Source organism: Apium graveolens, chromosome 6, assembly GCF_009905375.1.
Source record: "Apium graveolens cultivar Ventura chromosome 6, ASM990537v1, whole genome shotgun sequence".
NCBI lineage: Eukaryota > Viridiplantae > Streptophyta > Magnoliopsida > Apiales > Apiaceae > Apium > Apium graveolens.
Window position 1 is genome coordinate 245,867,625 of NC_133652.1, and position 72,089 is coordinate 245,939,713.

Consider the following 72,089-nt stretch of genomic DNA (forward strand, 5'->3'; position numbering starts at 1 on the left):
CGATATCTCTTGGGACTTCTCTATAAGCCATTTTGGACTTTTCGACAGACTCCTCGATATTCCTTGATCTGTGATTTGTTGATATCTGACTTAGAATATTTTTCCTAGAACAGTATTATTCAAATCCAAGTTGTTAATCATGTTCAGGCTTTGATTTCTTCTAGAGTTTATTCCTAGCTTGAATGTAGTTTATAGAAAAATCCCTCAGTCTAATCTACTTAACATTTTTACAGACTCGGAAAATATAATTACATAATACAAATTAGATTATCATGCAACTTATCCTAAGGGTTGTCAATATGATTTAATCTTATTATATAGAGGCATGTCTTGCATAACAGATGTCAATGTGTGAAGGGGGAGATTGCTAATTTTTTACCACATCGTTTATGGGGCTGAATCGGGAATACCATAAGTGGTACATTTCATGAAAGTAGACGACAAGTTTGAAATCTTAATGTTGCTAGTATATAAGCGGGAAGATAACTCCATTATGAGAATGACATTTTTAAGATGTGCCCAAAAATAAATATGTGCGAGCTCAGTCCAGAAAGAATAAGGACTATTTAGCAATCCCAACATCATGATATGCATGCATGTACAGGGTTAAAAAAAAAGGGGCAAGTTTAGTGCCAATTTCATACTTCACATTAGTATGATATTATTCGTTCTTAACAAAGTATGATATTTATACTTTTTAAGATGTGCCCAAAAATAAATATGTGCGAGCTCAGTCCAGAATGGATAATAATTAGCCTTATACGAATAAATACTCAAATGTAAAATATATACAGTTAATTATTAGAAAAAAATATATAAACTAAGGCTCTGTTTGAGATTGTTGTTGAAAATTACTATGTTGTTAGAAAAAATGTTGGTGAAAAAAGTGTTGTTGAAAAAATCAAATGATTGTTTGGTAATATTTTTAATTTGTATATATTTTAGTGTAGAAAATTATAAAAAATAAAGTTTTTAATGAGATTTGATGGTGAAGTCGGTATCTGCTGCAAAAGCAGAAAAAACAGAATTTTGTAATGTCAAACACATCCTAAATTTATATTACTAAGTAAAAAAGTTAGGCTACGTTTTAAACATTAAAAGGTAAAATGATAATTTAATTTCATGATTATTTTTTTATTTCTTTTCCAGACGTCACGAGATTGTATCATGGAGTACGGTACAAATGTAAAACGTCTCTCCATTATGGTACAAAACTAGGTGAAAAAACCGCGCTTCGCGCGGTTCTAAAATTATGTTTTCAAAAATTTAAACGGTATCAAATAAAGTATTGCGATTTATTTTGTCATAATTTTTTTTATTATAATATTATTAAAATATCAGGAAAAAAATATTAAGTGATAACAATGAATAAGATGAAACATCTCCAGCCTTGGGATGTATTATATCAGAAGTCCGAGCATTTTGAAAGGATTGTTTTTAGATGGATTGATCAAAATACATATGAAATTAAAAAAAATAAAAAACACTTTAAGGATCCGTTTCCATCAAGACATGATGATACAAAAAACTAAGATCCTATAGAACATCAGTTTTATATTTCTCTACATACAAAATTATGCAAATCATACATCTAAGGAGAACCACTGCACTCTAATGGGGACACCCAAAATATGAGTGTGCAAAGACATTTATAAATGGCAAAGCCAAATTTAATCACTCTGAAAATCAGACAAAAAATCAGTAGCCTATATAACTAAAATTCCTCTATAAAGATTATCATCACAAATTCAGCAAGATACCTATATCACTTGTTTGTCCACGAGCGCGTCTGGTTGTTTCTCCCCACCCAGCTAAACTTCCATCCTCTACTCCCAACTAAATCCTGTTAAGTTCTGCATCATTGGTTTGTAGACCGGATCACCATTTCCGGTATCGAAACTTCTTGCTATTCCTCCATTCCATTAATGGCAATTAGCTCTCATCAGTCCACCAAATGTGTGAAGATTTTATGTGACCTCGTGCCTTGACAAAGATACAATAGGCTACATCTTCCAAGTTGAGGATGATTAGTTGCAATGAATCTATAATTGTATAGTAGTTTTGGGTGCACGTAAAATTATTTCCAAAGAGTTGCACCGAATGAATACATCATATAGTGTTGATTAAATGTTATACCAGCTTATATTTTGCAGCTCTGTCGCGGTGCAGATAGGTGGTCAAGCCATTGGTCACCTAGTTTTTATTATTGGTTTACCTGGGCAGTATATGCAAAACCATCTTTTTTCTCGCCTACAAAACCACCGGTCTGCCCATATATGGTTAAATTTACAAGAAATCTACAGCTTATTAGGTGAATAAGGTATGGGGATCCATATAACTTAAATCTGCATACAAATACAACAACAAAAACATTCGAATTAATAATAAACAATATGATCAAACACAATAAATTACAATTTACAAAAAAAATCAATATATTGATCGTCAAATTAGGAGGCTCAAATTTTTAATATATTGATTGTCAAATTAGAAAGCATATTATAATATTCATGACTTACATATTAATTTATGAAAGATTATCCATAAGAGTTGCTACTATACACTCCATATCCGCAAAGTTTAAAGAAAATAAAATAATATAACAACAAATTGATGGTATACAGTTAGTAAAATGCTACAATACACTCACTATATCCGCAAATTTCAAAGAAATTTAAATAAATTAATAACAAATTGATAGTATACTGTTAGTAAAATGCTACAATACGCTCACCATTTCCGCAAATTTCAAGAAATTAAAATAATGTACCAGACAACAACAAATTTGGCTGCCTAATATTTGCAGGAAGCAATTCTCAACAGGGGATAAGATATAAAACATTCATCTTCTTAAGACACTGCATATCATCACAGGATCGTCTGAGAAATATTCCCCCTTGCAAACATATAAAATACAGTAAACGATAGAATACTTCACTGTTCAAACAAAAAGAAAACTCAGACCTTGTCATAAAGATGCTGAGCAAGCTCCCACAACAAAGAAGCATACATTTTACTTGTTGTATGTACAATTTTCATTCATCCAACATGTCTGATAAATTCAAACCGAAGTATACCTGGAAAAGATTCAACTGTATAAGCAATAATAAATTCAATATGAAGGCAATGTATCGCAGTAAGATACATTGCTTTACAGACCATGAATAACTTTCAATTCTAAAGATGCAAGTCTACCTAATTCGTCTTTTAGAGCTTTAGTTCTTGCTGGCTTTGCAGGTTTAATGATCTTACCAATAAGAACTAATAGGATTGAAATATCACTTGCGACAAAGTACACACTTTTGTATGCACTTAGTGTTTCATTTAAAATTAACACCCCTGATCAATCAAGTAAACAGTTTCTTAAATTTCCTTAATCTTATAAATAGATCAATTCCTAAAATCCACTTCTCTTCTTTATAAAAAGACTTAAAACTTACTAAAAAACCGACACAGGCATAGTTCAGAACCAGAATTGTGTAAGCAAAGTTCATGACGAAAAGAATCTTCTGAAGTATAGCCATTTTCGGAGTAATCATTTGCTACCATCTGTAAATGATTGTTCATAAACATGTAAAGTTAAAATTAAGACTAACACAGAAATGTCCAATTAATATAACATTGAAGAATCTGAGATGCCTGTTTGTTACCTCTTGAACCAACTATAAGTAGAATTGAATGAATGAAGAATATAAGTATCCAGGATACAAACCCTGTCATACAAACAAACCACCCAAATTAATCAAACTGAAGAAGCAACAATTTTACACCAGATATGATGCATATGTACAAACACACATCATGCACACACCCAAAAAATAAAAAAGAATTCATGACTTTGAGCATTGTAAGGCTCTTAATAATTCTCGTCCCTAATTAAGATAACATGTTACCTTGTCAGACTGTAGCATGACAGAGCGACACCTATTATTAGTGAAATATTAACTCCATTCTGAGAATTAAAAGGCCATCAAAGACAATGAGAATGATCCTACTACTACATTGATGGGTACGATTTGATGGCATTACAAGTAGAAGAAATTAAGAACCTTCAATTAAAAAATGCATAGATCCTCTTCCCTAATTGTTTCTTCTCTTTAATTTCCCATTTTTAGTCATTAATTTTTTAAAAATGTTAACATGGCACTCCAATAGAAATTACTTTTGGCAGTTACAATAATAATTTTAGCAAGACTTAAACAAAAATAGTAATAATATATGCAAGCCTCAGACTAAGAACGAAATTAGCACCGAGTAGAACAAAAACGGGAGATACACATCATAAGAGTAAAGACGGAGAACTCTTTCCTAAGACTTATATGCCAAACAGCAGTGACAAAGTACACACTTTTGTATGCACTTAGTGTTACATTTAAAATTAACACCCCTGATCAATCAAGTAAACAGTTTCTTAAATTTCCTTAATCTTATAAATAGATCAATTCCTAAAATCCACTTCTCTTCTTTATAAAAAGACGTAAAACTTACTAAAAAACCGACACAGGCATAGTTCAGAACCAGAATTGTGTAAGCAAAGTTCATGACGAAAAGAATCTTCTGAAGTATAGCCATTTTCGGAGTAATCATTTGCTACCATCTGTAAATGATTGTTCATAAACATGTAAAGTTAAAATTAAGACTAACACAGAAATGTCCAATTAATATAACATTGAAGAATCTGAGATGCATGTTTGTTACCTCTTGAACCAACTATAAGTAGAATTGAATGAATGAAGAATATAAGTATCCAGGATACAAACCCTGTCATACAAACAAACCACCCAAATTAATCAAACTGAGGAAGCAACAATTTTACACCAGATATGATGCATATGTACAAACACACATCATGCACACACCCAAAAAATAAAAAAGAATTCATGACTTTGAGCATTGTAAGGCTCTTAATAATTCTCGTCCATAATTAAGATAACATGTTACCATGTCAGACTGTAGCATGACAGAACGACACCTATTATTAGTGAAATATTAACTCCATTCTGAGAATTAAAAGGCCATCAAAGACAATGAGAATGATCCTACTACTACATTGATGGGTACGATTTGATGGCATTACAAGTAGAAGAAATTAAGAACCTTCAATTAAAAAATGCATAGATCCTCTTCCCTAATTGTTTCTTCTCTTTAATTTCCCATTTTTAGTCATTAATTTTTTAAAAATGTTAACATGGCACTCCAATAGAAATTACTTTTGGCAGTTACAATAATAATTTTAGCAAGACTTAAACAAAAATAGTAATAATATATGCAAGCCTCAGACTAAGAATGAAATTAGCACCGAGTAGAACAAAAACGGGAGATACACATCATAAGAGTAAAGACGGAGAACTCTTTCCTAAGACTTACATGCCAAACAGCAGTGACAAAGTACACACTTTTGTATGCACTTAGTGTTTCATTTAAAATTAACACCCCTGATCAATCAAGTAAACAGTTTCTTAAATTTCCTTAATCTTATAAATAGATCAATTCCTAAAATCCACTTCTCTTCTTTATAAAAAGATGTAAAACTTACTAAAAAACCGACACAGGCATAGTTCAGAACCAGAATTGTGTAAGCAAAGTTCATGACGAAAAGAATCTTCTGAAGTATAGCCATTTTCGGAGTAATCATTTGCTACCATCTGTAAATGATTGTTCATAAACATGTAAAGTTAAAATTAAGACTAACACAGAAATGTCCAATTAATATAACATTGAAGAATCTGAGATGCCTGTTTGTTACCTCTTGAACCAACTATAAGTAGAATTGAATGAATGAAGAATATAAGTATCCAGGATACAAACCCTGTCATACAAACAAACCACCCAAATTAATCAAACTGAAGAAGCAACAATTTTACACCAGATATGATGCATATGTACAAACACACATCATGCACACACCCAAAAAATAAAAAAGAACTCATGACTTTGAGCATTGTAAGGCTCTTAATAATTTTCGTCCCTAATTAAGATAACATGTTACCTTGTCAGACTGTAGCATGACAGAGCGACACCTATTATTAGTGAAATATTAACTCCATTCTGAGAATTAAAAGGCCATCAAAGACAATGAGAATGATCCTACTACTACATTGATGGGTACGATTTGATGGCATTACAAGTAGAAGAAATTAAGAACCTTCAATTAAAAAATGCATAGATCCTCTTCCCTAATTGTTTCTTCTCTTTAATTTCCCATTTTTAGTCATTAATTTTTTAAAAATGTTAACATGGCACTCTATTAGAAATTACTTTTGGCAGTTACAATAATAATTTTAGCAAGACTTAAACAAAAATAGTAATAATATATGCAAGCCTCAGACTAATAACGACTAATAACGAAATTAGCACCGAGTAGAACAAAAACGGGAGATACACATCGTAAGAGTAAAGACAGAGAACTTTTTCCTAAGACTTACATGCCAAACAGCAGTGACAGTTTGTGTAGCCAGCAAGTGGAATAAACTTGGTTTCTTTCCTTTTTGGAGGAGTCTCCCATAGACATCTAGAGGGAAAAAACATCATCTTAAATGTATTTCTTTAACAGTTAATTACCGCCTATAATGACTTTAGTCTGTTTGTGTAAGAGTGAAATTTTTTGAGATAGTTTGTCAACTTGCCTTGCTTATAGTTAGGAGGATGGGGTAAACAACGCTTACAATTTACAAAACATAGATTAAGTAAGAGAGGTTAACAGTGACGCAACCAAGTGTTGACTTGTATATTCCATGTAATTGGCACCTCAACTGCACTCTTTGCCAACTTAGCACCCAAGATGTCAATAATTTTTGCCCGGTCCCATAGTGGTTTTTGCTTTTACTTAACAAATCTCTCACAACCCCTGATAACACCATAACACCTGCTTTATATGCCCTGCCTATAATTTTTGTGTAAAAACCAATACAAAACTCTAACCTGGTCATTAACTAAGAATTTTGATTCAAGATCCTAATATACACATCCTTAAAGAACCTATCGATAGTTCCCCCCTTATTCCAAACCTCCTCCACCCCCAAAAAATTCCAATCTCACTAACAAAATCAATTGTTGAAAAATCTCCAATCACAAGCACTCATATTTTAGCCCATAGTCATAAATCAACACACCACAAAGTTCGATTTTTTCTTATCCCAAATTACCCTAAATTGCAAGTAATTGGCAACAAACATACAACAGATGAAGCATATAACAACATAGTTACTAAAATAAAGCATAAAAACACATACCCAGATGACATTTAAGCAAAAAATCCAATCTTTAACACAGATTGATATGTGATATAAAATCACAAATCAAAAAATTAAAAAATTACCTGAGCGTGAAATCCATAGGAGAGGCAATTTGGTACTTTCCTATTGATTTTTGTAGTTTGTAGCAGATTTATAGCAATCACTTCATACTATTTGGCATGGGAAGGCAAGAAGACCGTAAGTGATGATGATTAAATTCGATTTGGTTGGTGAATGAATTGCCTCTTGGTATTTCTGCTAATAATTATGATGATAATGATAAGCGTTTCACAACTTAATATCGCAAGAATTGAGAATAAATCAGTGAGGGCTTGAGAAAATGAGAAGGAAGTTTGATGCCATCTCAAGGCTGCCACGTAGACACTCGAGATTCTCCTTTATATAGATATATAGATGTTAATGATATGAAGGACCAATTTTCAAAGGTGTGAAATGTTGAACATTTCACCCTTTAACTTTAAGAAAAAATTAGACGAGGTTGATGATTGTGGGAAATCAGTAAATTTAAGCTTGGACATCGTAGCATCACTCCATAATCAGTAGATTTTACATATGCAAGTTGAGAATCAAACTATTCCAACTTCAGTCTCCCATAAACCGCGTAAATCTACATAGTCTAAACCGTAATGATTTCACTAAACCCCTTCCTGGACGTTGCTGTTTCTTCACCAAATACGAAGTCACCGAGTAACCTGCTGTGCCTGTGTACATGTGTATTGCTAGACGGTAACTTGTTTGGGGACACCATTTACTTGACTATGTTAGGAATTGGTGGTTTAAATTTAATTTTTTTATCCATTTAACTAGATTTTTCGTAATTTTTGATATTAATAAGTGTTAAAAATTAGTAATATTCATTTTATATCCAACTTATTTCTTATTATTATATCACTATAAATAAAATTAAATATTTTTTTAAATTATAACACATTTTCTAGTATTATAGTGCATTGTTCATTTTTTAGTGGAGGCATTTCGTAACTGATTTTTTCAATGCATGTTATGTATCAGTATTGATCTTGTGTAAACTGAAAAATTTATTACTGCATGTAACGCATTGGTGCTGCCTGTTGCGTTAACTGAAATTTTTTATAAGTATTGGTCTTGTGTTAACTGAAAATTGTACGGTGTTAACTAAATTTTTTTTATTATCATATTAGTATAAATGTTATAAAATTCAGTAAATAGAAGACATCAGTCAAAATACTGATTTAAGATTATTTGGAAAATCGGGTATTAATCAGAAGGATTAATCATAGTGAAAATTAGATTTATTTTAATATTTTAAATTATATGTAATTTTTATATCGTGTCTTTAGCAATAATTTATAAGATAACATATTTACCATATTATATGATTTACAATTATATAAACTTAATTGAAATTCTATTTTATATATATAATAATTTGTTTATAATATACCAATTTAGAAGAATACATGAAAATTAATTGAATTTTAAAAATCAAATTAATTATGTGTCCTGCGTAAAATTAATTAGTAAAATGGAGAATTTCCAGAATGGCGACTAGTGGTATTGATCATGTGTTAAAACTGGAAAGTAAAAAAATTATTACAATCATGAGACGCATTGGTATGGTGGTGTTGGTTTGATGAAATACTAGGTAGCGTAGCGTTGGGGTACAGAAGAAAAAAAACACACAGACACAGCTAAGCACATGCATGAACATTCCGTGTGTTGCGTCAAGAATCACGGGCATTCCCGATTTAACATCAATTTAAACCATAAAAGAAACTCTCGTCCCAATCATTTTCACACAATACTTTCCTTCAACCGTATCCATCATCATTTCTACGCGTTTCGGTGTTCAACCCATTCCAATTTATCATTATATACTCTATCCACCTAAGATTAATACTTGTATGAACTCTATTATTCAATTTGTTCACATTTTGCTAATTATCGATACAAACAAAATCTTAATGGTTGCACAAACCGTATCATCTCAAATTCTTAATATATATCCCCATTTTTATCTTATTTAGAGCATTTTTAATGGAGATGCGTTTTTAGTTAAAAATGTACCAAATATAAATAAATATATAAAAAACATTATTGTAGTTAATCTGCGCTACCCTTCGGGTGCGTACTGGGTAAATTCTACGAACTCACGCAATATCCTGCAAAACACGTGAATCAGGGTTGCAATTTACATAAATATATTATTTAGATATTATGTAAATCTAAAAATTTAGCCAATCTATTTATATTGGCTATATTTATTGAATATCTAAAAACCTGTAGTTAAATTAAACATAATCTATTACCATATTCAAATTATGCATTTTCTTTATAATAACCTGAAATAATAACAATATACTATTTTTTAAAATATAGGCAATCACTATAGTCAATTCATTGGAGTAAATAAGTAAATAACCTTACAAGTCCAGTAAATTTTTACATAATTTTTTAAACTATTTGGAGATGTTAGATCCCTACACTTTATTATTTGAAATAGATAAAATTTATTTTAATTATTTTTTTCTGAAGTTCCGATTATACCCCTGTCCAATTCAATGATTTTCTGATCAGGGGTGCATAAATACCCATATTTAAGTTAAAGGGTGCAATTTATTTTTCCCAAACTTTTTGTACATATTTATTTTTCTAGCAAGTTAGAGGGTGTCAACTGTAATTATCTCTAAAATTATCTCTAATTAGTAAGTTCTTACGATTATATATTTTCCTTATAGGACTAAAATGTCAAAATATTAATCCCTCCAGCTTGGAGTACCGCATTGCTAATTGAGCTAAAAATAATATTAAATTTGGTAAGTTTTACCTAATTGCTAAAAACTCTAATTTCTGATCGAGGACAAAATAAATGGAAGGAAAGTTAAACCTAAATTCGAAGATACACGACAAGCATTATATATTATTTTGACAAAAGAGAGTGAGTTTAATAAGGGCAAAATTAAGAATGTGAAAGAGAAGGAAATGGTAATAAAAATACAGCTTGGAAAAGGGAACAAAATCATTTCTATTACGCGCCAACAGGCTGCAGCTATCTCCAGCTGCTACATGACCATTACATAATATGTTACGTAAGTTGTAGTTTTGTATATAAGTGTGTTGGTTGAGTTCCTTTCTTCACCATCATCAATATATACATACCTTGGCTTGTTTCTTCTCCAACATCAGTTTTTACAACATATATCTCACAATATCAAACACATTATATAGAGAGAATATCGATATCGACATCCGGCCAGTATCTACAGAGAAATAGCTAGATCGTATAAGAATAATGCTGCCAAGTAGCAAAGGCATGGGAAAATGTAGTCTGTTGATACTTATGATCTCTGCCATTCTGGTTTGTCATAGTGTAGTTAACATTGTTGGTGCTGAAGATCCATACAAATATTTCGACTGGACGATCACGTACGGCGACATTTATCCCATGGGTGTTAAGCAAAGGGTATATTTATATTACCAGTTACCACCAATATATACCCCCTAGCTAGCTAATTTCTATTTGTTTCTTCTATACTTGCCTTGAAGTCCTGAACCCCCCTCATTATGAACGCTCGTGTACTTATCATAACTATATTGACAATGCATTGCAGGGTATTCTTATAAATGGACAATTCCCTGGACCTGATATTGACTGTGTTACAAATGACAATCTCATCATCAATGTCCATAATCACTTGCCTGAGCCTTTTCTCCTTTCCTGGTTAGTTCACCTCTCTCTCTCTCTCTCTCCCTCTCTCTCTCTTGGTCAGCAAGTTATATTGTTAGGAGTTGTTTCTAGGTATGGCCTGTATATTAAATATTTAAAATTCTAACCGATTCCCTGAATTTGTCAATTATTTGGCTTCCAACATCACTCAAAGTCTCAAATTAGCAATTTCCTAGTTGTTATGAATTGCTTTCCCTTTTATTTCTTTTCCATAAATTTTCTCATATTTTTCCTTTTTTTCTTGAAAAAAATTCTTAAAAATAACAATGCACCATCATGCATGGTACAATGTGTATACAACTATACTCAAGTGACATGTACTGCGGGCATGCAGGAATGGGCTTCAACAAAGAAGAAATTCATACCAAGATGGAGTATATGGAACAACATGTCCCATTCCTCCAGGGAAGAACTTTACATACAAAATGCAAGCAAAGGATCAAATAGGCAGCTTCTATTACTTCCCTTCTCTCGCTTTCCACAAGGCTGCCGGTGGTTTTGGAGGCATTCGAATTCTCAGCAGACCTCGTATTCCTGTCCCCTTCTCTGACCCTGCTGCAGATTTCACTCTTCTCATTGGAGATTGGTACAAATCCAATCATGCGGTATGGAATCTTGTCAATTTTCATCAAATTTTATTTACAATGCATTCTGGCTAGTTAATTAAGGTTATGCTTTGCTTTATTAGAAACAATTAAATTGAGCTACTATTCGTACTGTAAACAGAGATTAAGAAGAATTTTGGACTATGGAAGAATGCTGCCTTACCCAGATGGAATATTAATCAACGGCCATGGTACAAATGGCTCTGCAGCATCTTTCACAGTTGAACAAGGTACTTATAGATAATGGAGTATGTATATCTCCTTGGTACTAGACATATCTAAGTAGACCGTCACATGTTATGCTAGACACTATTTAACATTATTTTGCTCCCATATATATGCAGGGAAAACCTACAGATTCAGGATATCGAATGTAGGGTTACGTAATTCTCTCAACTTTCGAATCCAGGGTCACAAAATGATGTTGGTTGAAGTAGAAGGAACCCATACCTTACAAACCACATATACATCACTTGATGTCCATGTTGGTCAATCCTACTCTGTGTTGGTCACTGCAGATCAGCCAGCTCAGGACTTTTATATCACAGTTTCCGCGCTCTTTGTCGCAGATAAAGATCTCCTCACCACCACAGGCGTCCTTCACTACTCTAATTCTCAGAAACCTGTTTTTGGCCTGCCTCCTCCTGGTCCTACCAACCACATCCGCTGGTCATTAAACCAGGCACGTTCCATCAGGACTAATTTGACTGCAAGCGGTCCAAGACCCAACCCACAAGGATCATATCATTACGGACTTATCAATATAAGCAGGACAGTGAAGCTTGTTAACAAACCAAGTCAAGTGAATGGGAAGCAGAGATATGGTATCAATGGTGTTTCCTTCATACCATCGGATACACCTCTTAAGCTTGCTGACTTCTTTAAAATTGATGGAGTCTTCCGAGTTGGAAGCATACCTGACAGTGCAAATGGACAGGAGCCGTTGCATCTAGACACATCTGTCATGGGTGCTGATTTCAGAGCTTTTCTGGAGATTGTGTTTGAGAATCATGAGAAGACCACTCAGACCTATCACCTTGATGGATACTCCTTTTTCGTAGTTGGGTAAGCATAACTAAATTACATATATGAATCCTCCGAAAATCCTTCTTGATCATATTACAAGTCTATACATATATTAATTAACTATCAATTGCCTGCAGGATGGACGGGGGTTCATGGACTCCTTCATCCCGGAATCAATATAACCTAGTAGATGCTGTTTCGCGTTCAACCACACAGGTACTCTACACAATACCTACAATTTTCATCGACAGCTATATACCTTCACGACTAAAGTTACTACTCGTTTTCTAATGAATTCTTTGTCAAAGCTAACTTAAATAAAATTTGGTGCTGCCTGCAGGTATATCCTAGATCTTGGACGGCAATCTATATATCGCTAGACAATGTAGGAATGTGGAATCTAAGAAGCGAGTATTGGGCACGACAGTACCTGGGACAGCAATTTTATTTGAGAGTCTACTCTCCAGTCGAGTCTCCCAGAGACGAATACTCCATTCCAAAAAATGCTCTACTCTGCGGTCGAGCTAGCGGTAGAACAATACCACCTCCTGTTTAATAACAAATCATATTTACCTAGCGCTATCATACATAGCTACTGATGAGTTTTACATATTGCCAACTCAAAAATCCTCTTCATTATTTAATTGATTATTGTCATGCACGTACATTTCACAAGAGATGACTTGCCTGTAAGTACTTTACCATGCCTCTGTACTGATGTTCATGTAATAAACCACTTTCATTTTGTATGATGTGCTTATTCATGTGTGTGTCTGTGTCTACTCAGCTGTCGAGTCCACCTATACATCTTTACATTTGCAAAACATGCATCCATTTCATTTCTCTTGAATGCACTTTTGTACTTCACGAATCAACGGGGAAGAAGCTTTTGCGAGATTGATGCTAAATAATTAGCAATCACCATTGTTGGTACTTTTAAGCTATGGTTTACTTATATCATCTTCTTGAGAATATTGGGTATACTCATTGTTAAGCTCATGGTTAGATGTTTCGAGTTTAAACCCACTGCTCGATCCAATAACGACTCTCTACTCATGGTCTAATGAGACTCCATTTGGGAGTGTTTGTTGAAAATTGTTGTGTTGGGAAAAATTATGATTGTTTGGTGATGTTTTTATTTTATGCATATTTTGAGATATAATATATAAAAATAATGTTTTTGAGAAGTTTTGATGGTGAAACTGATAGTTATTTTCTGCAAAAGCTTTTCCGGACAACAGTTTTTAGAATTTACGAAACGCTTTTCATTAATTTCTGTTTAATAATATCATTTATCCCGCCCAGTTCAATCTCTCAGCACACTCTTCTCCGTGTCAAACGACAAATTTCCTATAAATTCGACCTGGATTCCATGGTCTTGGCAACCTCAGTATGATGTTACTCAACTCTTTCAGCATTCAAACTTCTTCATCTATTATTGGCCAGTTCTAGATGATGGTAAAACAATCCCAACACATCATATGTGTTATGAGATAGGTGTTACATTTGCATTTGTAGATCATTCTGAAACTAATAGACAAGCCAAAGTGTCAACCAAGATTGCCCTAGATGTGTACAAGAAGAAATTGGTTATCTATGATGGGTAGACAAAGACTTGCGGAACAACCATAGAACCAACTTCTTTTATGTTGGCCCAAGGCACATAACTCGTGATAGTAGTTGAGGTAGCATTAGTTATCAGACTACTTTTTGTCAGCCTTTTCTCTGTATTTAGTTGCTTACAATAGAGCTGAGAAAAACAAAAATTTTAGGGCTTTGTTTTATCATTTATATCTGATTAGGCCCTTGTTTTACCATTCTGGAAAGTGATATTTATCTTATCATGGACCAGTCTGTAAAAGTGTAATTATAAACATATTTCTCATAATTATCAAGCGGATGATTATTTAGCAAATTGCAATCTAAGAGTCAAATATACAAAAGAATCTAAAAATACAACAGAGTTGGGCATGAACTTTAAGGAGCTAACTAGCATAAGAATGCTTACAGCAACATCACTTCCTAAACAATGCCACTTCATAAATCTTCGTATGCCATTTTATATCCGGCAATTGGCAGCTGCAACATTAACATTTTTTAGTTATGATCCTTGCACACATAACATAGCCAAATATATCGATGATCAGTTATTTTTTTCCCACGTGAATGAATGGATGGATATTCAAAAAGCTAAATAGCACTTGTTTATATCCGAGATACATAGATGAACCAGCAAGAACGAGGACACCTAAAATAATGCAAGTGCAAATCTACTTCATAATCATCTTGTTTATAGCTAAATATTAGGTGGGGTGGAAGGGGTGGAAACTAAAAGAAGTGAACCATCTTCATGATACTCGACTTTAGAATCAAAGTGATAACTAATTTATAAAAAAAACGATACTTTCTTTCGTTAAAGATACAGTGTGACGTCATGGTTCATTTTTATGGGATCTTAATTCCCTTCTCTCAGTAGATATCATAACACCATGGAAATGAACTCAAAATACGATCAATATCTAGTTCTATGAGAAAATAGTCCTTCAAATTTAAAGTAAATAAGGCTACAATTTTTAAACAAACATGACCTAAGAGGTAATATAAGTAATCATTTGTTACATACATTTGTTGATATTAAAGGAATCATATTAACCCTCAAAACAAAACCTAGCTAGAGTAAAACACATGTTTATACATGATGCATAGAAAGTGAAAATTTCAAGAGGTTACAGTCTGGCAGTTTTATAACGCAACATAGGAAAATCAGTACACTCACTACAATAGATAAACTGGTTGAGATCAAGAGTCACCCTTCCTTGTTTGCTCGTGTCAAATGAGTTAAACATGTTCCTAAGAGACATAAGATGAGAAGCGTATAAGTAATCAGCAGTTTGGTCTGGCAAAATGACATGATTTACGAAACAGTATGCAAATTGGATGGGTTTGGTGATTACAGAATTATATCACACACCATGAAGAGTTATACTCATATGTCGGGATTTTTTTTTTGACAGGAGTTATATGTCTGGATTATATCAATAAAAAGTATTTACTGTGATATTGTTGCATCTCAAATACAGCTGCAAGACAACAAAATAAAGGCAGGTAAACTAATCTACAATGGAGCTGACCACCAGCAAATCAAACCCGACAAATTCCATAAATAGGCATGGAAAATGTAAGTTTGCCTAGTATTGAACCCATATAATGGTACAAGTTTGTGCTATTGTGTGCATTTTTCCTAAAATGACTTGATTCTCAATATGTTTGTGAGATTTTGATGTATTGGCCAACTAGTGACTACTTTCTCGATGCACATGCCTTTCGTGGTTATATGCTCCATTTTGAGTAACGATGTGACATGCCAAAGATTGTATAACAGTTTCTTACCTTGAAGAGTGAACAAATATACACAAGGATATGAAATCGTCAAGTCGAAATCGTCCATTCTTCTTTTGGTCGAAGCTCTAAAATAATAAATCCAAAAGGAATTAGAACATATCAAATTAATCCTTGAGTTTTATATGGTTGACCCAAATAGTAATCTTGCAAAAATATACAATAAAATAATTTACAAATTAACATAGCATGATCGTAATTAGCAAAAAAAACATAGCTTGATCGTTTTTAGAAAAGGTATATCCAGGGCTTACTTGCAATAGGAGAGAGCTTTATTAGGCCAGAACAAAAAGAGTAAACATATTCTTTATGTGGCTGCTAAACTTGATAACCAAATGAGTGGGTGTCACTTGGATTACTACTTCATTACAATATGTTGTATTTACCAACAAGCCTTATGTAATAGCCACTCATCATCATAGAGCAGCTACAGGAACGTGAAATCGTGAATCGCCAAAAGTTAGAGAAACTAAGGAAATATTGGTAAGTTGTTGTAGGGCGGCCCAATCGTAATTTGCCAATTTTTCTCGTCTTTATAGCAAGGCCAAGTGCATAGTTTTTTCTCTGGTCATATAAATCTACTTCAGGTTTGCTCTTATTCACACTATTAGGCATTTTCTAAGAAAAAGAAAGTGTGTGCTTTTACCTGACATACTGTGTAAAATGCAGGAGAGTCAAGCGAGAAGCCAAGTTTTTGCAATGCCTGTCAGAAATATAAATCACTTCAAAAAGATAAATAAGGCAAACATGTATACAAGAAGCACAACTAGGAACATGGAAATTCGTTTATGCCTACGTTTCTGTATCTAATGTCAATCCAATTAAAATCACACGGTAAGTCATTCTGAAGTCTGTAAGATGGAGATCTGTAATTAATTATTAATTTTTTACTATAAAAAAGTGCAACATATGGAAACATTGCTGCTTGTCTATATTAATCAATAAGGTAGAATGTTTTACTTGCGGTACAAAAGCATGAACATTGGCCAGACTTTATGCCTTCTGCGGTGGGATCTGCAGAAATTGCCATTATTGTGATAATGACATTCAAAACTTGTGCATACTTTGTGTTTATTGTTGCTTGAGCTACTGCTTTGATCACCGTTTTAAACCAAGTCCATCCCTCTTAACTCATTTTTTTGGAACTTGAAAGTGACATTGTAAAACTGGGCATGTGTGCAATTACAGTAGAATACCTGGATCTTACCTTTTTGGACCAGCTTAATCCTGCTTATTAAACCACTGAATCTCATCTTTCTAAACCAGGTTAGTCCTGCTTACTAAACAATGTAATCTTTTTATTCCTCAAATTGAGGTGTGAACATTATTTTTGATATCTATCATTCAAATCTGTTTCCAACAGTTTATTAATTAGAATGAACATTTAATTTTAAAAACTATAGGGGTAGACTTTATTGTTTAATCCCACTATTTGCCTTCCACCTTATAATTTAAATATTCAACACTCTTATTCATTTCTTTCTAACCTTCTTTTTCACTCTATAATATATCATGGCATTTGAAATCTGTTTCCAATAAGTGTTCAATAATATCTTCATTGTAAGTGCTTGCTTTATTGCGCAAAATTTATCCTGGGAGACAATCTGTGGTGGTGCCTTAGCACAAAATTATAGAAACCATAATAGTTACGAACAAAACACTTGTTCTGTGTGGGAACCTTTGACTGAGATATGGACACTTTGACCAACTTAGAGGCCACTGGTGAGGAACTTACGAAAAGATAGAGAAACGAGAAAAAAACAGATAAAAGATGAGAAGATTACGCCTACTTCAGACAGTCCTTGCAAAATAATGTTAAGTTTGAGCTTTACCATAATTTTTATTATGATATTTGTCAAATACATTTGTTTATCAATCAGTTAAGCAGTGTCCAAAATTAGGACAGTCCCCAATTTTCACAAATTTTAGTCTGAGTTGCTTATGTGTGTTGGATCCACACTTCGTATCTGAATCCAAGTAACACAGACAAGAGGTTGACAAAGAGTAGAATAGGGGGAAAGCACACAATGGACAAGCCAACACAAATCAGTCAAGAAAGTCCAGCATTAACAAGCATCTTAAAAGACAGAACAGAGAAACACTAACATCATATATTATTGGGAAGCTGCTACCATAGAAAAGGAGGGGAAGATGGCACCAGAAATTGTTACCTCGTAAACATCATCAGGAACAATATATCCACGACCCCTGTAAGTACCAATAAACAAAAAATGGGTTACTAAGGTTTGTCCTACTTTCATCATTTTCTTAGCCCAACAATTTCATACTACTGCCCGTCCCCAAAACACACACACACTCACTCACACACACACACACAGAGAGAGAGAGAGAGAGAGGGAGAGAGAGAGAGCTATGCTAGAAAAACTAGAATTTTCAGAATCGGGACTAAAATAACAGCTTTTAATATGCTAGCAACCACTTGCACAGTCACTGTATAACATACTAAATGATACAATAAGTAATTTAAGGATCTAATAATTCAATCTGATGGGACCTCAATAACATTTACTTGAGAATAAATGTAATTTCAAACATCACAGTTTGTCAAGTGCATTTTTAACGATGTAATATCATGCTTTTCCCTGATTATGTTTCCTCCATAATGATTTTATTAGGGCTTTAATTAATTAAATTTGATATCTGATTTGTTTTAGTAAAATCGTGTAGGCAAGGATTGCTACTTTTGACCTTTGCACTGGAGCTCTTAAAGCCTAGCAAAGAAAAGCCTTCTCACAAAATCAAGATGTGAAAAATGATGGAAAAAGAAGATGACACAGCTGTGCAAAGATAAATTTGTCCCAGGACTTTCGTCTCAGCAGTGCCTATTGTTGATACCGAATGTGCAAAATTTGACACTGGGCTAGCAGATATTTAAAAAAGCTGTAACACTGCAAGAAATATCATTCTTTGTTGCTACTTGGATAATGTCTACTAGGTATTTTGAAAATGATCTTGTAAACTCATACTCAATTAGTACAATTCAGTCATCATACCACTTACAGTCTGGAATAATCTCCAATGATCAGGATTGTATGGATAAGACAGTGGAATTACATTCAAAATAATCTGAGTTTCTTCTCAGCTTAGTATTTAAATTTGATCATCCCTAGTCATTAAGGGATAAGGTATCATAATTTTATTTAAAAAATCCTGCTTAAAGTGTAATTTAAACAGTGAATTTTTTAACGACTGCGGAAGCCAACCTGAAATCTAAAAACTTACGAGTTCAACATGGGTAAATTCTAAATTTTGAAAACATTTAGGCTGGAAAGGATCGATAAGTAGGTGAAACACTGGGCATACGGAAATGCATTGTTACGGAAAAATGTCTTCCTGGGCCTTTGCTTGGCATGCCTTGGGCCTTCAGAACAGAACCTAGGAGTTCAGTATTAAAGCAAGAAATTCGAACAAGATCATGAGAATAGGCCGGAAAGGATCGATAAGTTGGTGAAACACTGGGCATAGGGAAATGCATTGTTACGGAAAAATGTCTTCCTGGGCCTTTGCTTGGCATGCCTTGGGCCTTCAGAACAGAACCCAGAGTTCAGTATTAAAGCAAGAAATTCGAACAAGATCATGAGAATAATCCAGACCAGGGATGGCAATATATTATTTCTCCTGCTTTATCAGTGCAATATAGGTGAGATAATGCTGGTCCACGCTGAAAATGGTAGTAAGAAATCAATAATTTGCAGCAATGTCTCCTATCTATACACTTGACAAGCAGTAGTATCTGAATATGAACGATTAGAGGTTTTGCTATGGGTTGTGGAGGAAGGATAACATGGAATGAAGATACAGCATGATAGTTAGATGTTGGACACGACAGGGTAAGGGGTTTGGGATACTCACCAGGATGTTAATTTTTTTTAAAAAAAAAGTTAAATTCCCCTTATACAGGAGTAAGAAACCTCTTGGATTAGCATTAAAAATCTCCTACAAATTATCTTAAATGAAGAAGCAATCATATATCTACCTAAATCATAACCTTATTATTTAACACACAATTCATCAACAATCAGTAATATGTAACTTACTCAGAAATCAGCAACATTAACTGAAGTTTTGCAAACACAAATTAATTTTCAATTCATTACTTTTTACAATTTTTAACAGTTGTTACTTGTCTTCCACATTTTACACTAAAGAATAGATTTTCATATATAATTTTATATGAGTGCTACGCAATGAGTTTGAAGGACCATTTTTACTATAAAAAATTTCTTAACTTTTAAAGTTACACTAGGACATGAATCAGTAAGTAAGTCACTATTTTAAAAGAAGTGTATCAAACCGTAGACTTTTTAAACGTAGGTAACTCGATTACTTCTTATGACAGGTACTCAGGGTGTTATGATTCCAATTATTTTTAATTAATAGAATCATCAATAGATTGACGAGTTATCTCCTCGTATCTTAATTTAATTCCAATCCTCTAAACTACATTTCTAACCTCTATAGGTTTGACCTGTACTTTCAAGGTCATGAATTGACATCATTTATTTTTACTACTTTAAGCATGTCCGGGATAACATAGAAATAAATAGAGTGTGACGTATCATGTATCACAGTAACAATCGATAAGATTTCGTTATATAATTACGTCAAGCAACATGTTATAGAGACATAATATATTCAGAGTAAAAAAGGCAGTAATTTACCTCTCCGAATCTGAAAAGGCTTGTTGAACCTGAAATTAGATAATATTTTTATACAATATTAGATGTTTGACTTTACAAAGCATCCTCGAGTGCTTCTCATCTTAAGAAAATCTTACAAACTAACAAACTGGTAGTAGAAGCAGAACTAAAGAACGTTAGTGTTTAAGTAACACCAACAGGACGACAACAGAAGATTAAATCAATATTATATAAATGGCTCTTACATACATGTAAAAATAATGAACAAAAAATTAGAAGACTAATTAAAAATGAAAAGTAGCAGTTTTCCACTGTTTCCCGGAAAGTAAGTCATTCACTTACTATCCTTCGGGTGAAGTACACTACGAAAAAAAGGGTGAAAAAGAGTTAGTTGTTAATATTTTTTTTACAGAAAACATAGATGCTGATAAAAGAAAAGCCTAATATTTGGAGATCAAATGTTGAAGGTTAAATAAAACTCCTAATGCACCAATTGGTTGGAAACAATTGAATTGGGAGGGGAAAATATACTTTTTTTTATTTTATCATTCATTAGTCTGCCTATAACTGTCTTTGTAATTTGAATTCCATCCTACCTCCACTTGATTCCAACCAAAAGGAACAAGTGATGTGTCAGCTATTAAACACATACTAACTTATATTTGTTGCAATGCACAAATTTTCTTCTAATACAGTATCTATTTTTATTTGTATAAAAAAATTAATATATTTATATATATAATAAATAGTATACATTGTAATTTTATATTTGTAATGTATTACTACTAAGAGTTTGTAATTATAACATAGTTCTAATTAAATAATTAAAAAGGTCATGTTCCATACCCGATAACGGATAACTTATGTTTAATTTTGATGCCCATAAGACCCATTACCCATAGTACCGATTAACTAACAGAAAATTATTTTTGGTTCGGGGTTCGGCTTTAATACAATAGTATAGATGTGCCAATGTTCTTTAGTCCACTTAAAAAACTAAATAGCAAAATTGTAAGTATAATATGATTTAAAAGATATGATCTTTACTCCACAACTGAGATGCGCAGTAACCGTTAAATCTACTTGGAACCACATGATAACTTTAACCTATATATATAATAATATCTACAGTTGTAAAATTTTCAAGGATGGAAATATTATTTTATGAGTAGGGCTAGACTTCCCACAAAAATTACCAAATGGTTTAACTAATGATAATGTGGCATACACCATTTGATAAAAAATATTAATAGATTCTCCATGGCCAACTTCCACATTAACATTCTCTACACTATTTCCAAATGTTAAGCTTTTTCATTAATCTAATACTTCCTCTGTCCCATTCAATTCACTACATGTTTTTTTTCAATACTCAACACGCATTTTAAGGTGAATATAAAGTATACTTCCGTAATTTATTTTTAAAATTCTCTCTTTCTATATTAAACTTTAAACTTCAAATTTTTATTTAAAAGAAAAAAAATTCAAAATAATTTATATAACTATACTTTAGAGGAGCATTAAAATGTGTGTCAAACTCCCCGTCCCCCAATGGGGCAACCCCAATGGGACAGAGGGAGTAATAAATTGATTAGTTCATGCTTAAAATCAGACTGTCATATGATGACTTCTTCAAGTGCCCAAAAATTATAAGAAGATGCTAACCTTTAAAAGAAACCGGTTAAGTTCAACAAATTCTGAAAGAAAAGGAAAAGAAAGAACATGTCAACTAGGTCATAAATTATCAATTTAAATATGTAGCATAGCTTTTATATTAAATGATAAAATAGAGAACACAATTGACTGATTGAAACATAATCGAAAGATAGATCTGAATATCTGATTTAATTCCATTAAATTTTCATCAGATTTGCCTTGACCTTCAGTCACAATTAAAGATGATTTAACTAGTCTTTGCAAATATTTTTTGATCAGAAAATTATAAGAACTATGCTGAGGAAGGGGATGTTCTGTGGTTCACAAAATATATAGTAGACGGATTCAAAGGGGCCCTTCTTAGACAAACGGATTTGGAATTAACTTTTCTAACATAAATTTCATCCTCTTTTCCATTCATATTATATTTTTATCAAAATTATCCCTAGAGAACTATAAAACGTCAAGTAGGGGAGTTCCACTACAGATATAAACATTTTACTATCAAACCAAGCTTAAAATAATCATTTAAAGTTTAATCAACTTACGTTTGCAAAGATTATAATACCAAGACATTAACTGCTTCACCTATTAAGCCTGGCAGAAAACTGTATCTCATGTTTGTGATAACATAGGATCATGCATTTGATTATTTAATGGTTGTACTAATGTCTTTACTAATTTCAGAAATGAGCATAAAATGTAAGGACTAGTAGTTTCATCAAGTAAATGCATTTATTTCTTCTAGTACCCCTAGTTATATATCATGCAACAGTAACACCACTAAGATGCCTAATTTTTTACCCATATTTCAAAAAGATAATATTCGGACAATAATTTTTCCCAGGTATTATATAATTCTTCTTACCAGCTTTTATTAACTTGCTCGATATATTATCCCTGGGCTTATTTATTGGGTGAAGACTTTTTTATTCAAAAACTTTGGTGCTTTTTACACCACTGAACATGCATTTAGAAATTGTACATCCAGTAAAAAGCTAACTTTTTCTTGTGATATGAATGTCTATAAATTTGTTGAAAGGCATCCATTAGACTAACCTTCACAGACAAAACATGACAAAACATTTTACAGAGATCAAGCACCTTCCCTTAAAGGGCTATTAGCCTAGCAGGACCGATCACATCCCCTTAAATGTTCAAATCTTGTTGAAACCAATGTGGGTGTGTGCAATTTGCAAATGTGTTCAATGACTATATTCAAAAAAATAATAACAATGTTCCCCAATTGCGTAATCGAAATCTGTTCAAACTGTAGTTTAATTTTTGACAATTTTACTTAACAAACCTAAGTCAAAGGTAAAAAATAAAAATAAAAATAAAATGGGAGTCAATAATCAGATCGTATCTTTAATTCAGCCAAAAAAAAGAGAAGAAACATAATATATAAATTATGTATGATCCAAAACTCCAAGAGAAATGAAGAAATGCAAGTGAAAGGAAGCAAATATTAAGAAAAAGAAAAAAGAAGTAAAATAAAAGTTGTGAGTAGTTTAGAAATTACCCTGAAAGCTCATAGTTCCATTGCGATCGAAATCGTACATCCTGCAAACACAAAAGAAGCAACATTCATTCATATATAGGTTGGGGGTGTGTATAATCTCTCTCTCTCTCTCTCTCTCTCTCTCTCTCTCTCTCTCCCTCCCTCTCTCTCCCTCCCTCCCTCTCTCCATCTCTCTGTGGGAAGTGAAAAGAAAGGGAGGGGGTGAATAAAAGATACCTGATCATTTGTTGGACAACAGAGAGGGAGAATTCTAGGTTTCCAACTGAGAGAGCAGCCTGATCATCAAAAGATAATTAAAAAAACAAACAAATAATAAACAAGTGATGTTATTATCAGCTACTAACTCTCGAATTTGGACAAACCTTGAGTTGGGCAGCTGTGATGCTTCCGGTTTGATCCGAGTCAACTCGGTCGAACCACACTTTTAAATTTGCCTCTTTCTCCATCTTCCTCTCCCTTCTTTGGACAACACAATCATACAACTTTCTACTCAAGTTAACACATAAATGCACTACTCATTCCTTCCATTTCTACTATTTTTTTTACTCAATTTTTTATCATTACAAATTATCCATTCCTATTTCGATAAATTGAAATTTTAATTTTGATATTATATATATCGCATGAACTTTTTTATGATAAGTTTTTAATTATTTATAAACTTTACAATATTTGGTAAATATTTTGACTTTTTATTTGATAAATATTTTGACTTTGAAAAGTCAAAATAGTACGAAATAAGTGGGGCGAAGTAGTATCATTCATAGATCTATATATCTTAATGATTACTCCTTAATTTATCAATGGGTAAATAAATTTACTCATGACCCAAATCTTATATATTTTGCCATATCCATGGACTATCCAATTAGTTTCAATTGACCCATCTTCATTACTAATTACCTATTTTTGAATTTCAAAATCAGCCTATAAAATAATTTCAAAAAAAAACAAATCATGCCAAACTTTCTCTCTCTCGCTCGCTCTCACGAATTAGAAGTTACAATGGATGACCATTGAATCTGAAAACTGAATCTTGGCACTGAAACGTTATCAGAATCATGGAATCTCAAGGTATTGCTTATCACCAGTTTCTAATTTGTTGTTGGCTTATTATCTGTTATTTTGTCATGCGATTCACCAGACTATACATTATATACGTTAATCACTAATGGTAGGATCCAAACGTGTTCGTGGTCGTAATACTGAAAAAATTTTGAATGCATCGCACACCTCAGATAATCAAGGTATGAAATCTGATGACCATGTCTCATTGTTACACTTTTTGTTTTGTATTTGTTAATGATTTTTCAGTTTTTGTCCAATCAGAAAAAAAAACGTTGTGTCCGTGGCCGGAATGTAGATTCCATTCTTACAGACGTGACTAATTCTCAGAGTGCAGATAATTACAAGATGATTTCCTCCTGTAATGATTCATGTAAAGTTTTGTCATTTTACTAACGTAGTTTGAATCTAAAAGTTATTCTGCAGATGTTAATAAGTTTATCTTTATTCTTTGCTTCAGTTAAACCCGGATCTGATCCAATAAATATGCGTGGAAATGCATTGTCAGATAGTAGTAAGGAGAATCAGAATCCACTAATTTTGCCAAGTTAAGCATCTCTCAGCCGATCAACTATTGAACATGGCCAAAGCCGGACATTCTAACAATTTTGATGTATAGTTAATGTTGTTTATTTGTGATTGTTACAGGTACCAAACTGCAGTCGTTCAATCAGTCTTTGAGGACTAATAATGCAGAATATCTTAGCCGTAATCCTCTAAAAATAATTAACGGTAACTTGAATTACAGAACAGTCATGTATGTTAATAGGCCTGGTATTTTAAGTTAACTTTGTATTCCCCTTTCATGGATGCAGGTATTTCTGCAAGCTGGTCTCCTTTGACACCCTTATCAAAGAATATTGAATTTAGTCAAAATTTACAGTATGCAGGTTCGTCCACTTTGAATGGTTTTTGTTTGCTTCTTAATGTATTACTAATATTGTGTTTACACAATACCATGATCAGCATTCAGTGGAATTGAAAATAAGTTTATCTCTATTCTTTGCTTTAGTTAAACCCGGATCTTATCCAATAAATTTGAGTGGAAATGCATTGTCAGATAGTAGCAAGGAGAATCAGAGTCCAATAATTCTGTCAACTATATCATCTCTCAGCCGATCAAGTATTGAACATAGCCAAGGTCTGCCGTATACTACAGTTCAGATAAAACTCTGCTTCTGAACATTCTAACGATTTGAGTATATTTAATGTCTTTTATTTGTGATTAATTCAGGTACCAAGCCTTCATCGTTCAAGCATTCTTTGAGGACGAATATCTTAGAATATCTTAGTCGTAATCCTCTAAAAATAATTAACGGTAACTTGAATTGCGGAACATACATATATGTTATTAGGCATGATATTTTAAGTTTACTTTGTATTAACCTTTCATGTATGCAAGTAATTCTTTTAGCGAGTCTCCTCTGACACCCCTATCAACAGATCTCGAATTTAGTCAAAATTTACAGTCTGCAAGTTAGTCCACTTTGACATGTTTTTGTTTGCTTATTAATGTAATACTAATGTTGTGTTTATACAATACCATGTTCAGCATTCAGTGGAATTGAAAATAGGTATCTTAAACACACAGAGCTACAATATATTAACGTTGAACTATGTAAGCAACAAATCTCCAGAGATTTGCCACTGTGTTTGGAAGATTTAGGCAAATAGTCTTTGCGCACTCTTGACACGACAAAGGCTGGTAAATTCCCAAATTTACATTTATAGCTAGAATATTCTTAATTTTAATATACCTTTTGATTATGCAGTTCCAGTTGTCGGTAATTACCAATCCAGTGATAAGGATAGATTAGCCACCGGACAGATGTTAATGTCAAGTCTCCATGAAGTTCAGGTTGACAGTAATTTCCAACCCAGTTTTGAGAAACTAGGTACTGACAGATATTGCCTCAATACTAAACCAAATACAAAACCAAACCTGAAATAACCTGGTAAACAATAATAAGTGTGGTCAATTATTTTTTTTACTAAAGAATCTTGTTTGATAATATAAATGTCGTTACTGGAAATTGCAGGAAAAAAACCCAGATGAGGGTGTGTCGAAAGAACTGCAGTTTTAAGGAACACAAAATATTCCTGAGTACACTGACGGATGATCCAACTTTTAGCGAAAGCATTGTGCACAAGCCTGTAGGAACTGTGTCACCTTCATATGCTTCTCAAACATCAGACACATTTTACTTGACTCATAGTTGGAAAAATTTGTGTTTAAAATTATATGATATTGGATGAATTGGTTATGTTTTTCTCCATGTAAAAGAAAAAATAGGTTGTGCGGAAAGACTCCGGGTGACAGAGAATTACTCGATAATTCTCCATACACGCCACCTGGAAACACTTCACGTTCAGACTGTTCTCAAATATCAGGTCAAAACATGCTAATTATTATTTTTTATTTCAGTTGTCCATGGTTGTCTTATTGCTATATTGGCAAAAAACAATTTTGGAATTGTTAAATTCATCGCATAATTTGATAAATTTTGGGTCAATTATGTAGGTGTACAGATAAATCGAGAAATATGCGCAACTCATAATACTCCATGCGTTCATAAATTACGACCCATGGGATTTGAAGGTGCGTTTCAAAATCAAAATTATAAATTAAAGATGCTTACTATTTATGCAAATAAAGATAGTAGGAGTTGATATTATTAACAATGTTGTTGTTGTAGCAGGAGAACAATGAAATATGGTAGCTCCAAAAACTAATCAAAGTGCCAAGAGTACTGTCACTTTTGCACTGCCCGCATCCACTATATTTAAACGACCACAAGTAATTTTAGGTTCCAGCAGTGATATCGCTGTAAAATAACAATCCAAAAAAACCTATGATAAAATTAGTCCAAGTTCTTCGTCATATGATACATCTTCCGTAAAAAGTAATTATGAGCAAGGAGAAAGTTCAGGTTATAAGAACTTATTAGGAGAATTTAACAATGTTGAAGATTGTGACAGCAGCGACAGTGATTGTATATCTAGCGGTATGAACTTAAATTTAGTTCCATTTTTAATTACTCTGATGTTCCATAGTCATAATAATTTCAAATTTTGTAGGTGATTGTGACGATGTTGATGTACATGAATTTGAGAATACTGTTACTAAGTGGAGTGAGTACCTCGATGTCGGTGATCCTTATAGAATTTGTTCAAAGTGTCAGACCATCATGTGGAATCATGAAAGAAACAATAAAAGTGCGACCAAAAAGCCTCCAACTTTCTCTCTTTGTTGTAAAAATGGTCAGATAATTCTTGAGAAAGAAAAGCAACCTCCCGAACCTCTCACTTCACTCCTTACTGGTGGATCCCGTTTTAGGCATTTCAAGAAAAATATTAGAATGTACAACTGTATGTTTGCCATATCTTCCACCGGAGGCCAAAATGATCGTAGTATCAATCGTGGCGGTGCTCCTTACTGTTTCAAGGTAAAAGGTATAAATTACCACGGTATGGGAAGCTTTGTACCACTTGATGGTGAGATCCCCAAATTTTGTCAACTCTACATATATGACACTGAAGATGAAGTACGTAGCAGAATAAATGCCGTTAAGGGAGGACGCGATGCCGTGGATGAAGATATCGTCCAGTCGTTGTTAGAAATGTTGGATAAACTTAATCGTTTGGTCAAAGGTTTTCGTATGACACGTGAAAGAATTAGTCAGAATGCAGTTGAGGAATTTAGATTGGTTCTAATATCTTCGTCTTCCGCAGCTGGTCGACCTAACCATATTGGTCCATCGAATGAAGTTGTCGGGTTGATTGTCACAGACGAGTATGCTAAAGGATGCAGGGATACAATAATCCATTTGAGAACTAATGGATTGAAGAGAATTTTTAAAACTGATCCACGGTTTATGCAGCTTCAGTATCATATTCTTTTTTTTCATGGAGACATCGAATATTACCGTCAAATCCCTTTAAACATACCAAATCAAAAAAATCAGAAACAACGTCAAAATACCGAAAATGAAGATCCGGATGAAAAAGGGGAGAGAGAATTCATCACGATGAAAGAATATTACAATTATAAACTCATGATACGGCCTTCAGAAGGTATATTCAAAATCATGACCTAAATTTTAACACTTATCTATTAGTTTTTTCTCAAATTTTAATTATCTCCGAAATTGTCTCATGTATATTCAGGTTTGACTCCACATCTGGGAGGTCTTTTATGGCAGCAATATGTTGTTGACACATTTACTGCGATTGAGCAATATAGACTTGACTGGATCAGAGGTCACCAGACTACAATTCATTCTGATATGTACCACAACACACGAGATGCACTAAATAAGGGTGATAGCAATCCTGAAATTGTCGGCAAGGCAACAATTTTACCAGCCTCCTTCACTGGAAGTAAAAGATACATGAACCAGTATTTCAAGGATGCAATGGCAATTTATCGAACACTTGGACACCCATCATTGTTCCTTACGATGATCACTAACACAAAATGGTCTGAAATTCAGAGGATGTTAAAGTTTCTACCTGGTATTGATGTTGTTGACGCACCCGACGTCGTTACAAGGGTATTTAAAATGAAAGTTGACCAGCTTCTTGATCAAATAAAAAATAAGAACTGCTTTGGATGTTGTATTGGAGGTATGCTATTTTCAGGATTTCTTCCTCTAACAATTTTTTTATGATTTAAATTAATTTGACATGTATGTCAGGCTTTATTTAATTATTTTCATCAATTTTATATTACAGTAATGCACGTCATAGAGTTTCAAAAGCGTGGATTGCCACATGCTCACATGCTAATATGGTTGCATCCAAATGATCGTCCCAAAACAACTGAACAAATAGATAAAATGGTTTCTGCAGAAATTCCTGACCCAAGTATTGATCCAGTTGGTTACGAAGCTGTCAAGAATTATATGATCCACGGACCATGTGGCACTGACTGTGTCAAGTCTCCGTGTATGGTTAAAGGCTGTTGTATTAAATATTTTCCTAAAAGGTAATTCATCATCTTTTACATTAAATTAATTTTCCAAAGACTGCTGAAAGAATACAACATTCTGAATCACCTTTTAGTAAAACATTCCTTTTAGATTTATTTTTATTAAATTGAAACATCGTTCTTTCCTTTTTAACAGGTATAATTCTCATACATACTTTGGCGATTGTGGCTTTCCCATCTATAAGAGGAGGAAAACTGGAATTACCGTAAAGAAAAAGGGAATTGACCTGGATAATCGGTATGTTGTCCCCTACAATCGAGACCTTCTAATAAGATTTCAATGTCACACAAATTTGGAGATTTGTAACAGCTCCAGATTATTGAAATATCTGTTCAAATATTGTTTAAAAGGACATGATACCGCCACCATGTGTCTGAGGAAAAAATAAACAACAAAAAGGGTGCACAACAACAATCACTCCTGAGAAACAGCCGCTTGATGAAGTTAAGCAATACTTGGATGGAAGATATGTTTGTACATCTGAAGCATCATGGAGGATATTTGGTTTTGACATCCATTCTTGTTGGCCTTCCGTTGAACGATTGCCAATACATCTACCGAATGACAAGCATGTGTCGTTTAAAGGCTCACAAAATCTACAGGAAGTTTGCGACAATGCTGGAACAAAGAAAAGCAAATTAGAAGCATGGTTTGATGTAAATAAAACATATGCAGAGGCCCCAAATTTAACCTATTCAGAATTTTCAAGCAAGTTTACATGGCATCCACAACCTGGTATCTAAAAACAGAGGAAAAGAGGTGATGTCATTGGTAGGCTTGCTGAAGTACATTCATCTAGCGGTGAACTATTATATCTCCGTATGCTCCTGCTCAGGATTAAAGGTGTTGTATGTTTTGATGATTTGAAGACAGTCAACGGCCATGTTTATAACTCCTTTCACGAAGCCTGTGGCGCGCCAGGTATCCTCCAAAACGACCAGCAATGGCACGAAGCTATAGGTGAAAATGCACATACATCCATGCCTCCACAACTACGTGCCATTTTTGTCAACATTTTAGTATACAATTCAATATCTCATCCGCGTAGGCTTTGGGAAGCTCATTGGGGATGCATGTCAGATGATATTCTTCTTGTGAGGTGACATCTCACTTGGAATCTAAACCTTTGTCTATCAGATATTGAGATCCAGAATTACGCTCTTGCAAGTATGAGTTATTAATAATGCTTTATACATATTACATGTTCCAGGTTTGGATTAATGTTATCAAGTTTTATTGATGAAAATTGTTTTGCCGGTTTGAAAGAGATATGTCCTAAGTCCAATCATTTATGAGGATTTAGGAATAACTTTTATGTAATCTGTTTTGATTTCATTGATATTAATAAAAGACTTGTTTTGTTTTTATTGCGGGCTCTATCTATTTAAATATTTAAATAAGATATACCACGGTTTAGAGTAAAGCTTTTAATGGATTGTGATGAGATCATAATAATGAGACCTAAAAGATGATAACTCTAAACTTAAATAGTTCCTGGTCGTAGGATTACTAACTGGTAATTAATAATCCGCAAAGATCGGTACATACTATGTTTGCTTCATTATGAAGGATGTCTGTTCTCATAGACATTTGTGTGGTGACACTATAGCTAGTATGTAGGTGCTTATTATAGAATAAGTTCACTGAACATGACTCACACAGCTGAACAACTGATGGAGTTCACTCACGTGTCAGCAGTTGTTCATATAGTGATAGTTGTACAAGTATCCTTAGGCTTATTGTCATCATAGTCATCTTGTGTACACTGAACTATGCTTTGGTTTAGTTCTTAGTCTCAAGGGACAATTATAAGGGCTCTACTGGGTATAGGAATTTGTACACGAAGATAGTGTATGATCAATAAAGGATCTACCCCTTCCAGTGTAGGAAGAGAATGTTCAATACGGATCCATTTATGTTAGTTCAAAAATCTCTGGCCAGAGTGAATGAAATTAGAAAGGAGTTTCTAATTTACATTAAATAGAACTAAGCATAGTGAATGGGAAAGCAAGTGATTAAAAAAGATAGGCTTGACACAAGTTCCATGCCTTGTTTTTAATCGTGACATTGCAGGGTAGAAGGAATTAATTGTACGGTAATTACTCACTGAATAGGTTCTTGGTATTCTAAGCAGTGAATTCGTATTATCCGGATAGTTGCGATATGCTGAGAAGTATCCCTCACGATGTAGAATAAATATGATTAATTAATTAATCATATTTAATGAATTAGAGAATTTATATAAATAATGATAAAATAGTTTTATTATTATTTATTTATACTACTGGCTTAATATTGAACCTACAGGGTCACACCATAAAAGAGAATGATTTAATGGTGGAGGAATTAATTAATAATGGCTGATAATTATTTATTTATGAAATAAATAATTAATTGGAAAATTTAATAATTGATTAAATGAGATTTAATTAATTATAAATTAATTAAGAAAAGGTTCTTAATATTATTAATTAAGAATTTAATTTTTGGAAATTAAATCAAGAGAGAGAATTATTTCTAAAGTGTTTAGAAAAATGATTAATAATTAAAAGGTGTTTTAATTATTAATGAGAATAATAAAGGGTTAATAATAATAATATTTTATGAGAAAATTTTCAGCTGAAAATTTTGCTTATAAATATACTATTATAAACCCTATTTTTGCCTCAACCAAAAAGATTTACAAAACCCTAATTCTCTTTATCTCCTCCTCCTTCATTACATCATTTTCTTGGTGGATACCGGTGGAGTGCTTCACACTTGAGGAGCAGCTGCTAAGGATCTCCGCTCGTGGTTCTTGGATCGCTATTAAAGACCTCCATCTTTCCATTAATGTAAAGCTTCTTAAGGTAAACATAGTGAACTACGAATTAAATATTATTTTTCGCATGGATACTGCGGAGGGTTTCGTTTTTTTTTAAGATTTAAATTTATGTTTTCGTTGCGTTTATGTGCTAAAAACCCTTCAATGGCATCAGAGCTACTTTCGAAAAGTTTTTAATTCTTTTATGTGTTTAACTGTTTTCGATATATGAGCATGTACGTGATTCGCCATGATTTGATGTTGATATAATATGCTTATATATGTATGGTTTTGAATATATGATATTCATGTGAGTTCTATAATCATAAGATGATTATGTAATCTATATATATACTGATATATACATGATTTATGTTTGTTATAATTATGAGAATCATATTAGATACGGATTCTGAATTGGCTGTTGCAGATTTGCTGAAATCTGGGTCTGGTGTCCGATTTATGCAAACGAATACCCTTTTCCATAGGTAAACGAGCGTCTGAACAAAAATGATAGCTAAATATATCAACGACTCGTCTGTAATGCGTTTGACGTCGTTTACTGCCCGTAAACAGTGATTCTTGTTTTTTTGATTTGATTCTGATTTTTCTGATTTTTGTCATATTTTCTTTTTATGATTAGATCATTGATAATATGATATGTTAAGATCAGATTATGTGTTTTAACATGCTTTTATGTGTTGTATGAGCATGGTGGATGGTTATGGCGTTTCGACCTTAGTGTAATGGTTTTGGTTTTGGTTTTAAATACGACTTGCATGTCGTCAATCTTTGTAATCATAAATCTCGAATGTAACTCGAGTTATTCTTGTAAGTTCATTAGATTAGTTTTACTTTCAATCATGTAATGTAATTGAAGACTCAAGAAGGCTATCCAATGGAGGTGATACAAAGAAGAAGACGAGGCATACAAGAAGTCTAAACAAAGAAGAAGACTTATGTAATAAGTAGTTGTATTTATTCCATCACCATATTAGATTGACCTTGATCTTTATCATGAGCTTGATAAAGATCACATAGGATGGGGCCATAACCAAACACATTTACTTTATTGCACTTTACATTTACTTGTTTATTTAATTTTATATATGAGATATATGCCTATGTTTACCATGCGATGATAGATTTAGGTGAACTTAAATCAATATAAGGCGTGCTCTAGAAAATCTAGAATAAGAATCGTTTCTTGCCTTAACAATAAATATTATGAATACGATCATGAGATTCTTGTATTTATGAAACACGTAATTGAATATGAATTTTCAATATTGAGAGAAAGGATGATTCTGTCAACAACAGATTTCTATCTGTAAGAAAGGGTTATTAAGTGACGCCTATTGACAATGCTCCACCCGATCTGGGAATCATCTGATTATCGATTATTGATTTGAAATATTTAATTTAAAAGGAAGAATCTCTTTATAATATGATTATGATTGTAACGTAATATAATCCCTCTAAAATTAAATAATATCAAGTAGTAATTGGCCAATGACACAACGGGCTTGTGTCAGTCTTAGCCTTCCAACATGGTAGAAAGTGGTTCTTATTTTTGAATCATTGTCATTTCGTGCTACAGCCGAGGGCTTTGATTTCGAAATACGAAATACTTGTCTATTACATAGAGATGTGTACATTGAATTAGAATCTAAAGGTCGGTACGTGCTACAACCGTGGGCCGTTGGAGACTGATTCAATTGTACGAAATGTTGGGTTAGACTTGACTTAGAATATTGAGTTTGTCGTGCCACAGCCGTGACTCAATTATTCAAGAGGCTAAACTTATATTAGGGAATAACATAAGGTGTAATTGACAAGAGTTGTCTGCCTATTGAACATCACATGACGTTTCGTGCCACAGCCGAGGTTGTGTGATGGAATGTAGGATCCCTATTCCCACTAGCATTATGAATGCTTAATTTTCACTTAGGGGGTTGAAAAAACTAGATAAACTAGTGGGAGACACTTATGTATAAAGACCCGATTCATATAGTGTTTTGAAATGAAATTGAATATTTGCTAAGTGTTGTTATGTGTTTATCATTTACAGATTTACTATATTCGTCATGTCTTCTGCACTATCACTCCGGAGCATACTAGATGCTCACAAGTTGACTGGTCCTAATTTAGCTATTTTTTTTCGCTGTAACAAGTTGGGGCACTGGAAGAGGAACTACAAGGTTTACCTTGCAGAATTGAAGAAGAAGAAGGGTAGTAATACTACCGCTTCTGATTCAGGCATGTTCATGATCGAAGTTAATATGTCACTAGGTCAAATTTCTACTCGGGTATTAGATACCGCCTGTGGTTCTCATATTTGCAATTCATTGCAAGGACTAAAGGGAAGTAGGACTCTTGAAAAAGATGAGGTGATTCTACGTATGGGCAATGGAGCAAGGGTTGCGGCCATATCTGTAGGATCATTTAGTTTACATACGAGCAAGACTATTATTTTGAATAATTATTATTGCGTTCCCTCTATTGTGAGGAATATTGTTTCTATTCCTATGTTCGATGTGGATGGTTTTTCATTTATTATTAAGAATAATGAATGTTCAATCCTTAGAGATAATGTTCTTTTTGGACGTGGCATTTTAAATAATGGTCTGTATGTATGTGACGTAGAGCATGATTTACTTCAGATTGAACAAACTAATAAAAGAAAATGAGATGATGAAAATCTGACCTATTTATGGCACTGTAGGCAGGTCATATTAGTGAAAATAGACTGCGGACATTGCATAAGGAAAGGTTATTTGACCCCTTTGATTTTGAATCATATCCTACATGCGAGTCTTGTCTATTGGGTAAAATGACCAGATCTCCATTTAGTGGACATGAAGAGAGGGCTGCAGATTTTCTAGGATTGGTACACACAGATGTATATGGACCAATGTCTACGCAAGCCATGGGTGGATTTTCGTACTTCATTACTTTCATAGATGATAGATCTAGATTCGAATATGTGTATTTGATGAAACACAAGTCTGAAGCCTTTGAAAAGTTCAAAGAATATAAACATGAAGTGGAGAAACAAACCAAACACAGTATTATAACTCTTCGATCAGATCGAGGTGGTGAATACTTGAATGGAGAGCTTTTAGATTATCTCAAAGAAAATGGTATAGTCTCCCAGTGTACTCCTCCATATACTCCATAGTTAAATGGGGTATCTGAAAGGAGAAATCAAACTTTGTTAGACATGGTTCGATCCATGATGAGCTATGCGAATCTTCCAGTATTCCTATGGGGTTATGCATTGGAAACCTCAACATATTTACTGAATAAGGTGCCTTCCAAGTCTGTTCCTCAAACACCATATGAGATATGGAAAGAAAGGAAACCGAGTCTTAAACACGTTAAGATTTGGGGATGTCCAACTTATGTCAAGAAAATTGACCCAGTTAAGCTGGAATCTCGATCCACAAAATGTAATTTTGTGGGATATCCTAAAGAGACTTTGGGGTATTACTTTTACACCGATCATCGGGTGTTTGTCTCCAGACATGCTACCTTCTTGGAAAAGGAGTTTATCCTTGAAGGAAACAGTGGGAGGAAAATTGAATTTGATGAAGTTCAAGAAGCACAAACTACTACGGATCATGTGGAAACACCTGTTCAGGCTGAACAACCTTCTGTGGAACAGCCCATTCGTAGGACAGGGAGAGTGTCTCGCCAACCTGAGAGGTATTATGGCCTTGTCATTAAGAATGACAATGAGTTGTCAATCATTGATGATGACGACCCTGTGACCTATAATGAGGCTATGAGTAGTGTTGACTCAGAAAAATGGCATAGTGCCATGAAATCCGAAATGGAATCTATGTATACCAACCAAGTATGGACTCTGGTTGAGGCGCCTGAAGGTGTTAAGCCTATTGGGTGCAAGTGGGTATACAAAAGAAAGATTGGAGCAGATGGCCAGGTGGAGACCTATAAGGCCAGGCTCGTGGCAAAAGGATTCGAACAAAGGCAAGGGATTGACTTTGATGAAACTTTTTCGCCTGTAGCCCTGTTAAAATCAATTCGGATTTTGCTTGCAATTGCTGCTTACTACGACTATGAGATCTGGCAAATGGACGTGAAAACGGCCTTCCTCAATGGGGAACTTGAGGAGGAAGTGTATATGACACAGCTAGAGGGTTTTCTTTCCAAGGGAAATGAACACCTAGTGTGTAAGCTGCTGCGAACCATATATGGTTTAAGGCAAGCTTCTCATAGATGGAACATCCGTTTTGATGAGACAATCAAAGAGTTTGGTTTTATCAAAAACATAGATGAACCATGTGTCTACAAGAAGGTTAATGGGAGCGCGGTAACATTTCTTGTATTGTATGTGGATGACATACTTCTTATAGGAAATTATATACCGATGCTACAATCAGTCAAAGTATGGCTATCAAAAAACTTCACCATGAAGGACTTGGGAGAAGCATCCTACATTCTCGGTATGAAGATCTATAGAGATAGATCTAGAAGAATGATAGGTCTTACCCAGGGTACATACATCCAGAAAGTACTTAAAAGGTTTAGCATGGAAAACTCCAAAAGAGGTCTCATACCGATGAGCCATGGAGTGTCCATTTCTGAAAAAATATCTCCTAAGACACCTGAGGAAAGAGAGCGTATGAGTAAGATTCCTTATGCTTCAGCAATAGGATCTATCATGTACGTGATGTTGTGTGACGAGCAGATATCAGTCCAATCCAGGTGAAGACCACTGGAAAGCAGTGAAAAACATCCTTAAGTACTTGCGAAGGACTCAGGACATTTTTCTTGTTTTTGGTGGTGAATCTGAGTTGAAAATAGAGGAGATGTCAACATCGAGAGAGTTGACACACATAACAACGTAGCAGACCCACTCACAAAGCCACTTTCTCAGAGTCACTTTGATCGTCATAAAGACAAGATGGGTATTAGATACCAGAGTGTTTGGCTTTAGTACAAGTGGGAGATTGAAAGAGATATGTCCTAAGTCCAATCATGTATGAGGATTTAGGAATAACTTTTATGTAATCTGTTTTGATTTCATTGATATTAATAAAAGACTTTTTTTGTTTTTATTGAGGGCTCTATCTATTTAAATGTTTAAATAAGATATACCACGATTTAGAGTAAAGATTTTTATGGATTGTGATGAGATCATAATAATGAGACCTAAAAGATGATAACACTAAACTTAAATAGTTCCTGGTGGTAGGATTACTAACTGGAAATTAATAATCCACAAAGATCGGTACATACTATGTTTGCTTCATTATGAAGAATGTCTATTCTCATAGACATTTGTATGGTGACACTATAGCTAGTATGTAGGTGCTTATTATAGAATAAGTTCACTGAACATGACTCATACAGCTGAACAACTGATGGAGTTCACTCACGTGTCAGCAGTTGTTCACATAGTGATAGTTGTACAAGTATCCTTAGATTTGAGGTCATCATAGTCATCTTGTGTACACTGAACTATGCTTTGGTTTAGTTCTTAGTCTCAAGGGACAATTATAAGGGCTCTACTGGGTATAGGAATTTGTACACGAAGATAGTGTATGATCAATAAAGGATCTACCCCTTCCAGTGTAGGAAAAGAATGTTCAATGCTGATTCACTTATGTTAGTTCAGGAATCTCTGGCCAGAGTGAATGAAATTAGAAAGGGGTTTCTAATTTACATTAAATAGAACTAAGCATAGTGAATGGGAAAGTAAGTGATTAAATAAGATAGGCTTGACACAAGTTCCATGCCTTGTTTTTAATCGTGACATTGCAGGGTAGAAGGAATTAATTGTACGGTAACTACTCACTGAATAGGTTCTTGGTATTCTACTACCGGCTTAATATTAAACCTACAAGGTCACACCATAAAAGAGAATGATTTAATGGTGGAGGAATTAATTAATAATGGCTTATAATTATTTATTTATGAAATAAATAATTAATTGGAAAATTTAATAATTGATTAAATGAGATTTAATTGATTATAAATTAATTAAGAAAAGGTTCTTAATATTATTAATTAAGAATTTAATTTTTGGAAATTAAATCAAGAGAGAGAATTATTTCTAAAGTGTTTAGAAAAAGGATTAATAATTAAAAAGTGTTTTAATTATTAATGAGAATAATAAAGGGTTAATAATAATAATATTTTATAGGAAAATTTTCAGCTGAAAATTTTGCCTATAAATATACTATTATAAACCCTATTTTTGCCTCAACCAAAAAGATTTACAAAACCCTAATTCTCTCCATCTCCTCCTCCTTCATTACATCATTTTTGTGATGGATACCGGTGGAGTGCTTCACACTTGAGGAGCAGCTGCTAAGGATCTCCGCTCGTGGTTCTTGGATCGCTATTAAAGACCTCCATCTTTCCATTAGTGTAAAGCTTCTTAAGGTAAACATACTGAACTACGAATTAAATATTATTTTTCACATGGATCCTGCGGAGGGTTTCATTTTTTTTAAGATTTAAATTTACGTTTTCGTTGCGTTTATGTGCTAAAAACCTTTCAATGGCATCAGAGCTACTTGCGAAAAGTTTTTAATTCGTTTATGTGTTTAACTGTTTTCGATATATGAGCATGTACGTGATTCGCCATGATTTGATGTTGATATAATATGCTTATATATGTATGGTTTTGGATATATGATATTCATGTGAGTTGTATAATCATCAGATGATTATGTAATCTGTATATATACTGATATATACATGATTTATGTTTGTTCTAATTATGAGAATCATATTAGATACGGATTCTGAATTGGCTGTTGCAGATTTGCTGAAATCTGGGTCTGGTGTCTGATTTACGTAAACAAATATCCTATTCCATAGGTAAACTAGCGTCTGAAGAAAACTGATAGGAAAAGCTATCAACAACTCGTCTGTAAGGCGTTTGACGTCTTTTACTGCCCGTAAACAGTGATTCTTGTTTTTCTGATTTGATTCTGATTTTTCTGATTTTTGTCATATTTTCTTTTTATGATTAGATCATGGATAATATGATATGTTAAGATCAGATTATGTGTTTTAACATGCTTTTATGTGTTGTATGAGCATGGTGGATGGTTATGGCCTTTCGACCTTAGTGTAATGGTTTTGGTTTTGGTTTTGGTTTTAAATACGACTTGCATGTCGTCAATCTTTGTAATCATAAATCTCGAATGTAACTCGAGTTATTCTTGTAAGTTCATTAGATTAGTTTTACTTTCAATCATGTAATGTAATTCAAGACTCAAGAAGGCTATCCAATGGAGGTGATACAAAGAAGAAGACGAGGCATACAAGAAGTCTAAACAAAGAAAAAGACTTATGTAATAAGTAGTTGTATTTATTTCCATCACCATATTAGATTGACCTTGATCTTTATCATGAGCTTGATAAAGATCACATAGGATAGAGCCATAAGCAAACACATTTACTTTATTGCACTTTACATTTACTTGTTTATTTAATTTTATATATGAGATATATGCCTATGTTTACAATGCGATGATAGATTTAGGTGAACTTAAATCAATATAAGGCGTGCTCTAGAAAATCTAGAATAAGAATCGTTTCTTGCCTTAACAATAAATATTATGAATACGATCATGAGATTCTTGTATTTATGAAACACGTAATTGAATATAAATTTTCAATATTGAGAGAAAGGATGATTCTGTCAAACAAAAGATTTCTATCTGTAAGAAAGGGTTATTAAGTGACGCCTCTTGACAATGCTCCACCCGATCTGGGAATCATCTGATTATCGATTATTGATTTAAAATATTTAATTTAAAAGGAAGAATCTCTTTATAATATGATTATGATTGTAATGTAATATAATCCCTCTAAAATTAAATAATATCAAGTAGTAATTGGCCAATGACACAACGGGCTTGTGTCGGTCATAGCCTTCCAACATGGTAAAAAGTAGTTCTTATTTTTAAATCATTGTCGTTTCGTGCTACAGCCGAGGGCTTTGATTTCGAAATAAGAAATACTTGTCTATTACATAGAGATGTGTATATTGAATTAGAATCTAAAGGTTGGTACATGCTACAGCCGTGGGCCGTTGGAGACTGATTCAATTGTGTGAAATATTGGGTTAGACTTGACTTAGAATATTGAGTTTGTCGTGCCACAGCCGTGACTCAATTATTCAAGAGGCTAAACTTATATTAGGGAATAACATAAGATGTAATTGACAAGATTTGTCTGACTATTGAACATCACATGACGTTTCGTGCCACAACCGAGGTTGTGTGATGGAATGTAGGATCCATATTCCCACTAGCATTATGAATATTTAGTTTTCACTTAGGGGGTTGAAAAAATTAGATAAACTAGTGGGAGACACTTATGAATAAAGACTCGATTCATATAGTGTTTTGAAATGAAATTGAATATTTGCTAAGTGTTGTTATGTGTTTATCATTTACAGATTTACTATATTCGTCATGTCTTCTGCACTATCACTCCGGAGCATACTAGATGCTCACAAGTTGACTGGTCCTAATTTAGCTGTTTGTTTTCGCTGTAACAAGTTGGGGAACTGGAAGAGGAACTGCAAGGTTTACCTTGCAGAATTGAAGAAGAAGAAGGGTAGTAAGACTACCGCTTCTGATTCAGGCATGTTCATGATCGAAGTCAATATGTCACTAGGTCAAATTTCTACTTGGGTATTAGATACTGCCTGTGGTTCTCATATTTGCAATTCGTTGCAAGGACTAAAGGGAAGTAGGAATCTTGAAAAAGATGAGGTGATTCTGCGTATGGGCAATGGATCAAGGGTTGCGGCCATATATGTAGGATCATTTAGTTTACATATGCCTACGGGCAAGACTATTATTTTGAATAATTGTTATTACGTTCCCTTTATTGTGAGGAATATTGTTTCTATTCCTATGTTGGATGTGGATGGTTTTTCATTTATTATTAAGAATAATGAATTATCAATCCTTAGAGATAATGTTCTTTTTGGACGTGGCATTTTAAATAATGGTCTGTATGTATGTGACGTAGAGCATGATTTACTTTATATTGAATAAACTAATAAAAGAAAAGGAGATGATGAAAATCTGACCTATTTATGGCATCGTAGGCTAGGTCATATTAGTGAAAATAGACTGCGGACATTGCATAAGGAAGGGTTACTTGACCCCTTTGATTTTGAATCATATCCTACATGCGAGTCTTGTCTATTGGGTAAAATGACCAAATCTCCATTTAGTGGACATGGAGAGAGGGCTGCAGATTTGCTAGGATTGGTACATACAGATGTAAGTGGACCAATGTCTACGCAAGACATGGGTGGATTTTCGTACTTCATTACTTTCATAGGTGATAGATCTAGATTCGGATATGTGTATTTGATGAAACACAAGTCTGAAGCCTTTGAAAAGTTCAAAGAATATAAACATGAAGTGGAGAAACAAACCAAACACAGTATTATAACTCTTCGATCAGATCGATGTGGTGAATACTTGAATGGAGAGTTTTTAGATTATCTCAAAGAAAATGGTATAGTCTCCCAGTGGACTCCTCCATATACTCCACAGTTAAATGGGGTATCTGAAAGGAGAAATCAAACTTTGTTAGACTTGGTTCGATCCATGATGAGTTATGCGAATCTTCCAGTTTTCCTATGGGGTTATGCATTGGAAACCTCAGCATATTTACTGAATAAGATGCCTTCCAAGTCTGTTTTGATTTCATTGATATTAATAAAAGACTTGTTTTGTTTTTATTGCGGGCTCTTTCTATTTAAATGTTTAAATAAGATATACCACGGTTTAGAGTAAAGCTTTTTATGGATTGTGATGAGATCATAATAATGAGACCTAAAAGATGATAACTCTAAACTTAAATAGTTCCTGGTCGTAGGATTACTAACTGGTAATTAATAATCCGCAAAGATCGGTACATATTATGCTTGCTTCATTATGAAGAATGTCTATATTCATAGACATTTGTATGGTGACACTATAGCTAGTATGTAGGTGCTTATTATAGAATAAGTTCACTGAACATGACTCACACAGCTGAATAACTGATGGAGTTCACTCACGTGTCAGCAGTTGTTTACATAGTGATAGTTGTACCAGTATCCTTAGACTTGAGGTCATCATAGTCATCTTGTGTACACTGAACTATGCTTTGGTTTAGTTCTTAGTCTCAAGGGACAATTATAAGGGCTCTACTGGGTATAGGAATTTACACGAAGATAGTGTATGATCAATAAAGGATCTACCCCTTCCAGTGCAGGAAGAGAATGTTCAATGCTGATCCACTTATGTTAGTTCAGGAATCTTTGGCCAGAGTGAATGAAATTAGAAAGGAGTTTCTAATTTACATTAAATAGAACTAAGAATAGTGAATGGGAAAGCAAGTGATTAAATAAGATAGGCTTGACACAAGTTTCATGCCTTGTTTTTAATCATGACATTGCAGGGTAGAAGGAATTAATTGTACGGTAACTACTTACTGAATAGGTTCTTGGTATTCTAAGCAGTGAATTCGTATTATCCGGATAGTCGCGATATGCTGAGAAGTATCCCTCACGATGTAGAATAAATATGATTAATTAATTAATCATATTTAATGAATTAGAGAATTTATATAAATAATGATAAAATAGTTTTATTATTATTTATTTCTACTACCGGCTTAATATTGAACCTACAGGGTCACACCATGAAAGAGAATGATTTAATGGTGGAGGAATTAATTAATAATGGCTGATAATTATTTATTTATGAAATAAATAATTAATTGGCAAATTTAATAATTGATTAAATGAGATTTAATTGATTATATATTAATTAAAAAAGGTTCTTAATATTATTAATTAAGAATTTAATTTTTGGAAATTAAATCAAGAGAGAGAATTATTTCTAAAGTGTTTAGAAAAAGGATTAATAATTAAAAGGTGTTTAAATTATTAATGAGAATAATAAAGGGTTAATAATAATAATATTTTATGGGAAAATTTTCAGCTGAAAATTTTGCCTATAAATATACTATTATAAACCCTATTTTTGCCTCAACCAAAAAGATTTACAAAACCCTAATTCTCTCCATCTCCTCCTTCATTACATCGTTTTCTTGGTGGATATCGGTGGAGTGCTTCACACTTGAGGATCAGCTGCTAAGGATCTCCGCTCGTGGTTCTTGGATCGCTATTAAAGACCTCCATCTTTCCATTAATGTAAAGCTTCTTAAGGTAAACATACTGAACTACGAATTAAATATTATTTTTCGCATGGATCCTGCGGAGGGTTTTGGTTTTTTTAAGATTTAAATTTACGTTTTCATTGCATTTATGTGCTAAAAAACCTTCACGGTTTAAGACACAGGACTGATATTTCTGAGCTACTTCAGCGAACTGATTTAATAATTTGGGATTAGGCTCCTATGCAACATCGTCATGTTTTTGAATGCGTTGATTGATCCTTGAGAGGTATTATGTTTGCTATTGATAAAAGCAGAGCTAAAAAGCCATTTGGTGGTATAACCATTGTTTTTGGTGGAGATTTCAGGCAGATACTTCCTGTCATTCCAAAAGCATCAGGGGCTGAAGTTTTCTGCTCTACCCTCAATAAATCCAAGCTTTGGGAATCCTGTGAAGTATTTTTATTGAAGCAAAACATGCGGCTTAATGCAGGAAATAGTGATTTGGAGAACAAAACCATTGCGGACTTTAGTAAGTGGCAGCTTGCTGTCAGTGATGGCAAAGAAACCAATATTTCTCCAAGTCCAGACACTGGTGAAATGTTAATAAAGATTTCTGATCAATATATCGTTCATACGTCCGTAGATCCAATCCAGAAGCTTTTTGAAGTGATGTACCCAGATTTTATACAAAATATCTCTTTACATGAATACCTCAGATCAAGGGCCATACTCACACCTACCAATATCGTGGTGGATGATTAATACAACGATACTTGAAAAAATTCCCGGCATGGTTTTCACTTATTTGAGTCAGGATTCAATTGATGATGCAGGTGATGATGATAACGATTTCAGATCCGTGTTTCCAGTTGAGTATCTAAACTCTATCAATATGTCTTGCATTCCTAAGCATGAGTTAAAATTGAAGGTATGAGTTATCGTCATGCTTATGAGAAACTTGAACCAGATTATGGGATTATGCAATGGTACAAGAATGATTGTGAAATCATGTAGGAAGAACAATATTGAATATGAGATTTTGTGTGGCTCTCATGTTGGAACGAAACATCTAATTCCTAGAATTGAGATGATTCCAAGTGACACGAACTAGCCGTTTGAATTTAAACGCGTTCAGTTTCTGATTCAAATATGTTATGCCATGACAATTAACAAAAGACAGGGACAATCACTTGATACGGTTGGGCTTTACCTTCCTAAAGCAGATTTCTCGCACGGACACATTTATGTTGCTATATCCATAGTGACACGACCTGAAGGCCTTCATATTCTCATAGATAGTGATGATGGTATTAGCACAGATATTACAAATTATGTAGTTTTTGAGGAAGTGTTTTACAATCTTCCAAGTGTAGACAATTGACATGATATTAAGAACTTCCTATAACATTTTTCTATATTTCCTTCTTAACTCTGGATTTATTGAGTTTGATATATCAATGGTGTAAGTTCAACATCTAAAATGTTACACTTTTTTTTACTACACCTGTGTATAAACATAATATAAACAAAATATCTCCAATTATTTTGTCTATTAAAAATATGTATAATCTGTTTGATTAGGAAGATTTTCTTAATTGTTAAATATATTGTACAGATTTTATTAGGAATTGGATTACAGTTTTCCCTTTTTCTGTTGGCAAAAACCCAAATGATAAGGTTGGTTAGTTGTCATAATCACATCAAACACCAATCTTAAGAATTATCAGCAAATTAAACCGGGATATTACTCTAATTCTCATTTAAAGGAATAGATTTGCACTATCAATTTCGAGCTAAATTGTTGGCATCTCCCTAATGCCTTGCTGGTTAAATATATTTTCAACATTTTTACAGGAGTTGTCATTTGCTAAGCATCATCCTTTTTTTCTCCAGGAGTTCAACCATTTTGTAAGATCTTCAATTCTTTAAGCGATTTATACAGTTCTTAGAATATTGAATGTATAAATATCTTACATGTTGAGTTATTAAATTTTTGAATAAACTTTTTTCTTGCTCTTCTTATAGTGATCTTTTTCAATGGAATCATTTGATTGTCTATCCAATCTCGACAAGGCAAGCACTAACTGGAAAATTAAGGTCAGGGTTACCAGGATGTGGGCTAACATGACTTTAGAGACGAACTCATTGAAAGTCTACAATCTTATTCTCCTTGATGATGATGTATGTTTTAAATTTATTCATCTTTGCGTTATTTGCTGTCAATCCTTTTTTCCAATAATATGTATTTATGTCATTTAAATTATTTAAATGTAGGATAACCATGTTCATGCCTTTGCCTATCATAACATTTGGAATGGATTCAGCATGAAAAATATGGAAGCCGATGTCTATGTTTTTGACCAGTTTGCAGTTAAAGATCTGGTTGGGAACTTGAAGCCTGTGCAGTCAACGCTCTGCATCAGATTTACAGGCTCCACTATTGTGAGGACTGCTGATGATGATGGCATGATCCTTTCACAAAAGTTTGAGTTTTTAGACCTGGGAGATTTGTTTGCAGAAGCAAATAAATGTCTTCATCAACAACAGCCTGAATTTGCAATAGGTCTGGTAACACACTCATTTACTCGATATTGTCATAATTAACTCATATGAAACAATTCTCCTACAATTATAAGACAGTCTACTTTAATATTGTGTAAAGAAATTTTGTGTAAAACAGATATTATTGGAGTTGTGGAGGAGTATGAAGGTTTGAACAAGCTTTCTACTAGATACGGAGACAGGGACATTGTGAAGTTTAGAATATGTGATTCAAGGTTCTGTGCATATGTATATTTGATCAGTAGTGTAATTACGCATATACACCGCATATTGCTAATAGATTATTAACATATATGATATCTAAACCTATTTTGTAGTAATGCCCACAAAGTTACTGTTTGGGGTGATCTTGTTGTGTCGTTCAAAAATAAGATGGCTGGAAATCCCAAAAAACCGATCATTGCTATTATAACAAGTACAAAAGTGACTACATTTATGAGTATATGCAATCAAATCTATTACACAGTTATATTCTTGCTAATTAAATAATTAACTTTATTCCCATATACAGGTTCTGTTCAGATTGGTACATTACCATCTACTCATCTATATATAAATCTAGATGATGATTCTGTGAATGATATGAGGCAGAGGTAATAAGTAAATATAGAGTTAAAATTAACTCATCAATGTTTTGCTCTATTTTTTATTTTCTTCTATATGTTTAGGTTGCTTGAGGAAGGATATATAATGAAAAGAGACAAATTGTTCCAAGCTAAACAAATTGAACTGGTTCCTACATTATTTAAAAAATTATCACTCAAAGGTCTTAATGAGAATCTAACATACGATCACCTTAAGGTATTGCATTTGTATAATAGTCAGAAATGGTATTTTTTATATGGTTGCTTTTGTTGTTAAATATAACATTTTCATCGTACCCCTGAAAAGAATTTGTTGCACCTTTAAGATCATTAAGGTTGATGAGGAAACAAATTGGTGGTTTTATAGTTGTAACAAATGTCTACACGAGGTTGAGCGCATTGGAACAGTATTCAAATGTACCCATTGTCCTCGAAACATTCTCGTGTCTCCGAAGAGGTAACCTAACTATTTCAATTTGTTGGAAATTTTTGTAGGCTTGATACTGTTAATTAAAGCCTAAAAAATAGCTAACTGTTTTCTCAAGGTTCCATATCATGGTCCTTGCCGAGAATGAGACATTTGCCTGTAATATTGTTTTGAATGATCGAGTTTCTAGAAGAGTTCTTGGAATAAGTGCTGCAAAGGTGGTTTCTGATTATGATAAGGTAAGTAACTGTTATCCGAATACAGCTGCGCTGTCACTATGTTATACCACATATGCATTCTTATTTTCTACAATTGTGTTCAGGATTCCTCCAAAGCCTTTCCAGAAGTGATTATATCATTAGTCAGAAGACTAATTTCAGTTGAACTCGGTCTGAAAAAATCAAACGTTGTTGAGGATAACAACATCTTTTATGCTGAAGATTTATATGAACCAACGATGAACACTCCAACTCCTTCTGAATCTCCAATTCTGTCCGAAGATTATTCCATCAACATGGGTTTTGAAGTGAGATTATAATGCGGTTATGTTACATTTGAGTTCTCTTTAGTATTCCCTGCTGAATAATAATATTTGCAGACTTTCTTATTAACGGTCTTTGCATGTATAGTACTCTGAAGGTGATGACGGTAATGGTACTCCAGGCTCTGCTAAATCTGTTACCAAAAAAATTAAGAAGGTACTTAAAATAACTAGCATCCTATGTTAGACATCCTATTTACTTATATACCAAAGTGCTTTTCGCTGACTAGGAATTGTCCTTATTCATCACTCTAAAACTATGTCCACCTAATTTAATTAATTAATATGTCACTTTTGCTTGTAGGAAGGTTGATAGCATGCTTCAACTTTGAGTATTTTCCAGAGCTTTCATCTTGCTTATGATTGAATTAATTTTTACAGTTATTGTCCACGTGACATTATTTGCAATTTCGATTGCATAACAATGTTTTTACCCTGTTTCCAACATTTGTTATCTATGTATTTGATTTTTAATCCTTCATAATTGTGATCAGCGTCATCACACATAAATAAATGTTTGGTTTACAATATTTAAAAATTACCTTGATCATCTAGGTTTAATGAAGCATGGTTTAAGCACTACTTTTATTAAAAAGTAGTACTTATTTATCAAGGACCCTGTCGTATACCATTTAATTTGACATTCAATGTCGTTTATGGACATAAGATTTTATAATGGAAAGAAATGTTTAATTTTAAATTATATAGCGAAAAGATCATTTTTTCAAGAGAGGACAAGTTCTTAAATTTGACTCGAAACATTCATGATGAGCAGCCTTAAATTCAAAATAAAGTGTCAGACTATATGTTTTAAATTCCCCGCATTGCTCAAAATTGAAATTTACAAAATGTAACTACTTGCCATCTCATTATACAAGTTTCCACGATGTTTCCCATGAATAACCTCAAAATATGCTCCTTAATTTTGACATAAATCAATACCTTAATTATGGCAATCCTGACACACATTGCTTTGTTTAGGATTATGATATAATATGCGTATTGTTTGTAATTTGCAGAGTATACCACAACCTCTAAAAATTATCCTAACTGCCTACAATCAAGATGATAATATCTTCCTTTAAAATTGGTGTTATTGAGTATCTTTACCATATTCAAAATCGATCCTATTCTACTTAGACGGTACTATATATTCAGTAACTTTCATAGTTGTTCTACACTGAAATTGTTGAAGAACATACAGGTTTGTACACATATTTCTCTTCAATTTCAACAAAAAATACTATATATAATACATTAATCCTATAAACATTTATCATCTTTCAGCCAGGTATAAATGACCATCAACATTTGTGCGATCTGAATGCCACTCAAATTGCATGGACATTGAAAGTTAGGGTGACAAGAATGTGGAGGTCACTAAATGGTCATGGAGAGGTCTCGAGGCACAATCTTATTTTACTCGACTGTGAGGTGTGATTTCTTTTAATAAGTTACAAGTAATTGAGTTCACCACGTTTGTATTTTTAATATTCATTATTCATGCATATACTCTCTTTATATTACAGAATACGCACATGGTTGAAGTTGTGTCACCTGCTATTTGGAATTAATTTGTCGGACTTTTGATTCCAGGAACCTTATACCGTATAAGGAACATAGGTATCATGCCTAACTGGTTTGTACAGGCCTGTGCGTAACACAAACTGTATATGGTTCCTACCCATCACTATTTTGGATGTTGTTCCAGTGGATACTCTAATAATTCCGCGACACAAGTTTGAATTGACTCCCCTGCCTGCTATTTTCGATGCTCTTTTGAATTCTAATTATGATGAGATGCATGTTTACTCCACATGTATTGAATTTTAAACGTCGACAATCAAGATTTCTAAAGTTATCATCTATAGTAATTTACAATGTCAAAATAGATGTTATTGGTGTTGTCTTGGAACCAAAGCGAACAATCCTGAGCAGATTTGGTTCAAGGGATATGATCCACTTCAGACTAAGTGATGGAGAGTAAGATATTACGTATTTTGTTTATATAATACAGATTTGTACAATCAGAACTGTTTAGATTACCACGTCTTTACTTTGATTTTAGGACATTGCACCGTGTTTATTTTGTGGGTAATTTCCCACTGAATATAGATTTTTTATACCGGGATATAGGAACAGAAAGGAAAATTGGCATCCTTGCATCTGTCCGCATCAACGTTTACCAAGGTTAAATTCTTGCTTTCCTCCATGTTCTAATTGTTTTTTAAAAATTCAACAGTCTGACTCTCAAATTCCATTTAAAGCATTCCTAAAGTATTCTATTTTTTCTATTTGAAAAAAGGTATAATTCGCATAGGTAATTTGCCCTCAACAAGTATCTTCATCAATATTGATTATCCCGATATCATCACTTTGAGACAGAGGTATGCACATTAAATCAACTCACATTTATATTATTATATAATTTACTATTCATACTCTAACTTTATGTTCCTTTTGTTATGTAGGTTAGTGAATATCGACAACTAATGCATTAAAGAGATATTGCAGCTGGAGCATTTTATTATATTTATTAGTTTATGATATTTAACTAAATAAAGTTTTATCGATATTCGGAATAAGCGTGCAAATTGTTCTACCACAAATATTATAATTTGTTATTCAACATGTATGTTTCTCATGTTTTTGGATTTTTAAATTATCTATTTAAATCTTTTAGTTGAATTAAGCCGCAGTTATCTTGCGCAATCTTTAACATAATATATCTTTGTTCGGACTATGATATTATTATATTTAATACAAGCACAAAATATTTACCATATTCTAAATACTGTCACACTTTATCTAAGTAATCCAGTACTTAGATTACTGTTTTTACTTTTCTGTAGTTGTAGAAATTGTACAAGTTATTAAACTTAAGATATACAATATTGATTGCAAATATATAATTACTAAGTCCTCAATCAACCTTAAGAATTATGTCATTGCAACAAGAGAGCTTTTTTATTATTCAGCCAATAAGATCCATAATATAAATACATCATATTAAATTTGGAAAGTGTTTTAAAATCAGATCACATCCAATAATATAAATAGCTACAAAACCAAATTTCAAGCACAATAAACCATAATATTAATACATCATGTACCAGACATAAATATATTGATCATATTGATCCAATATGAAATGTAGTGTAGATTAAACAAACTATTCGATAATTATATCGAATATTAAATCTTTTTGCTGAAAAGTAAAACCAAGTTATCGTCTATTTGTAGCTCATTATCAGTCGTAAATTGGTTCCATCCAGCTGGAAATCGAGGTAATCCAGTAGAAAACACTACCTTAACATTCCAGGTTAAAAGCCCCATCCTAAAAGTTACATTTTCGCCACTTATCCATGTCCTACCATTCAGATGTATAGCTGTTGGGATATACTGAAAGAAGATATGTCTTTGTTATATCAATTAACCACAAAATGAGTAAAAATTATATGGTATTTGCAAAAAAAGTCTATGTAAATTGATTGAGTAATGTAACAATACCGCTTCATGACATGTGTTGTTCACATTTGAAGCAGTCATTGTTGCGGTGAACTCCATTCCCAGGAGTTGATCATTTTCCTGATCACTTATATTATTGTCTGTAACATCATCAGTTACGTCTTCAACATCCATATCCAAGTTGTCTTCTACTTGCTGAATTCCTTCTTCAGGAACTTCTGCAGCATGATCAGTGTCAACTGTAATATTCGTATGAACAATTTCTTCTACTTCCTCAACTCTACCTGGAAGCTGTTCATTAATATCTACAGAGAAGTAGCAAAAGGTATTAATATTATTATCGTGGTCACCCGCGTTTCCATTATTACCGTGTGACTGCATAGCTTCATTAACTACTATAATTTTTTTTAAAAATTATCTGTCTAAAAAATTGGGATCCTAATCACCAGACAAATAAAATGGTATGTAGTATTTAAAGTAGTACCATTTCTTGAAGAACAGCTGACCAGAAGTTTTTCATTTTTTGAACTATCAAAAATGATAGTGTCAAACTTCCCAGATCCTCTGTAGGTAAGCAACATGAAATCCTTCCTCTCGGACATTTTATCATTTACTATTTCCAGTATATCAGAAATCTTCCCTGTGGATTCAGAGTACTGACAATTGTATATCTTTCCATTCTGCAAGATCAATTGTACTTTTGCAAGAATCAACTTTCCAAAAGAGTTGTGAAATTTTTCTGGTATGGCCTGCCACAAGCATAATAAAAGTCGATAAATGACAAAATTACTATTAATAGAGAAAGAGATACAGATTATAGTGTGGGAAAGTAAGTATTGCTTAATTAAAAGCTTACTATTACTCCAGAGTCTATTGCATCGCCAATACCGAATATCATGAATTTGCAACCAATCCCGGTTATTATATCTTCAAATTAATTGTTGGTATCCAAGTTCAATCATAATTAATAATGAAATTTAAATTTATGTATCCTAAAATAAATACGTAAAAGCTTTGTAAAAATATGCAATTACTTCTACAAGTTGAATGTGATTGGGAAACAACTCTTGCAGAATTATAATTCACTTCAATTGCATCAGGATTTAGTGCACATACCATAAATTGTCCGAGGCCCTCATGCGTGAAAATCAGAATTATATCCGAATACCGTCTAACTTCTTTTAGGAACCATGTAAGGTTAACAAAACTGTTTTCCTCCACTGAATACTTGACATGAATTTCACGACCACTTGGGAACCGAAGCCAGACATTTTTTGGCATCACACTTGCAAATGTTGCGGCCAACTTCTCTAGTAGTTTCTGTATAAATCAATTAAATTTTAAACACCAATTATTTTGATCCATATTCGCAGCAAACTAATAATTGCACCCAAAGTTAAGATATGAAATGTGTACAACATTAAATGAAAAACGTACCACTACATTTTGTGCATAGTTATCTGATTTAAGAATGACGATAAATCCTGGAAGCTTGGTTTGATTAATATCCACCTAATAATTACAAGAGCATAATACTTTTACATACATATTTTAAAAGAACAATAACTCTATTCTATACAACTGAATCGATATGATCACATACCATCTTATGTTTCTGCTTCAATCTCTGATTTTTTTTGTAATATTTCCATCATTGCTTACTAGCAATGAATTACAAAATTCCTACAATGGATCGATGTCATTATCTTCTTCCATTAACAGACTTTCTCCTCTTTCTCCACCAACAAATTCATGTTCCACCTCCATATCTATAAAATTGTAACATAGAAACATCAGTACAATAATTATAACTTTAACCTTCATCAGATTTTGCCACATTGATATGTATCAAACCTTCATCAGAATCTAAATGAATCTGTAGAAACCAATCTCTTCCTATCATTTATTTTCCTCTGATACGCCTTTTTAAGTAATCAACCTCAAATCCATCTTCCTGAAAAATCCTAGCTGAAATGATATTGCTATCATTCATAGTAAATACAGGTGTATCTCTTTCGCGCAAATGAAATATCATTAGCACATATCCAAGGCAGTAAAAATATCCATTTGACGAGTTGTATGAAATGAAAGATTCATTCCCTCCAACCCGGATTTTCTCTATCGTCTGGAGCTTTTGACTGTATTTGTACCGCACCAAACTTGGTACAACCTTGGAAAGAAATAATAAATAATGTTATTTTTATGAATTACACATAAAAGCACAAATATGTATGAATGCACAAACATATAATTATATATGCTCTTCAATTTGATCATAACGGAAATTATTCACAAATCCTCCAGATGCCAGAGTATCTTTAGATACAATTTTCAAGAATGATGTTTCCGCCAACAAATTTCCTGCCCCAAAAAAAAAATATTTGATAAGTTTCTACAGATGTATAATTTCCTTAATTCATAAATAATTTATATGTAGAAATCAAAATATTTAACTTATTACAGTACCTCTATCAAGATCTTTAACATAAACTTCAAGTTTATAGATGCAAACATTCATGTTGTTCACATTATAAATATCATTATGCATTCTATACAAGACAATATAATCTCCAACTCCAAGTCCTATGTCTGATGCCCATCCTTTCCCAAATTTGCAATGTCCTCCAATCCTCTCTACCTCGCATTTCCATTCCTTAGCAGTAAACCTCAGACTGGCCGAGTTCCCATTTTTCAAGTTTTTGTAGAAATTCTCCGTTCCTGGCTTCAGTGTCTGACATAAATATAAATAATTGGACAATTATACACCTTATACCAACTGATATGAAAGTATGAATTTCAACTGATATGAAAATAATTCCAAAATCTATCATACCAGATCAATCGCATTTTCTTGCAAGTCTGTGCTATTTATGCAGATAAGGTAAGATTCACTTTTGTTCAGAACTGCATCGTAAACTAATCGAGAAATAGATTTCTGAAACTCAATATTTCCATACAGGACAATGAATTCATCATGTTTCCATTCAGGTTTATTCTTCTTTCACTCATTTGGATGTATTATCGGGTAGTTTATTTCAACGGCGGCTTCCTTATATATCTTCACATTAAAAACTCCGTCCCCATAATAATCAAAGAGAACAAAGTTATATATCTTAATTCCATAGTACTCCATGAAACGAGCAAGACCACATATTTTACCGACTTCTGAATCATGTCGAGCACGCCATATATGTGTTTTACAGTATATCTTCAAGTGATCTGGAATTCTTCTACCACAAAAACCTTTAAAATTCGGTGGCACTCTCTGATGAAGTATCATTAAATCAAATTTCTGAATATTATAAAGAGATTACAACTTTATAAATGAACGCTGTAAAATCTACACTTACAATTTGCCCGAAATCAGAAACTTTCACATTTGCTGCCAGAAAGCTACATATACTATCTTCATTGTCTGTACAATTAGTATTATGTTAATGTGCCTAAATAAAAAGTATACTGACTAAAGGTTAAATTCTTACCTAAATCTGCTACATTCTTCGTTCTAGAATCTGATGCTCTCTTCATCTGTAATTACATAATAATTTTATTCCAATAAATATAAATCATGAAATTTACTTAAAACCAAGATGGATGAGATACAGAGCAGAAATTTCACACGAACACTACATGCATAAGATACAAAAATATTATATTACATGAATCATAACAAAACTTGTTCTTAAATTCTATAGAGCATTAATAGATTAAGTTAAGATATACATACATAAAACTCTATGAATCCAGCAATATAACTATATACCAACAACTGATTCATAGCTCCATTCCATGTATATATATATACTGTATGTAAGTAATATAACTATAAAATCAAAATTGATTCATACCTCCATTGTAGACAACGAGTTGATTGTACCGAGAATGCTATTGCCTTTTTTGTGAAGGGAAGTTAGACTTCTTGCTTAATGGAAGTTGAGAATCCCAAAGTAACGGCAGTTTGCTTTATCTGGGTTTTTTTTAAGACAGGTATGTTGTATTTTTTTGGGTTTATAAAATCTCAAAGTCAATATTATTTGTGTTTTTTGGGCTTTTTTGTTTGCTTTTGTTTTTTTCTCTTTTTCTCCTTATATTAAAAGGCCCATTCTGTAAATTGCATTAATATATTATATTTCTATATAAGGATGATTTTGTATTTTTTTATTTTTAAAACAATTCATGCAAAATATTGAACTATATATAGTATTTACTTTATGTCTTTTAAAATTATCAATTAAATTATACTATTAGTCGGTTTTACTGCACTATCTTTAATCACATTGTCTTCTCAAAACTTGAGAAAAAAATATGTTACGACACAAGAAGTAAGAGTCTCTTTTCAAATTGGTTAAATCTTGAGAACGAAAAAACCAAAATTAAATGTCAGTAATTGACGATTAAATATAATGTATATTTTGAATTTCAAACATAAACGAAATCTAAAAAATTTCGGTAAACTTAAAAGATAAAAGTTTTCTACCTACCTAGGGTAGTACAAAGACAATCAGCTATGTCTTGGTTGTAGCACTTTTTGTTATTGGTTATATGTCTAGATACAATAAAAAAGCATGATGGATTTAATGAATGCTCTACAAACTATAACGAGTCTTCCAATATAGTTTCAGCAATAGGTGTAAGGAGAACTGCTTTTGGAGATATTGTCATGATAAACTGCAGCAGTCATAGATTTTATCTTTTTTTCATAAATATTAAAAAAATATTTTTAGTAAAGTTAGATTAAATCAAAATATTTGTTGCAAAAAAAAATGTAATTATCAGAGAAGATACAAATAATTAGTATCTTCAAGATGATTTTTTTTACCAATAAATTGAGATTACTATGTCATTTAATTAGTGTGAAGTTCAGAAGAATAAGTTCAGATTTTTCGTTCTGTGAAATTTAAATATGAAAATTGAAATGTAATGATGCCAATAATTAGTTTTATTCTATTTTATTTTGGGTACGAAAATATTGATTAATATTAATATTACGGGGATAAGTAATTTGTAGAAAAAATATTGATTAGGATATTTACATTAATCTTTTCAACTAATACTTGATAAATGTATTTCTCTAAATTAAGAGTTTTTTTAATTATAATATAAACAAATATTTTTACAATGACGTAATGTGGACTTATGACAATATAAAGGTTGACTATTAATTTTAATACATAAGTGATAAATTAATAACATATTTAATAATATATTATTTATATACATTTTAAATATATATATATATACATATATGAAAATAATTTATAATATAATTATGTAATTTTATCTTTACATAATTATTTTTCTTATACATTAGTAATGTCTTTTTTATGTAATTAGTTTCTTTCATCTTTAGATTATTTTATTATATGATTATTTTTAGTTTATTTTCTTATATGTTTTATAGATCTTTTGTAAGAAAAATATGTTTTTGGGAATAAGTACATAAAATCAATATATTTATAGTTTATTCCTCCGGACAAATAAAATATATTAAACACAGAAGGAAGATGAAAAGTTAACAATCTTTTGTCCAAATTTTTTGTCCAAAATAACTGCAGAGCATCAGTGTCCATTAAGTCCTTACGCATTCCCTTTCTCTTAAACTCAAAAATAAGAGGTTAAGTACATTGTCCAACAAAACTTTCTCAAATGGCTGATCAAACTATATTCAATGTTTCACTAGAGTTGATCACTCTTATTTTTTCTCACCTCATTTTCCAAACAGAAAGCTTCAGTTTGTTCGTGAAGCTTTTGTTAGTGAAGCTTTTGTTAGTATGGGAGCGTAAACAACCAAAGAAACATATCAAGTATGTTCTTGAAGCTCTTGACTGGGATAAGCTATATGACTTTCATCAGCATCCGATGGAAGTTACACGTGACCAGTTCTACGACTTCGTTTCTTATTGTTAGACACGATGTTCATCAAGCAAGCTTTTTAAACTCATCACTCAGACTGTTGCAGAGGAATAATGTTGATTTTAATCTTCAGGTTTTATCAGTACTATCTTCTAAATATTTCCCATCCAGATTTGCTAACATTTTCTTTAAGGCATTATTTAGACCAGCTGAATTAGATAATAATGCTATTGAAATGTATATGATAGTCACCAATACTGACATGAGAGGCAGAGTAAAAGAGATTATTACTCTGCTCTCAGACATGTACGGTAACATTGTTGGAAATGATCTTCTGCTACCAGCAAACAAATTATGTCCAAATGCAAGGAGTACTAAACCGTTCCACCTGGAAGATGAACCTCCGTTTGAGATAGACTTGTGGAATTCACTTTGCACTAGAGCTGTCCAAGGAAACTTTCAGGAAGACGGCGACTTATGGCCAGAGGGTTTGAAGATAGCGCATATTTGAATTATTAGGCACAAGTATGCGCTAATAATTCACGCAAGTATACGCGTTCTCAAGTAATATAGAATTATTTCTATTTTGTTCCTACATAGACTCAGACTAATTATATTTAATTAACACTTACTCACCAATGTATGATTACTTCTCAATGTCAAGACACTAACACTTAAGGTTGATTAACTAATTATTAACTACGATTAACTACGAGAATAGAACACTTAAATTAACACTTGAATTAATAATATTAAACACACAAGAGATTATAACTTCATTACTACTTCATTCAATAGTTATTGTTATTACCCTTAGCATGTAACGGTGATGATATTACTCGAACAACATGAAACTGATAAAAGTCAACTTTCGTTGTACGAGTACCATTCTACCAAGCATCCACAATTAAGATAGAAGTTGAATAGACATCAATTATGTTGAGACCCTATATGTCTACAGAATTTGACAACATAACGATTTAAGTACAAGTTATTCATTATGATTACACAGGGCAAGTAAAATGGTTAGAGTTACCTACTAATCATGCATACAATACACGAACCTATGCTAGCATGGCAAGTTCTAAATCTCAAGATTCACTATCGCTTCACAAGAGATTAACATGTTATCTTATATGTTCGCGACGCACATAAGATGAATAAGCACAACCTATACTAGATATCATACAATCATCACATACCAAGGTATTAAACAATTAACTAAAGAAATCCATAGTAAATCCGCTACGACCCCATGATCACGATTAGCCCATGATAGAACTCATCGTCAGCATGGGTCCATATGAAAACATGATAATAACACGACAATATAAACTAATAAAATACTTATTAAAACCAGAGTACGTCACAAGAGTATTAAGGTTTAAAGTAAAGAAAACTAGCATCCACTATTACAACAAATAAAAGAATCACAAGAAATCGTATGCTTCCTCATCTTCGTTGCGGTGTGCTAAAAAGGTCTTCTTAATCTTCTCTCCTTGCTCCGTACTTGATTAATACTTGTTGCTTCTTTTTGTGAAACGTCTCTAAATATTACTTATATAGAAGTCTACAAGAATCAACAGTCTCAGAAGCCCAATAGAACACGAATTAGAAATCCAGCATTAAAATTCTCGACCCCAGGCGGCCGCCCCAGCTTTCCAAGCGGGCGCCTCAGCTTCCAAGCGGCCGCCCCAACACTACTTGGGTTGCTAAACACACTTAAACTCATTGTGTGCAGGGAAAAAAGAAAAAAGTCATATGGATCATAGACAATGGATGCTCAAGGCATATGACAGGTGATATGGCCCTGCTATCACAATTTGAGGAGAAGGCTGGCCCATTAGTGACTTTTGGAGACAACAACAAAGGTTTCATAATGGGATATGTCAAATTGATTTCTAAAAATATTGTTATTGATGATGTAGCACTGGTAGTTGGTATTGAAATGAATCTTCTCAGTGTCATCCAATTTGTAGACAAAGGTTTCAAGGTTTTATTTAACAAAGAAGAATGCAATTTTATCAGCAAGAAAACTGGTGAAGTTGCTCTGAAAGGAGCAAGGAAAAGAATCTTATTTGTTGCAGACTTGGACTTAGCAAATGAGGATGGAATATGTTGCTTCTACACCAAGGCATCTGTAGAGCAAAGCAAGCTATGGCATCAGAAGCCGTCTCACTTGAATTTCAAGGCAATCAATACTCTAGTCAAAAAAGAATTAGTGAGAGACATGTCTAATATGGAGTTTGCTCAAGATAAAGTCTATGATGCTTGTCAAAAAAAGAAAATAAAAAGATCAAGTCATAAAAGTAAAACTATGAATTCTATAAGTGCACCTTTGCAACTTATTCACATGAATTTATTTGGACTAGTTAATGTCCAGTCAATATCAAGAAAAAGATATGCACTTGTGATGGTGGATGACTACTCAAGATATACATGGGTGGAATTTATGCACTCTAAAGATGAAACTCCACATATCATAATTGAACACATTAAGAAGATTGAGAAGCAGACTGAAGATCAGAATTATATGAAAAGATTAAGGAGTGATAATGGAACATAATTCAAGAATGCAACCTTAACTGAATTCTGCAAAGACAAGGGTATTGTTCAAGAGTTCTCAGCTGCTACAACACCTCAACAAATTGGGGGTAGTGGAGAGTGTTATTTCCAAACAATATAGACAAGAATTACAGAAGGGGGGGTTAAATGTAATTCTGGCTTCTTTTTGGATTTTAAGAATGATTCTTCTACCAATAAATAACTGTGTTTGATTTATAATGGTGCGGAATAAGAATATAACAGAAATCAAATTACAAAGCAATTAAATACAAGTATTTAAAAACTTTCTGGTGGATTGAACTTTTCCACCAGAGATGTATATGAAGTAGAGAACTCTGTGATACAAATAGTACACAGCTGCTTACAAGTTGAACAACAAGAACTACAGAGAAATTCTTTATAGATTTTGCTTTTTCTATTTCTCTAGTTTTTGCTTACTAACTTGGATACAATTCAACTTGCTACCCTTGGTTTATATATCACCAAGTTATATGATAAAAAGACAAGATAATAAGACAAATTGTATCTAGTCTAACTTCATGCTGCTACACTTCTCTTTCCAGCATCTTTGAATATCATCTGTTTAGCATGGAAATGGAAATGCTTCTTTATTCTCTAAAACCTTCAAACATACTGCCACATTCCATTTGTATACAACCAATGCATGTGACTGTCAAGTCACTATAAACTACTTTTTTGAATTTAAATATCCGTTGAAACTTAGATTGATCATCCGTTGGAACTTTGTCTGCTCATCCGTCGAGATTTATATTGGTCATCCGTTGAAGCTTTGTAAATCATCCGTTGAGACTGTCTTCTTGATAGTTAACTCTAATTCATTTACACAAGATTACAAGGTATCTAATATTTACAATTAACCATCCTATCTTGCATATCATTCTAGTAGTTAACATGACTTGAACAATCTACAACATCTAGTTCACTAAGCTATCCTAGTATGCAGAAATGTGCTACTAGTCTTATTGTTACATAAGCTACTCTTTCAACGGATGTTGAAAATGATCATCCGTTGAAAGCTACAAATTCACTTAATTAAAATCTACTTGGTGTTTTGTTCAAGTTATCATCAAGTACACAACATATTCCTAACAATCTCCCCCAATTTATGTCTACTGGAATTATAGCCATAAATTAAGAGAAACTTGATGATAACAAAACACTCTATGAATACATAATAAAGTACAGTAGATTAAAATTTCAAGTGCTGCAGTTTATTGAAAATTCTCATAAAGAAAGATTTGTAGAGTGTCTTATAGATCATTTTCAAGGTGCTTCTCTAGACTGAGCAAATTAAGATCATTTCCTAAATTGCCTTGGCTTCTTTCCCAGCTTCACATCATTCTCTTCAATCTGGTTTTGGACTTGTCTGTAAAATTATGATTCTTCATTATTTGCTAGATCCAGCTTTTCTTGCATTTTTTTTAGTGTTTCATTGCTTGCAATATTTAGCTGATCTTCCAGTCTGAAGAATCTTCTAATGTTCTTTTCATCTTTGAACTCCATGATCCAGTATGGCCTCAAATGCACCCTATCTCCAGTGAAGGGAATAGTCAATACTCTTGGGAGTGCATTTGGTCCTCTCCAGCTATTTCTTATCTCCTCAATCTTGTTTAGTACCATTTTCTTGGCTACTATGTTGAATCCAAAGTTTTTCTTGATTGAGGAAAAGACAGTCACTAAAGTTGAATAGCCTTTATTGAGAATTCTGTGAAGTGGCCATGTAATTTCTTTTCCACCCTTGTACCTAAAGACTAGTCTCTTTGGAAGGTGCTTGTAGGCATCAATATATTTGACTTCTTCAAGCTCATCCATATAGAGATTTATGTCTGAAAATTCTTTGATGTCACATATGAAGAGTTGCCTCTGCAAATTATGGATGTCCAATCACTACACAGATCAGTTTACCATTTATGTAGATTTTAGAAATCCTTTTCTTTAGCATTGAGTCTCTAGGAACTTTGAAGAAAGCTATGGACCTTCCAAGCAGCTTCTTTTCATCTGGCCTAGGGTTTTCATATGATAGGTGTTAGGCACAAAGCATGCGCTAAATAAATCACGTAAGTATACGCGTTCGCAAGTAATATAAAATGATTTCTAGTTCGTTCCTACAGAGACTCTGATTAATTATATTTAATTAACACTTACTCACTAATGTATGATTACTCTTCAATGTCAAGACAATAAAAATTAAGGTTGATTAACTAATATTAACTATAAGAATTAAACACTTGAATTAACAATATTAAACACACATGAGACTATAACTTCATTACTACTTCATTCAGTAGTTATTGTTATTACCCTTAGCATGTAATGGTGATGATATTAATTGAACAACACGAAACTGATAGACGCTAACTTTCATTGTACGAATACCATTCTACCAAACATCCACAATTAAGATAGAAGTTGAATAGGCATCAATTATGTTGAGACCCTATATGTCTACAGAATTTGATAACATAACGATTTAAGCACAAGTTATTCATTATGATTACACAGGGAAAGTAAAACGGTTAGAGTTACCCACTAATCATGCATACAATACACGAACCTATGCTATCATGACAAGTTCTAAATCTCAAGATTCACTGTCTCTTCACAAGAGATTAACAGGCTATCTTACATGTTCACGACCCACATAAGACGAATAAGCACAACCTATGCTAGATATCATACAATCACCACATACCAAGGGATTAAACAATCAACTAAAGAAATCCATAGTAAATCCACTATGATCCCATGATCACAATTAGCCCATAATAGAACTCATCGTCACCATGGGTTTATATGAAAACATGATAATAACACAACAATATAAACTAATAAAATACTTAATAAATAAAGAAGTACGTCACAAGAGTATTAAGGTTCAAAGAGTAAAGAAAACTAGCATTCACTGTTACAGCGAATTAAAAGAATCACAAGATAAACGTATGCTTCCTCTTCTTCGTTGTTGTGTGCTAAAACGGTCTTCTTGATCTTCTCTCTTTGTTACTTGTTGTTGAAAACGTCTCCCCAATAGGTTTATATAACAGCCCAGAAGAACCAGCGTTAATAGAATCCCAATAAAACTCGAATTATAAATTCCAGAATCTGAATTTCCGCACCCAGGCGGCCGCCTGCATTCACCACGCGGGCGCCTGCTACCAGGCGGTCGCCTGCTCCTTCCGGGCGGGCGCCTGCAATACTTTTGAAAAATTCTTATTTTTGCTTCTGATTTTGCTGATTTCTTCGCAGAACGCCCCGCGATTGATCCCAAGTACTTCCTTAGGCTAATTTTGATGAAATCCTCCTATTTAAGCAAGTTATACCCTGAAATGCAAAAACACTCAAAAACGCGTCAAATACACAAAATACTCGAGTTCAAGACATCAATTGAAGCTGTTATGAGACGCTCTAAGTGGTATAAAATGTCACTTATCACACCCCCAAACTTAAATCGATGCTTGTCCTCAAGCAGCACAGACTCAAAAACAGAATAAAACATGCATGAATGCAAACTATATGAATGCAACGATCCCCATCGCGATGACTAAACCAACCAACACATGAAATATCAACCAATGCAATTAGGCAGCTAAAGATCAATCAAATCACACAAGCTAACATACAACTAGAAATGTGGTGTGTGCGAATGCTTAACAGATATGCTTCGAAACTAGATCAATCACCATAACTTAATTATCCTCAAGGCAATCACAAGATTATATGAAGAATATATTCTAGACACAAAATGACTTATAACACTTCAAGATCATTAGAATTTATTACAGAATCATGCTTTTATTCAACACATATACAAATGCTTATTTGATCATGCAATGAATGAGGTCCACAAAAGACTTATGCAATGGTATCCATTTTACGAGCGTTAGGTTAGCGGATCCCAGACTATAAAAGCCTTAGGTTACTAGGCACAAAGTCCCCTAAGAACTTAATAACTCGAATACCAAAGAGCTCACTCGTGATCAATTATGCATTAAACCATTTTTTTTCTTCTCTTTTTTTTTTCTTTTCTTTTATTTCTGAACAAGTGCGTTTCGCTCCATCTTGCTCAACCCTAGACTACTCGCATACAATACGAGCCGGCTACTAGCCATTTGATGCCTTGCCACCACCAGCAATGAATTCCAATTTTCACTCCAATTTTATCTTTTCATGCCTTTTATCATTAAGAGCCTATCATACATTCTAAGCATAATCAATAGATGAAACTCAAAAACCATCAAACCATGACAACAATCTAGTCCTTAAGCATACTCTAAGATTTATTGAAATTACAAGTGTTTCTAGCATGCATGTCAACCTAACAAGATTCAACATCACTCTATCGTTATCACTACACTCGCATCAATATCACATATCAATTAGTAAAGCAACACAAAAGGGATCATGGTATATGCATGAGCTAAATGTCATGATAAATAAAGCTATAAAATAATAAAAATAAAATAAAAAAACTATATGGAAAAAAATATGCAACTATATGAACTAAACTATCATGAATATGTAACTACATGACGCACACACAAATATGTTCCTTAACTACCACCCCCAAACTTAAAATCTTCACTGTCCCTAGTGAAGGTAATAGAAAGAAACACAGGTATACCTACTCAGAAAGATCATCATCATCATCACCCTCAGAGGGTGGAGTGTCAGGAGGCGGATAAGCAGAGTCCTCACCAAAAACGGGCCACTGGATGTCAGCTCCAAGGCCTCTAAAAGCAGTCCCAAGTGCTAGGGTGAGCTCCTATGCAAACCTACTCTATGACTCGTACATCGCATCCATCCTCCTGGAAAGCCTCCTGTACTGGACATCAGCCATCCCTGAACCATCACCTCCCTGGGCTCTAGAAGAACCTGCCTCACCATGAGCCTGACTGGGCCTAGCCATCGTAGCACCAGCTGCTGGACGTCCTCCTAGAAGACGATATCCCAAACCATGCTCCTCGGGCTCTCCACCCATCCACTCTTGCATCGCATTCAGCGTCGATAAATCAATAGGAGCGGCAGGTATCTGCAACTGCTCATAAGAAGGCCAGTGGACTCCAACTGCCTTGCACAGCTTCGTGACAACAGAGACATAAGGGATGTTGCTATGCGACCTCCCCCTCAAAAACTTCAAAATCCATTGGTAGATAAACTCACCAAGGTTCACATAATAATACTCATTCAAAATCCCCCACAACAACCTGGCTCTCTCAACTGTAACCTCATGTGCATGCGAAGAAGGCAAAATATTAGCACAAATAAAGGCATTCCATGCACGGGCATACCTGTTCATCGCAACGGTCGGAAAAGAATGATACTCGTTAGATTCCATCTTAAACTTCCACACCATGCCCGGCTGACAGAGAGTAGCAATAATCAAATCTGAATCAAAATCCTCGGGGGTCTTCTCATTCCAATTCTCCTCTCGGGGCTTCCTTTTTTGCTTCCCAATTACACGGCGAATCGCCTCGGGCTGGTAATCAACCATAAGCCCCCTAACAACAGTGTACCCATTCTTGTCGACCTTGGCGTTCGCATAAAACTCGCGAACCACACTCATCGGGACCGTTGGAGGCGACTCACAAAAAGTAATCAACCCTTTCTTTGCAATCATCGGCAATAACTCACCATCCCTCCCCGATGGCAAAAATCCCCTCTCCTTCAGAATCGGCTTCGTCAGAAGCCAAGTATACTCCTCCTCAGCAGCCTTGTCCACCAATCGGGGTCTCGCAACAGTACCCCTCGAAGAATCAGCAGTAGGAATGGTGCTGCTGCTATCAACAGTTCGAGATCTCTTAGGGGCCATTGAAACTGAGAATAAGTGTTTGAGATTTGTGTTTTGTGTGTAGGAGAGAGTTTTTAAGTTGAAAGTATATGGGAGTGTATATGGAGAGGTTGTGTGTATATATAGGGTAGAATTTAGGTTTAGAAATTGAATTGGAGTGGGGTTTGTGGCTTGTTTGTAGGAGGAATTTCGTGGGTTAATGGGATTATGGGTGTTTTTTTTTGTTTTTGTGATTTTTTTTGTCTTTTTATAAGGCTGTAAAAAATTTCAAATAGACGGGCTCCAGGCGGCCGCCCCAGCTTTCCAAGCGGGCGCCTCAGCTCCCAAGCGGCCGCCCCAGATCTCAGGCGGGCGCCCGGGAGGTCTCTGGAATTTTTTTTTCTGCCTTTGTTTTTTCTGATTTTTTTGGGTTTTTGGATATAGTACTAACTTCTAAAGGTTCCTATAGTCTCAAATCTTGGGTTGCCTCCCAAGAAGCGCTTTTTTTACGTCATTAGCTTGACGTAGAGTAGTTCGATCAAGTTGACAATAAAACGGCACTAACCACTTCCCGGTTTACCGTGTCCCCATAATAGTGCTTCAATCTCTGACCATTAACCTTGAATGCTTGGCCCGGATCGTTCTAAAAAATCTCCACCACTCCATATGGAAACACAGTTTTGACGATAAATGGTCCAGACCACCTTGATTTCAACTTTCCAGGAAAAAGTCAGAGACGAGAGTTGAATAAAAGAACTTGTTGCTCCGGCACGAATGACTTAGGAGATAGCTTCCTGTCGTGCCAGCTTTTTACTTTTTCCTTGTACATTTTGTTGTTCTCGTATGCTTGCAGTCGAAATTCATCAAGTTCATTTAACTGAAGCATTCGCTTCTTCCTAGCTGCATCTAGATCAAGGTTTAACTTCTTTAATGCCCAATAAGCCTTATGCTCAAGCTCCGCAGGTAAATGACATCCCTTACCATAGACAAGTTGAAACGGGGACATCCTAAGTGGAGTCTTCTATGCTGTTTTATAAGCCCAAACAGCTTCATCGAGTATCAAAGACCAATCTTTCCTTGAAGGACAAACAACTTTCTTTAAAATGCGCTTGATCTCACTATTAGACACTTCAGCTTGACTATTAGTTTGCGGATGATAGGCAGTAGCAATACGATGATTCACATTGTAGCGCTGCATCATAGAAGTGAACTTACGATTGCATAAATGCGACCCCTCATCACTTATGATTACTCGTGGCATTCCAAACCTTGTGAATATCTTCTTATGAAGAAAACTCAACACTACATTTGCATCATTTATCTGTAGAGCCTTGACTTCTACCCATTTCGAGACATAATCGACTGCCAGCAAGATGTACTGATTATTGCAGGACGAGATAAATGGTCCCATGAAATCGATTCCCCAAACATCGAAGACCTCAACTTCAAGCATCACATTTAAAGGTATCTCATCCTTTATAGTAAGATTCCCAACTCTTTGCAACGATCACACCTTAAAACAAACTGATGTGCATCCTTAAACAACATAGGCCAGAAAAAACCTGCTTGAAGAATACGAGCTGATGCCTTTTCACCACCATAATGTCCACCATAAACTGTGGAATGGCAGTCTCGTAATATCCCCTCCGTCTCACAGAATGGGATACATTTCTGATGATCTGGTCAGCTCCTTCCTTGTCTAAACAAATATGGTTCATCCCACATATACCACTTCACCTCATGCATAAACTTCACCTTTTGAGCTGCATTCATATTAGGAGGCATTATATTATTGACAAGATAGTTCACAATATCTGCGAACCATGGCTCTTCCTCCTGAACTGTGAACAACTGCTCATCTAGAAAAGATTCGTTGATCAATGTCTTAACATGTGAAGTAGAATCGGGATTCTCCAATCTAGAGAGATGGTCAGCAACTTGATTTTCAGTACCTTTTCGATCCTTGATCTCTAACTCAAATTCCTGTAGCAAGAGCACCCAACGAATAAGTCTAGGCTTCGAATCCTTCTTTGAGACCAGACAGCGAATGACAGCGTGATCAGTGAATACTGTCACCTTTGTTCCAAGCAGATAAGATCGAATTTTTTTGAAACCAAAGACTATAGCCAAGAGCTCCTTCTCAGTAGTAGTGTAGTTCATTTGAGCTCCATTAAGCGTCTTAATAGCATAGTAGACCACATGAAAAAGATTATTCTTGCGCTGCCCAAGAACTGCTCCCACCGCATAATTACTCGCATCGCACATCATCTCAAAAGGTTCTGTCCAATCAGGTGTCGTAATAACTGGTGCAGTTATTAAACTCTTCTTGAGAGTCTCGAATGCCGCTTCAGACTTTTCTCCATAAAATGGAACCTTCCTCTTCTTGTTATCCCTTTCCTTCCTTGACTTTGTCCCATTATTTTCAATCAGAGCAGCTTTCTGTACTACTCCCGCATAAGTTTCAAGCTCAAACATAGCCACTCTATCTCTGATCCAAGGCTCCAATCCTTGCTGAAATTTCTTCGCTTTTTCCTCCTCGGTACTGGTATACTTTGTCACAAACCTTGACAACTCAGTGAACTTCTTCTCATACTCCAGTACAGTCATGTTCCCTTACTTCAGCTCCATAAATTTAAGTTCCATCTGATTCTGCATGTACTTAGGGTAATACTTGTCCAGAAATAACTTCTTAAATCTCTCCCAAGAAACCTGTTGAGTTGCTTCCATAGCTTTTACTGATTCCCACCAATAGATGACTTCGCCCTTCAAGAAGTAAGTAACATACGGCGTCTTCTGATCGTCTCCTAACTGTACCAACTCAAAAGCCCTTTTCATCTCCTTGATCCATGTGTTAGCTATTACTGGATCAGTGGTATCATGAAATGCAGGTGGATTCACATTCTGAAAAGCCTTGAAAGTGACAATTTGTCTAGGTGGTACTGGTGGTTCAGGTGGTTGGTGTGGTTCATGGTTATCTTGGTTTTCAATTCGCTGTTGAAGAGTTAGTTGTTGTTGGGCTATAACATTGGTTTGCTGTTGCAAAGTTTCTAGTAGTCGAAGAATATTTGGGTCTGTGGTGGATGTGGTTGTTGGGTTCTTCTTTTTGGGAGGCATGATCCTGAAATAAGAGTTATGTCAAAACAGATACGAATAATAAAACAATTCGAGGGTATCGCATGGCATTCTTATTTACATATGAGGTCAGGTTTCAAATTAAGCAGATATGATGATGCATATAAAAGCGTATAATAACAGTTGAGAGCAATTGGAACAATAGAGCATGATTATTGAAATTTGAAGGTCACAATATATGGGATTAGAACAAAGTCTGATTCTAGGATCAACAGGCTTATTTAAAGGAAATAACGGAAACAACTGGGAAATTCTGCGGAGTCTGATAGTACAACAACATGAAAGGTAAATGGAAAGAACTAAGGCTCCACTCCATCTGAACGGGGCATGGTAGTCTTTTCCTCTCGAAGCGTCTTCACAATGCTTTGGAGCTCATCCAGCACCATCTGAATGACATACTGGCTGGTACGGACCCGGTGCGCTGGCATCTCCTCAAGCTTAGTGTTGACGTACTGAACCAAGGTCTCAAGTCTCGCAGTCATCTGCTCCTTGGGCTTCCCTTCGTAGTTTCGGCTGTCCGGGTACACGTTCTTCAGTCGGTCTATCAATCGGTCGTACTTTCCCTGAAGTATATCAAAGTCGCGCCTCAACTCAGCATACACGATGAAAGCAATAGTATCGTCCGAACCAGAGGATGACGAGGAACGCGCCCTTTGCTGACAAACCAATAAGAGGAGTATTAATAATAAACTTACTTAACCTACTCTCTCGCATATTATCTATAACCTACACATATACCCTTTAACCTATTTGGGCTGTCCAGGGACTTTAAACCGTAGCTCTGATACCAAAACCTGTCACACCCCAACTTAAACAGCAAATTAAATATAACTATCACAACAATAAATAAACATACCCAAATCCAAGATCTTACAGTTTAGGGTTTGGAACAGCCCAACACTACCATCTATTACAACTGATTTAAATACCGAGTCCTCACACAAACTACTATCACTTATTCTACCTGAGCTCGAACATAAGCATCAGCATCACAGGTCTTACGGGCAGTCTGCTTGAATCTAACCATAGCTGCTAGCTGTAATATCAGGGTAAAACAAGGAGTGATCCAAATGCTCAACAAGTGCTAAACAATACGATACAAATCATAAATCGAGATATATATTAAAGAATGTCAATGGGAAGATATAACCAGTGATAACGAGAGATAAAACTTTGGGTGATGGCATCATTCCGTTTGTATCAAAACAATTTCAAAATCATATCTTAATGAAAATCATTTTATGACGCTACGGATTACAGCCGGTGATCAGCCGCGAAGTAATCCCGAACCTCGCTGGGTTCTAAAATATTAATGGAAATCCCTAGGAAACTTTTAAGCCTAATATAAGTGTGGAAAGGACTCGCGTCTCAGTCCAGATCCACTATTCAAAGAAAACATTTATCCCCCTTTGGGACTGAAAACCCACATTTTATTTATTTCAAAAACTGATGCCGATTTATAACAAAATCTCTTTTACAGTAAACATTTTTTTTATCAAGGGATTATAGATCAACTCAAAACACGGGAAATATGGTACTAAATCTCAGGGCCATGATTCACAAAACTATACTTTATTAAAGTAACTGAATGGTTTTCATATATCAAAGATTAGACAAGGGGATTTAGTGAGGCTATTGGATATTATAAAGGGTAATGCCAAATTGGGCTTAAAACAATGGTTTCTCATCAAGGTTCAAGTGCTGGATCATCAAGAAGATAAGCTTCATGAATACTAAGGGTGTTAAGGTATGCAGAAATGATCTTTAACTCAAGATATATCAGAATTGTCAAGCTTTAGGATAAGAAAGAGGAGTATCAATCAATGAGGAATCACTTTGATAAGTATCTGGCTTTTAGGGTTCAAGGTAATGTTCTATAGGGGTTCAAGTATCAGGATGAGATATCAATACTTAGGAATCATCAGCATGTAAATCAAGAGTTATAATTACCCTTTCTTTTATCCTGGCATTCGAATTACTTTAATATACTATCATGATAAGACCACTTTGTAATACGTACTCGAGGGTTCATGATATTTTTATATAATTCAAAGATAAACATAAGATACACTTGATTTAATATATCAAATGACACAGGATAGTTGCGGCAATGTATGAACTATTAGCAGTAAATATGAAGGACAAGTTGAATCACTTGCCTTGAGAAAGGCTGGTCTGGTCTGACTGGTAGGAGCAACAACTGGAGCTTCACTCGACCTTTATGGCAAGTTTTCCCTCGTCTCGAGATCCTACATAAATAATAATAATCCTCATTATAATATACTCTCATCAACTTAACCTATTTACAACCCGAATTTAAACACGGATGGCACTTAGGCCTATATGCACTTAATTTATATTCACCTTTAATTTATAGTTGCACACACATAGCCACATAATCACATATCATATATTAATACCAAATAACACCATATACACCATAATGCAACACTAGGCTTGGATGATCTCGATCCCCCAACTTAAGTCACTTGGTCGCTAAACTAGACAAAGTCTTCTAATTTTGGCTTCCTAACTCGATGTGCCTTTACTAAACTATCCAAGACCTATTGACCATCACTTGTGCCTTTTATTCTACTGACCTTATACTATCTTACAACTATGGTGGTCAGCCTAAATCTCACTCCTAAGTGTTCTAAAACTATGTGCTAAGTGAAAGTGTTCACTGGTGCAAATTTCAGAATGATAACTATGGTTTCTTGAGTGCATTTGACACCCTTAAACTATAGGTTTTCCTTTAAAATTCTTACACAAGACTCTCCTGACCTAAGGGCATCTCCCAAACTTGATGTGGCTCAAGGGCCTGGCTTGGGCCTTCTTGGGCCTAAGCTCAAAGTCCATGGTTCCCCTGTTTTCCTGGGCAGAAAACACCCTAACTTGAATTAACTTGTGACACATGGTTCTAACTCATATCCTATGAACTATGGTTGGAAAAACTTCTCTGACACTCCCTCTAACTAAGGCCCAATAGGGCCTAATGAGGGCCTACCCATGACATGGTCAAATCTCCCTATTTCTAAGTTGCAACAAAACTGTCCCCTGCTGGACATATTTTGTTATTCTACTTGTGCACCTAACCAAATGACATGCAAACCTCCAACCAACACCTAAAACCTTTTATATACTCCCAATACTAACTTCCGGTGGCTTGGGCCTCAAAGTGCACATCAATGACATGGTCAAAACTCACTCTAAACCTCAGGGTACTAAACTGATTTTCTGCAGAAACTATAACTCTCCTTTCTCCAAGGTTTTGACTTGACAACTCAACCACCAACAACCCAAT

General features: G+C 33.9%; 5 protein-coding genes and 1 long non-coding RNA gene across 6 annotated transcripts; 4 read left to right on the forward strand and 2 right to left on the reverse strand.

Annotated features, from left to right (window-relative positions):
• Window positions 1-1,610: 1,610 nt before the first annotated feature.
• Window positions 1,611-7,760, reverse strand: LOC141668146 (uncharacterized). The gene is made up of 11 exons (XR_012552938.1): window positions 7,319-7,760; window positions 6,426-6,511; window positions 5,747-5,809; window positions 5,537-5,645; window positions 4,699-4,761; window positions 4,489-4,597; window positions 3,651-3,713; window positions 3,196-3,549; window positions 2,520-3,077; window positions 2,137-2,345; window positions 1,611-2,003 (listed from the first exon to the last, which is right to left on the reverse strand). It is a non-coding gene; the product is annotated as an uncharacterized LOC141668146 (long non-coding RNA).
• A 2,601-nt stretch (window positions 7,761-10,361) lies between these two features.
• LOC141666989 (L-ascorbate oxidase homolog) lies at window positions 10,362-13,379 on the forward strand. Its single transcript, XM_074473259.1, has 7 exons — window positions 10,362-10,698; window positions 10,847-10,956; window positions 11,297-11,567; window positions 11,689-11,797; window positions 11,912-12,632; window positions 12,731-12,809; window positions 12,934-13,379. Exons 1-7 carry the CDS (start codon window positions 10,528-10,530, stop codon window positions 13,147-13,149), a joined length of 1,677 nt encoding a protein of 558 aa, XP_074329360.1. The 5' UTR covers window positions 10,362-10,527; the 3' UTR covers window positions 13,150-13,379.
• A 1,068-nt stretch (window positions 13,380-14,447) lies between these two features.
• LOC141666990 (uncharacterized) lies at window positions 14,448-24,362 on the reverse strand. The gene is made up of 10 exons (XM_074473260.1): window positions 24,194-24,362; window positions 24,048-24,106; window positions 23,832-23,872; window positions 22,319-22,350; window positions 20,675-20,703; window positions 18,164-18,200; window positions 16,639-16,695; window positions 15,984-16,060; window positions 15,370-15,443; window positions 14,448-14,672 (listed from the first exon to the last, which is right to left on the reverse strand). The coding sequence occupies exons 1-10, from the start codon at window positions 24,275-24,277 to the stop codon at window positions 14,653-14,655; spliced, it is 510 nt and encodes a 169-aa protein (XP_074329361.1). The 5' UTR covers window positions 24,278-24,362; the 3' UTR covers window positions 14,448-14,652.
• A 640-nt stretch (window positions 24,363-25,002) lies between these two features.
• LOC141665858 (uncharacterized) lies at window positions 25,003-30,990 on the forward strand. The gene is made up of 16 exons (XM_074471843.1): window positions 25,003-25,098; window positions 25,146-25,257; window positions 25,357-25,443; window positions 25,545-25,628; window positions 25,712-25,786; window positions 25,909-26,037; window positions 26,131-26,214; window positions 26,449-26,514; window positions 26,669-26,791; window positions 27,418-27,495; window positions 27,975-28,970; window positions 29,064-29,522; window positions 29,631-29,883; window positions 30,023-30,124; window positions 30,354-30,543; window positions 30,637-30,990. The coding sequence occupies exons 1-16, from the start codon at window positions 25,003-25,005 to the stop codon at window positions 30,988-30,990; spliced, it is 3,288 nt and encodes a 1,095-aa protein (XP_074327944.1).
• A 13,169-nt stretch (window positions 30,991-44,159) lies between these two features.
• LOC141665859 (uncharacterized) lies at window positions 44,160-45,249 on the forward strand. The gene is made up of 3 exons (XM_074471844.1): window positions 44,160-44,460; window positions 44,702-44,796; window positions 45,049-45,249. Exons 1-3 carry the CDS (start codon window positions 44,160-44,162, stop codon window positions 45,247-45,249), a joined length of 597 nt encoding a protein of 198 aa, XP_074327945.1.
• A 743-nt stretch (window positions 45,250-45,992) lies between these two features.
• Window positions 45,993-49,556, forward strand: LOC141665860 (uncharacterized). The gene is made up of 12 exons (XM_074471845.1): window positions 45,993-46,049; window positions 46,143-46,431; window positions 46,549-46,645; window positions 46,748-46,845; window positions 46,942-47,023; window positions 47,099-47,231; window positions 47,341-47,471; window positions 47,560-47,680; window positions 47,764-47,967; window positions 48,071-48,139; window positions 49,270-49,416; window positions 49,512-49,556. Exons 1-12 carry the CDS (start codon window positions 45,993-45,995, stop codon window positions 49,554-49,556), a joined length of 1,473 nt encoding a protein of 490 aa, XP_074327946.1.
• Window positions 49,557-72,089: the final 22,533 nt, after the last annotated feature.

What these genes read in the sequence shown, in the direction of transcription:
- LOC141665858 (XM_074471843.1), top strand. Translation starts at nt 25,003, where the DNA reads ATGGTAGGATCCAAACGTGTTCGTGGTCGTAATACTGAAAAAATTTTG. An exon ending in TCAAAATTTACAGTATGCAG is followed by an intron (nt 25,787 to 25,908) that starts GTTCGTCCACTT and finishes TCTTTGCTTTAG; the next exon opens with TTAAACCCGGATCTTATCCA. An exon ending in ATATATTAACGTTGAACTAT is followed by an intron (nt 26,515 to 26,668) that starts GTAAGCAACAAA and finishes TTGATTATGCAG; the next exon opens with TTCCAGTTGTCGGTAATTAC.
- LOC141665860 (XM_074471845.1), top strand. Translation starts at nt 45,993, where the DNA reads ATGACTTTAGAGACGAACTCATTGAAAGTCTACAATCTTATTCTCCTT. An exon ending in TTATTCTCCTTGATGATGAT is followed by an intron (nt 46,050 to 46,142) that starts GTATGTTTTAAA and finishes ATTTAAATGTAG; the next exon opens with GATAACCATGTTCATGCCTT. An exon ending in TAACATACGATCACCTTAAG is followed by an intron (nt 47,232 to 47,340) that starts GTATTGCATTTG and finishes TGCACCTTTAAG; the next exon opens with ATCATTAAGGTTGATGAGGA.
- LOC141666990 (XM_074473260.1), bottom strand. Translation starts at nt 24,277, where the DNA reads ATGGAGAAAGAGGCAAATTTAAAAGTGTGGTTCGACCGAGTTGACTCG. An exon ending in TGGAACTATGAGCTTTCAGG is followed by an intron (nt 22,351 to 23,831) that starts GTAATTTCTAAA and finishes CTTTTCTTTCAG; the next exon opens with AATTTGTTGAACTTAACCGG. An exon ending in CAACCAGTTTATCTATTGTA is followed by an intron (nt 14,673 to 15,369) that starts GTGAGTGTACTG and finishes TTAATGTTGCAG; the next exon opens with CTGCCAATTGCCGGATATAA.
- LOC141665859 (XM_074471844.1), top strand. Translation starts at nt 44,160, where the DNA reads ATGTTTGCTATTGATAAAAGCAGAGCTAAAAAGCCATTTGGTGGTATA. An exon ending in TTCTCCAAGTCCAGACACTG is followed by an intron (nt 44,461 to 44,701) that starts GTGAAATGTTAA and finishes TTGATGATGCAG; the next exon opens with GTGATGATGATAACGATTTC. An exon ending in AGCATGAGTTAAAATTGAAG is followed by an intron (nt 44,797 to 45,048) that starts GTATGAGTTATC and finishes AACAAAAGACAG; the next exon opens with GGACAATCACTTGATACGGT.
- LOC141666989 (XM_074473259.1), top strand. Translation starts at nt 10,528, where the DNA reads ATGCTGCCAAGTAGCAAAGGCATGGGAAAATGTAGTCTGTTGATACTT. An exon ending in GGTACAAATCCAATCATGCG is followed by an intron (nt 11,568 to 11,688) that starts GTATGGAATCTT and finishes TACTGTAAACAG; the next exon opens with AGATTAAGAAGAATTTTGGA. An exon ending in TTTCGCGTTCAACCACACAG is followed by an intron (nt 12,810 to 12,933) that starts GTACTCTACACA and finishes TGCTGCCTGCAG; the next exon opens with GTATATCCTAGATCTTGGAC.